The sequence below is a fragment of the Lynx canadensis genome, chromosome D1 (genome assembly GCF_007474595.2).
Source record: "Lynx canadensis isolate LIC74 chromosome D1, mLynCan4.pri.v2, whole genome shotgun sequence".
Taxonomy (NCBI): domain Eukaryota; kingdom Metazoa; phylum Chordata; class Mammalia; order Carnivora; family Felidae; genus Lynx; species Lynx canadensis.
In genome coordinates this window covers 87,321,735-87,393,823 of record NC_044312.2, presented here as the reverse complement: position 1 = coordinate 87,393,823, position 72,089 = coordinate 87,321,735, and the positions used below count along the sequence as shown (strand labels likewise).

General features: G+C 37.1%; 2 protein-coding genes across 2 annotated transcripts in view; both read right to left on the bottom strand.

Moving 5' to 3' along the window:
- Nucleotides 1–1,872, bottom strand: part of DEPDC7 (DEP domain containing 7) — a 16,618-nt gene extending 14,746 nt beyond the window's left edge. The window contains exon 1 of the mRNA XM_030332010.1: nt 1,754–1,872. Within this exon, the coding sequence (XP_030187870.1) occupies nt 1,754–1,826 (73 nt within the window). The 5' untranslated portion in view covers nt 1,827–1,872. The remainder of the gene's footprint in view (nt 1–1,753) is intronic.
- Nucleotides 1,873–21,890: 20,018 nt separating this feature from the next.
- QSER1 (glutamine and serine rich 1) lies at nt 21,891–68,691 on the bottom strand. The gene is made up of 12 exons (XM_032594848.1): nt 68,578–68,691; nt 67,349–67,510; nt 60,947–64,627; nt 48,706–49,028; nt 47,634–47,750; nt 46,400–46,533; nt 44,470–44,687; nt 36,137–36,274; nt 33,665–33,762; nt 28,184–28,336; nt 26,855–26,950; nt 21,891–25,877 (listed from the first exon to the last, which is right to left on the bottom strand). The coding sequence occupies exons 2-12, from the start codon at nt 67,443–67,445 to the stop codon at nt 25,737–25,739; spliced, it is 5,196 nt and encodes a 1,731-aa protein (XP_032450739.1). The 5' UTR covers nt 67,446–67,510; nt 68,578–68,691; the 3' UTR covers nt 21,891–25,736.
- Between the last annotated feature and the right edge of the window lie 3,398 nt (nt 68,692–72,089).

The following is a 72,089-nucleotide window of genomic DNA, read 5'->3' as shown; positions in this document are numbered from 1 at the left end:
AGGTTAGCATATGGCATTTATTTCTTCTACATAAATCAGGTCCCTGGTTGTTACAGCCCCTTTAAGGTGTGGAAGAGTTACTAATAGGTAGAGAACTAAGAGTAGAAAGCTGCTTGCCTGAGCATACAGAAAGGAAATAGCAAGGAACCAAGAAGCACAGGCTCCTATTACTGTGTTCCCTGGGACTGTGACAAGGCAACTATAGGGTGGAAGAGGGATTAACAAATGCTAACAGGTAGGGTTCCAACCCTAGCAAGCAAAACAGACGAGAAAAGGCAGTGGGCTTTTCTCTGCCCACTGTGCTGCTGTGCAGGACACTGGTCTTTTCCATGTGTTCAAATCTGCTAACCAGCCCTTTAGCTCTTCCCTCTGAAAGTCATCTACTTAATTTTGAATACTTGTTCGCTTATGCCATCTAAGAACCTGTTCACAAATGCCCAAAGCTCAGAACTGGTATTTCAGCTGTTAGAGAAGACAGGGTGCCATGTTTTTAATCATGTAAAATTTGGCAATTTCTTTCTCTCAGAAAGTAAGCCTAAAGATTTCCCAAGTCTGTTTCCAATACGATTTGATTTTGAATTCTCAAGTGATGAATATAAAACAACTCTTTTCACAATGTAAAACACAGAGAAATTCTGAATGTAGCCATCATATGCTTATCTGAATCCTTTAAATTGGGGAATAAGGTCAATATTATTCCTAAAGTAGTTCTCATCACAATTTATCATTAGAATTTTGAAGATTAAAAGGGGCATTAGTCATTATAAGTCAAACACAAGACAGGAGCCACTGAGATGCACCCATATGACCTAAGTCAATTCACTGACTACTGTCACCTTGAGGAAGGAGCCAGTTTCACTGGTTGGTATTTTCCAAAGGAAAAGTTTTTGTCAGATAGGGAGCCAATTTGTAGAACACCCTACAGAGCAGATGCAGAAGAGGGTGGGGGTGTAACTTCTCTAGAAAGTAAAAAAAAAAAAAAAAAAAAAAAAAAAAAAAAGAGCCAAAGTGTTCTCTGGATAGTTTGTTGTGGTTTGTTTGTTTACTGAGTTGTAATATGCTAAGATCAGATTTTTAGAACTTCTCATCCATTCCATTCATTTGTTTGGACATTCAAAGAAAGTAAGGCTAAGCAAACTACTCTCAAAGCCAAGCCACGATTAAGCTGGTGGCAGAAATTCATCAACGTCTCTCCTAATGTCATGTAGCCATTAAAAAAAGTTCAAACTTCTATTCACTGAAATACTGCCTATCCAGAAAATTTAACGAACAAATATTTTTTTGCCAAGGTCCTGCCCGTTGAACAGAGCCCAGGAAGTCTGGAGAACAGAGCGGGCAAGAGAGGCGCTCGGTTCCTGGCCATACTGTGGAGCCGAGGTTTGTGGCTGAGACAGAAGGCAAAGAGCCATACAAGTCCAGATAAACTTTCTACGAGTAACGACGTGGAGCCTATCTGGAGACCTAGTGAGAGCGCCTGGCACGCAGCTGGCCACTGAAAAGCGCGCAACAAAGTTTAAGTTGGGGACTAAGTAGAAAGCTGGGCTGTGAGGACGGCAGGGTCGGCCGGTTACAGCCCACCCGCGAGAGAGGGACCCAATTCGCCGACAAGCCTGGGCACTAGCCCGAGGGGGCACAGCTGCGTGGAGCCCGCTGGACCCGGCGGCGTGCCAGCCTCGCGCAAGAACCGCAACCTGAGCCCCCCAGCCCGCCCTGTGACCCCCACATGTCCCGGACAGGGGTCTTCATCACCTACCTGGAGGCTTCTGCGCTGGGCTGTGGATAGCTGAACAGTTCAGAGCCGCCGCCTTCTCCCGCACCGTGGCCATGGCCGTAGCTGCCAGGCCACCAGCTCTTCCGACCGCTGCACGGCGAAGTGCGCGCCCGCGCCCCGGCAGCCAGTTAACTGGCCCGGGACGGGGCGGAGCTCCCGTCAGGCCCCGCCCCCGGCCAGGCCCGGCCCGCCTTGGCCGCCGCGCGCCGCTCGACACTGGTCACGTGCCTGCAGGAGCTGTGCGTAACCTGCAGCCCTGCGGGGGCGGAAAAGGTTCGGCCCCGGGCGCCCCACTGCACCCACCCCCGCCCCGGACTGCACCGTTCTGCTGTGTTGTGGGCGGTAGCCAAGTAGAGAGCATTTGTGTGTGGGAGCCGCGGGTCGGCGCCGGCACTCCCATCCCACCGCCACTCAGCGTTGCCCCAGCAGGAGTTAGCCCACCTGGGTGCAAACCACGACACGCAGTTGATGAGCTCTGAGGCTTAGCAAGTTGCTTAATTGCTCTGTGCCTGAGTGCCCTCACCTGTGGCGTAGAGTTTTGTGAAGATTACACAAACTAATTCATGTTAAGAATTTTAGTACTTGGTCCTGAAACTTTAGTGCTTAAAATTATGTCACGATGGTATGTGCGTCGAATTTTTCACGCATCCTTCTCTGAAAAATAACAACAACAACAAAAACAAATCTTTATCTGGCCCAGGAGAGCAATGTTTAGAGGTCATGGTTAGGAGGGCATCTTGCTGGCCATGGAAAGAAAATCGGTGCCTCCTCCAAAGTGACTCTGGGTCAGGAGGATAGGGACAGAGTTTGCTATGAAAATGGAGTGAAGGCGAAAAAAGAAGGGAAGGGAGGGTTGTCAATGGGAAGTTGTAACTAGGGAATCCAGGGGTGCCCTGCTGAGGTACTTCTGAAAGGGTGAAGGATCTAAGGGACCAATAATTCATTACCAGATACATGCCTGGGTTTGTTTTATTTTGTTTTGTTTTTTTTTTTTGCCCCAAATTTGGGTATTTTGTAATCATTTTAAAACTGTGGTACATATAATAAATATCTCGTTAAGGAGGATACCTGTGTGATCAGGTTATAAATTAGAATGCTTTTAGGTGTGAATTCATTACTTTGCTTATTGGAAGAAGCCCCTGCATGTGGTTTAGAGAATACAATTCTAAGAATATATACATGTGGTTGTTTCAAAGAATACATACTTAAGAAGCTGTGACCCAGAATCCCAATTTAGTGTGTGGGGCAGGGGCAATCTGAAGATTTAGAAAAGGTGCCAACTGGTTACTCCTTTTTTTAATGTGCTCTCTCCCCCTGGTGGTAGTAAAACCTGCCCTCAGGTCTGTTCAAGCAATTTCCTCTGTAATTTCTCAGTTGGTTCCTGCTGGCAGAGATAAGATACAATTTAGGACCTGTTTCAGGCATTCAACAGACCAGTTAGCTTTAGCCTGTCCCAGGCTGCATTAATGAATAAAAATACACGTTCAGTTAAAAAAAAAAAAAAAGTGTGTGTGGGGGGGTGGCCTGGGTAGCTCAGTCAGTTAAGTGTCCAACTTTGGCTCAGGTCATGATGTCTGGGTCCGTGAATTCAAGCCCAGCTCTGTGCTGACAGCTCAGAACCTGAAGACTGCTTCAGATTCTGTGTCTCCCTCTCTCCCTTCCCCTCCCCTGCTTTCTCTCTCTCTCAAAAAAAATAAACATTAAAAAAATACACGTTCAGGGTCACCTGCGTGGCTCAGTGTGCTGAGGGTGCAACTTCAGCTCAAGTTATGATCTCACCTTCACCGTTCATGAGTTCAGGCCCAGCATCGAGCTCTGTCCTTTCAGCATGAGCCTGCTTCGGATCCTCTGTTCCCCCCTCTCCTCCTGCCTGCACCTCCCGGACTCATTCTCTCTCTCCCCAAAATGGATAAACATTAAAAAAAAAAAGTTCGTCCTCATCGCTTGGGAGAGAAAAAGCTCATACTATTTTTGAAAACAAATCTTGACAAACACTAGTATTGGGTCTTTTGAAAAAGTCAGGTGAACTTAATGATGATTTTGATAATTTATATAACATTTCAAATAATTTTTACCAGTTTGTGCTTTATTTGTTTATCTCACCTGAGATGCTGTATTTCTTTTTCCTGACCTAACCACATTCTATGCACCCTGGAGGCCTAACTCAAATCCCACCATCTTCACTGGACAGATTGTACTCTGATGTATTTCTTTTCTGACCACCAATGGCACTTACCAATTACGTTATTATTTAGTGCTCCCTCCCCCAGCTTGAACAGATCTTACCTAATTATTTAAGCACACACACATTGATTGCCTAACAAAATTGGAAAATTGTCAAGGGCAGAGAGCATTTTTTTTCTCTATTTATTTATTTATTTATTTATTTTTAAATTTACATCCAAGTTAGTTTGCATATGGTGCAATAATGATTTCAGGAGTAGATTCCAGTGATCCATCCCCTATGTATAACACCCATTGCTCATCCCAACAAGTGCCCTCCTTAATGCCCCGTACTCATTTAGCCCATCCCCCCATCCACAACCCCACCAGCAACCCTCAGTTTTGTTCTCTGTATTTGAGTCTCTTATGTTTTGTTCTCCTTCCTGTTTTTATATTATTTTTGCTTCCCTTCCCTTATGTTCATCTGTTTTGTATCTTAAATTCCACATATGAGTGAAGTCATATGATATTTGTCTTTCTCTGAGTGACTAATTCCGCTTAGCAGGCAGAGAGCATATTTTAACCTTTCCGATTTCTTTTAGTATCTAGTGTTACGCATATAATAGATCTCTTAATTATCCTTATCAAAATACAGTCTTAAAAAAAATCAGCTTTGCAACGTAAGTGTCCATCAATAGATGAGTGGATAGAGAGGATGTAATATATATTATATATATATATATTATATATATTTATAAATATATATTTTAATGTATTATGTATTTAATATATATGCACACACAATGGGATATTACTCAGCCATAAGAAAGAATGCGATCCTGTCATTCATGGCAACATGGATGGAACTAGAGGGTATTATGCTAAGTTCAATAAGTCAGACAGGGGCGCCTGGGTGGCTCAGTTGGTTGAGCGCCGACTTCGGCTCAGGTCACGATCTCGCTGTCCGTGAGTTCGAGCCCCGCATCGGGCCCCTGTGCTGACAGCTCAGAGCCCGGAGCCTGTTTCTGATTCTGTGTCTCCCTCTCTCTGACCCTCCCCCGTTCATGCTCTGTCTCTCTCTGTCTCAAAAATAAATAAACGTTAAAAAAAAATTTTTTTTAAAAATAAGTCAGACAAAGGCAAATGCCATATGATTTCACATATAGATAGAAAAAACAAAATAAAAAACCAAATTGAAATAAGTTAAAAACAAAATAAATGAACAGACATACAAATAAATAAAATGTTTATTCATTTAGGCTATTACAAAGTCTTAAAAGCTTAAAGAGTAAATATACATGATGCTGAAAATATCCTCTTCTGTTACCTAGGAGGAACATTTTTTTTTCACAGGTAGTTTGCATTATTTGGTTTAGATTAATGTCAGTTCAGATGAGTGCATTCAACAAGTTTGAATCCATCACTCATAATTCAGAAAAAAAATTTAGATTTGCATGTCCTTACAATGGCCTTTTTGACCCTGGGTCTATCAGGACTTTAAAGATACTCTAGGGGTGCCTGGCTGGCTCAGTTGGAAAAACATGCAACTCTTTGATCTCAGGATTGTGAGTTTGAGCCCCACATTGTGTGTAGAGATTGCATAGACAAACAAATTAATTAAATAAAATAAAGATACTCTAAAAATCGCAGTCTAGGGGCATGTCGCTGGCTGAGTCTGCAGACCATGCAACTCTTGATATTGGGATTGTAAGTTCAAGCCCCATGGTGAGCATAGAGCTTACTTAAAAAAAAAAGAAAAAAGAAAGAAAGAGAAGAAAAATAAACATCATAGTCTAAAATAAAAGTTTCAATAAAATATTCTGACAATGGTTTCTACCATTACACACCTTTAAAAAATGCACATAAGTGGGGTGCCTGGGTGGCTCAGTTGGTTAAGCATCCAACTTTGGCTCAGGTCATGATCTCTGGGTCTGTGAGCTCGAGCCCTGCGTCAGGCTCTGTGCTCACAGCTCAGAGTCTAGAGCCTGCCTTGGATTCTGTGTCCCCCTCCCTCTCTGCTCTTCCCCTGCTCTCACTCTGTGTGTGTCTCTCTCTCAGAAACAAACACTAAAAAAAATTTTTAATAAAAAATAAAAAATGCAGATTCATGTCTTCCACCCCACTTTTTGATTTCTTGCTTCTGGGGTGGTGTCCCTGACAGTCTTCATCATTTTTTAACTATGGTAAAAATAGACAAATCATCATATTTAACATGTATCACTGATATGCAGAATGCAGAATGTCAGTGAACCACATTTTGAGAAATACTTCTCTAAAATCTCAAAGTTTCCTTTTCCCTGATAGGACATTTTTCATAGGTTATAAGTTCCAAGACTGCAGGAATTTTTGTCTTTTCACTGCTATATCCTCAGTACTTAGTTCAGAACCTAGTTCATAATTAGCTCTTAACAATTTTTGTAAATGCCTGAAAAAAATAAAATATTTCAGATGCAGTAAGTATCAAGAAAAATATGTATAATTTTCTGTATACATAGTTTACTTGATATAATGGTATATCCTAAGCTTTCTGTTTTAAGAAGCATAAAAGTTTTAATGTAAACTTCTGTACAATTTTACTTGGAAAGTTAAATCATAGAAGATTGAGTACCAAATTGGTATTTTTAAAAAATTTTTAATGTTTATTTAGTTTTGACAGAGAGAGAGACAGAGCGTGAGTGGGGGAGGGGCAGAGAGAGAGGGAGACACAGAATCCCAAGCAGGCTCCAGGCTCTGAGCTGTCAGCACAGAGCCCAACGTGGGGCTCAAACCCATGGACCCCGAGATCATGACCTGAGCTGATGCCGGATGCCTAACCAGCTGAGCCACCCAGGAGCCCCTAAAATTAGTATTAGTAATGACTTGCCATTCATGTGATTTCAAATACAGGACTTTTAAACTTTTCTTATTAGTTGGAAGCTGTGGGTGCTATGGAAGAATTAGAATAAACTATGTTTATCATAAGTATTTTGTAGAAATATTTGTTATCCACAGTCCACCCCCTTTGTTCTTTATGTTGACCATAAATCAACAATGACCTTTCTCATGGAACAGTGAAATACACTAAATGGTTGTTTTATTTTTTGTTCTATACAAATTTCAATAAATTAAAAACTAATATGTATCATGACTAATATTTAGAATGTAATAATGCATGTAGCAAAGTGCTGTGACTATTTTGGGCAGATAAACTAATAAACAGAGATAAACTATGACCTCATAATTTTATTAAGGCCCCCAAATTTGGCTTAGATCAACCATTTTCTCTTTTACAAATGGTGTTTCTTTTTTTCCCCATAAAATGGACATAGCTTTATTTTTCTTCTGAAGCAATACATGCAAAGTCTAACACATTACCATTGGGTGTTTAAAGATACAAAACTTTTTAGATTCATAAGCATTTAATTCCTCTAATTAAAAAAGAATTCAAGGGGCACCTAGGTGGCTCAGTTGGTTAAGTGTCTGACTCTTGATTTTGGCTCAGGTCATGATCTCATGGTTCATGAGTTTGAGCCCCATGTTGGGCTCTGCACTGACAGTGCAGAGCCTGCTTGAGATTCTCTCCCTCTCTCTCTGCCCCTCCCACACACACTGTCTCTCTCTCTCTCAAAATAAATACACTTAAAAAAAAAAAGTCAAGATACTGTTTATTACCCAAGAGTCAACATCAGTTAATAATAGCTTATGTCCCTCAAACTTCTCTTCAAATGATCTTTAAAATCCTAGAACTAAAATGGGTAAACATTTTCCAAAGCTGGAGCACTTGGGTGGCTCAGTAGGTTAAGCACCCAACTCTTGATTTTGGCTCAGGTGTTGATTTCCTGGTTGGCAAGATCCAGCCCTGAGTTGGACTCTGTACTGACATCTTGGAGCTTGCTTAGGGTTCTCTCTCTCACTCTCTCTCTACTCCTCCTCCACTCGTTTTCTCTCTCTCTCTCAAAATAAATAAATAAAATTAAAAAAAAATTTTTTTCCAAAGTTAACTACCTCAAACTTCTTTTCAAATGATCTTTAAAATCCTGAAACTAAAATGGATAAGAACAGCCTTTGCCAATAGCCATGAAACACAAAGCTTAGGGGATGCCTGGGTGGCTCAGTCAGTTGAGCATCCAACTTCAGCTCAGGTCATGATCTCACAGCTCATGGGTTCCAGCCCCACATCAGGCTCTGTGCTGACAGCTCGGAGCCTGGAGCCTGCTTCACATTCTGTGTCTCCCTCTCTCTCTGCCCCTAACCCACTCGCATTCTGTCATTGTCTCTCTCAAAAATACATAAACATAAAAAAAAAAAAAAAAAACCACAAAGCTTAGTACTCCAACTATTCGTCTTGTCTCACTGGTTGCTATTCCTCTGTCTCCTTTCCTTTGATATCTACTTTCCTCTTCTCTCTGCCTACTAATGTTCAAGTGTCCCAGAGCTCAGTCCTTTGTCCCCTTCTCTATTATTCACTTCCCTGTCCAGTCTTGTGTTTTTAAAAACCTCTTGAAGACTTCCAAAATTGTATCTCTAAACACTTCATTAAAACTCCAGCCTCATTTATCTACTGCCAGCTCTCCGTCTCCACTTGGATGTCCAGTACACATCCCAAACTTAACATGCCCCAAAACAAACTCCTGATCATCCCCCCTCTAAATCTGTTCCACACCAACTTTCTCCAGCTCAGTTCATGGCAGTGCCAGCTCTCTAGTAGCTTAGGCCAAAAATCTTGGGGTCATCCTTGACTTCTTTCTTCCACTCCCTATACCCAATTCATGAGAAAATCTGTTGGCTCCATATTTCAAATATATCCAGAATCTGACCACATCCCACTACCTCCCTTCCTACTACCCTGGCCTGAGTCACTACTGTCTTTTATCTGGACTGCTGCAGTAGCTTCCTTGTTGACCTTGCTTTTCTCTTTGTCCCCACCCTTTTCAGTCTTTTAACAAGGCTACTTGAGTAGTCCTTAAAACATAAGTGATGTTATGCCACAGATTTCCTTTCTGCAAAGGCTACCTACACTGTACCTTTCCCTCATTCCATTCCAGCTACACTAGCTTTCAAACCTGTCCCATGAACACACCCGGTACACTCCTACCTCCCGGCCTCTGTACGGCTGTTCAGTGTGCCTACAGGGTTCCTTGCCCGAATACAGACATGGTTACTTCTCTCCAATTCTCCACATTTTGGTTTAAATGTCACCTTCTCAACAAGGGTTTCCTTAACCATCCTATTTAAATACTGCAGTCACCACCTCATCTTCCATAGCATTCCTCAGCACTCTGGGTCTCTCTTAATTAGGTCTTTCTCTCTTTTACCGATTTCTTTTTTTTTTAATTTTTTTTTTTTAACGTTTATTTATTTTTGAGACAGAGAGAGACAGAGCATGAATGGGGAGGGTCAGAGAGAGAGGGAGACACAGAATCCGAAACAGGCTCCAGGCTCTGAGCTGTTAGCCCAGAGTCCGATGCGGGGCTCGAACTCACGGACCGCAAGATCGTGACCTGAGCTGAAGTCGGACGCTTAACCAACTGAGCCACCCAGGTGCCCCTCTTTTACCGATTTCTTATCTCTTTCTAATAGATATATTGACTTTTTAAAAAATTGTTTATTTATTTTTCAGAGAGAGAGAGAGAGATGGAGAGAGAGGGAGACAGAGAATCCCAAGCAGTTCCGTGCTCTCTGCACAGAGTCCGACTCTGGGCTTGAACTCAAACACTTTTACACCATGACTTGAGTTGAAATCAAAAGTTGGAGGCTTAACTGACTGAGCCACTCAGGAGCCACATATACTGACTTTTAAAAAAAAATCTATTGTGGGGCGCCTGGGTGGCTCAGTCGGTTAAGCGCCCGACTTCAGCTCAGGTCATGATCTCGCGGTCCGTGAGTTCGAGCCCCGCATCGGACTCTGGGCTAACAGCTCAGAGCCTGGAGCCTGCTTCGGATTCTGTGTCTCCCTCTCTCTCTGCCCCTCCCCCATTCATGCTCTGTCTCTCTCTGTCTCAAAAATAAATAAACGTTAAAAAAAAAATTAAAAAAAAATCTATTGTGTATTGTCTATTTCCTTCCCCTCCCCCAATGTAATCTCTATGTAGGTAAGATACATTGATGTAGACTGAGTACCTGGAAGAGTGCCAGGCACACAGTAGGTGTTTAATGAATAGCTGATGAATTAAGGATTGAAAACGAGACTGTCCTTTCCATGCTATTAGGTTCTTTTATTTACACTGCAGAATTGTCCCATAAACTCCATTTTGAGTTTTTTCAGGTTTTTTTTTTTTTTCCATTCTTGAAAGAGGAGAGGTCTTTTTAAGTCTAATATCTGCTTTAAAACAGGGGAAAGAGATCCTTTTTGGATCTCCATGTTATACACTGTCGTGTTGTTGAATGCCTTCTCTCCAGTCTTTCGACCAAGAGCTCATTGGTGTACATTTACATGACTAGATCTGTAATCCAACATCCCGAGAGCTTCTTTTCTGTGTTTGATGAAATATTTGTACAAGGGCCAGCTTTCTAACTTTATATTTGATCCAGTTCCCACTCCATGTACATGACGTGACTGTATTCAGTGTCTTTCCTGTTGCAACTTCCTCCTGGTGGGGAATTACTTCACCACCTACTGGCTTACGTTTAGTGTGGAGGTACGTGCCCTGAGGCTTTCCAACACCTGTGGCTTTGGAAGGAAGGCCTTTTGAATGTGGGGAGGGTGTTTTAATTGAACTGCTCCACTAATGTCTTATGACCTATCCTTTCTGCCACCCTTTATTTCTCTGAATTAGGGGTTAATAGCTGGAGTCTGCCAAGATCTCCATTTACTCACCCTAGCAACATCCTGCCCTGTTCAGAAGAGTTGAAGATTATCTCTGGTATTTCTCTTCAACCTTATCTCATTCAACACTCTGTTTAGCAGATTTTTTTTAAGTTTGGAGCATTTGGATTATATCTATTTTTTATTGCAGATTTTTTCCTTATTTTTAAGTTCCTCTGGTCTTTTCAGTGGCAGTTTGGCAGGAACCAATTATAAATTGGTGCTCGGAAGTCCAAGAGTATATAATTTAATAATTGCCAGTAGGGTGTGTACAAAAATTTTCCATCTCTTTTGCACTTGGAAAGAAGCTTTCTAAATGCTTTCAGGATGCAGCCAGATTTGGGGACTGCTGGAATCGATCAGTGAGGCTTGTATTTAGGATTTAGAGGAAAGGCAAAATCTTGTGCTGATTATAAAAGCAGGACCCTCAACTGGTCACCACTTAGCTGCTTTTTTTGCTGCAGTTCATTTTTTTTTTTTTTTTTTCAAAACCAAAACACATTACCCAGAATACCAAGTTACTGAAGGTATCCAGCCAGCATCACTGCTTGAGGGGTGTTTCAAATTAGGGTTTTTTTTCCTTGTTATTTCCCAATATTTTAAGGGAACCATTCTTTATAGGATTCAGTGTTGAGTACCATCATTTTATTAGATCTTAATTATGGGATTTAATCATTTATCCATTTTATTTTTTATTAAAAAAATTTTTTTTTAATGTTTATTTATTTTTGAGACAGAGAGAGACAGAGCATGAACAGGGGAGGGTCAGAGAGAGAGGGAGACACAGAATCCGAAACAGGCTCCAGGCTCCGAGCTGCCAGCACAGAGCCCAACGCGGGGCTCGAACTCACGGGTGAGATCATGACCTGAGCCGAAGTCGGACGCTTAACCGACCAAGCCACCCAGGCGCCCCACATTTATCCATTTTAAAAATATGTATTGATTTCTTTTCATGTGCTAGTCCCACAGGTGGATCCAGGCTCTGTGAGGCCTGAAACTTATCACAAATCTGTGAGTCTTATTTATTTATTTATTTATTTAAATGTCTACCCATTTATTTTGAGAGAGAGTGAGAGAGGTGATCTGGGGAGGGGCAAAGAGAAAGTGAATCCCAAGTGGTGTGGAGCTCGAAGTGGGGCTCAATTGCACGAACCAGGAGACCACGACCTGAGCTGAAATCAAGAGTCAGATGCTCAACCAACTGAGCCACCCAGGTGCCCCATGTGAGCCCTCTTTAAAAAAAAAAAAAAAAAAAAAAGGAGAAGGAAGAGAAAAAAAAGGAGGAAGGGAAAGAGGAGAATAATACAAAATTATAAATTCAAAAATTGGTTACAGACTTCTGTTTCTGGAAGGATGGAATAGAAGTACATTTCCCTGTTCTTCCTAGTAAGTAAAACTAAAAACTCTAGATACTATTATAAAACAAACATAAGAAGACTCTGAATGGTGTAGAAAAAGAAGACATACTGGCTAGGGACCAAGAATGACATGATGATGAGTTGTTTTTTTGTTGTTTTTTACCTTGTATATTCCAGGCTTAGAGCTGAAGAAGCCAGGAACCTGGATACCAATAAGCATGGACAAAAAAGCCCCTGCAAAAGCCTGCTCCCTCTAGCCAGGTACGAAGACTTGAAGGTAGGACGACTTGTTTCTAGTCATGGCTCTGCCATTAACAAATGTGTCTTGGAAAACACTCTCTCCAGCTCTCCATTTACAGCCAATAGCTGAGCCACCCAGACACCCCTAACGGAAACTGTTTTTAAAAATCTTTGTTAGGGAGCACCTGGGTGGCTCAGTCGCTTAAGCCTCTGACTTCAGCTCAGATCATGATCCCACAGTTCATGGGTTCGAGCCCCGAGTCAGGCTGTGCTGACAGCTCAGAGCCTGGAGCCTGCTTCAGATTCTGTGTCTTCCTCTCTCTCTGCCCCTCCCCTGCTCTCTCTCTCTCTCTCTATCTCAGAAATAAATAAACATTAAACATAAAAAAAAATTTTCTATTAGGGCACCTGGGTGGCTGAGTTGGTTAAGTGTCTGACTTTGGCTCAGGTCATGATCTCACGTTCGTGGGTTCAGGCTGCACGTCAGGCTCTGTGGTGACAGCTCAGAGCCTTGGAGCCTGCTTTGGATTCTGTGTTTCCCTCTCTGTCTGTCCCTCCCCCACTTGCGCTCTGTCTCTCTCAAAAATAAATAAGTAAACATTAAAAATTTTTAAATTAACATTTAAAAAAATTTAAAATGATCTTTGTTTATCTTTTATTTATATTTACCCTTTTTGTGGCATTTAGATACATGTACTTCGAGTTTACATTTCTCTGGGACATGGACTGAAATATTTGATTAAGGCTCTTAGAAGTTATGGGCCAAGGGCGCCTGGCTGGCTCAGTTGGAAGATCATGTGACTCTTGATCTCAGGGTCATGAATTCAAGCCCCATGTTGGTGTAGAGCTTACTTAAAAAACAAAAGAGAGAGAGAGAGAGAGACAGAGAGAGAGACAGAGAGAGAAACTGACCCTAAGGACACACAGTGTTTTCAATTTATGAGACAAAAACTTAAAATCAGCTATTATAAATATATTTACAAAACTGAAATAAAACATGTTTAGAGACTTAAAGGAATTATGAGAGCAATATCTCATCAAATACAGAATATGAATAAAGAGACAGAAGTTATAAAATAAAATAAAGTTGAAAAGTATAATAACTGAAGTGAAAAATTCAGTAGAAGAGTTCAACAGCATATTTGAGCTGGCAGAAGAGAGAATCAGCACAGTTCAGGATAGATTAGTTGAAATTATTGGGTCTCACAAAGAGAAAGAAAAGACTGAAAGAAAATGAGCACCTCAGAGACATGTGGTACACCATCAAGTGTGTGAACATACCCATAATGAGACTGCCATGAAAAGAGTAGAGATAGAAAGGGCTAGAAAGAATATTTCAAGAACTAATGACCAAAAAAACTTCCTAAATTTGATAAAATCTGAATCAACACATTGAAAAGTTTAACAACTTCTAAGTAGGATTAAGTCAAAGAAATCCAAACATAAGCTGTCAAAAGACAAGGAGACTTAAAAATAGCAAGAGAAAAATGTCTCATTGCATACATGGGATGCTCAATTTGATTAGCTTCTCATCAAAAATCATGAAGTGAAGAAAGAAGACATATTCTAAAGTGCTGAAAGAAAAAGACTCAACCAAGACTTCTCTATCTAGCAAAACTGTTCTTTAAAAAATAAAGGAGAAATTGAGATATTCCCAGACATTATTAAAGTGTTATGTTTATTAAGCTAATTGTTTAACACATAGTATATGCTTAACAAATCTTTCTTGGGGCACCTGGGTGGCTCAGTCGGTTGGGCGGCCGACTTCGGCTCAGGTCATGATCTCGCGGTCCGTGAGTTCGAGCCCCTCGTCGGGCTCTGTGCTGACAGCTCAGAGCCTGGAGCCTGCTTCCGATTCTGTGTCTCCCTCTCTCTGACCCTCCCCTGTTCATGCTCTGTCTCTCTCTGTCTCAAAAATAAATAAACGTTAAAAAAAAAATTAAAAAAAAAATCTTTCTTCTTCCTGTTGTATTATATATCCCCAATTTTTATTTTTTAATTAATTAATTAAGTAGGCTCCATATCCAGTGTGGAGCCCAATGAGGGGGCTTGAACTCATGAACCTGAGATCAAGACCTAAGGTGAGGGGCACCTGGGTGGTTCAGTTGGTTGAGCATCCCACTCTTGATTTTGGCTCAAGTCACAATCTCAGGGGTTGGGATTGAGCCCTGCATCAGACTCCACACTGAGGTGGAGACTGCTTAAGATTCTCTCTCTTTCTCTCTACCCCCTTCCCTGCTCACTCTCTCTCTCTAAAAATAAAATATATATATATATATATATATATATATATATATATATATATATATTTAAAAAAAGAACCCTGAGCTGAGATCAAGATTTGGATGCTTAACTGACTGAGCTACTCGGGTGCCCCCACTCCTAATTTTTCAAAGTGCCCAAGGGGCTCCTGGGTGGCTCAGTCGGTTAAGCGTCCAACTTTGGCTCAGGTCATGATCTTATGGTTTGTGAGTTTGAGCCTTAAGATGGGCTCTCTGCTGTCAGCGTGGAGCCTGCTTTAGATCCTCTGTCCCCCTCTCTTGCTGCCCCTTCCCTGCTCGTGTGCTCTCTCTCCCTCAAAAATAAATAAACATTAAAAAAATATAAAAATAAATAAAAGCCAGGACTGGGGTGCCTGGCTGGTTCAGCTGGTAGAGCTCACAACTCTTGAAATCAGTGTCAGTGTTGTGAGCTCCAGCCCCATGTTGGGTGTAGAGATTAAAGAAGAAAAATCCTCAAAAATAAAAAATAAAAAATAAAAGGACCCAGGATGACTGGCCCAAGTATCAAGAAGAAATAATTTCTGTTTTCACTACTAGTTAATAAATCTTAGCTTATCTTCATCCTAATTTTTATTGTGGTGTAAATCTCAAAAGCAGAGCACCTTGTACGGAATGGGTACTTTATAAACTAGGTAATGAATTATAAATATTGTTTTCCAGTTAGCCAAAAAATAATATTGTTTACAAAGAATGGGGCTTGGGAGCTAATGTCTTTATAGACAGTGAATTAATAGTAAATTACACCCACTAAGCTAATCATCTACTTTCTTTAACAAAATACATACACACAGAGCACTTAGGGCATGGACCATAATGGCATACTTACCAAGATAAACATTGAGTGGGATGTGAGATTGTGACTTCAAAGTTCACAACAAGCAGTCCTAAATCCAATGACAAAACTTTCTTTTATTTAAAGAACTGGATACAATGTAGTTAGTAAATCACTTTCCTATAATCTCAATATATAATAAAAACCTAATCATGCCAACATGCGTATTTGGAGTAATGTTTAATTCCCAATTGAAGGAAGTTTTGCTGCTCTCTGATTTAGAAAAAAACAGACCTTGCTCCTATTAAGGTTAATATTTATAAATGTTACATATAATAAGAAAAAGAAAAAAATGGAACATGAAAAAAAAGACTAAGGGACAACAAAAGGTAAAAGAGAAATGTATTCCCTAATATTTCATACCTATAATAATACCTTTAAAAAAACTAATCTGGGGTGCCTGTGTGGCTCAGTCAGTTAAGCGTCCACCTTGGGGCTCAGGTCATGATCTCATGGTTCATGAGTTCAAGCCCCGTGTCGGGCTCTGTGCTGACAGCTCAGAGCCTGGAGCCCGCTTGGGATTCTGTCTCCCTCTCTCTCTCTGCCCTTCCCCTGCTCACGCTCTATCTCTGTCTCACAAATAAAGAAAATAAACATTAAAAAAATATTTTTTAAAAATTAAAAGTTTACCAAAAAACCCCTGAATTTTAAAAATTATTTTTATTGCTTAAGCTATATATATATATATATATATATAATATATAAAATTATATGTGTATATATATATTTATAAAATTTTTAAAATATTTTATTTTTAGCAATCTCTGCACCCAACATAGTGCTGAAACCCACAAAACTGAAATCAAGAGTTGCATGCTCAATGGATTGACACAGCTAGGTGCTCCCTATTATTTTAATTACATTTAATTATTATTTTTATCACATGCAAACATGGTATAAAACTCATGGCATAGACCATTGAATTTTTTGCATAAAATCATACACTTAAAGTTTTTAACAGCTGGAGATTGACATCTGGCATGATAGTGTGAGGAGTTCCATTGACCCATTAACCAGTAAACTGGTAAAAGTTATTTTCAAAAAACAACCAATTTGAGGTGCCTGGCTGGCTCAGTCAGTGGAGCATGCAACTCTTGATCTCGGGGTTGTAGATTTAAGCCCCATGTTGAGATTACTTAAAAATAAATTCTTTAAAAAAAAAACATTTGGGGCACCTGGGTGGCTCAGTTTAGCATCAGACTCTTGATTTTGGCTCAGGTAATGATCCCAGGGTTGTGGGACTGAGCCCTGAGTCTGGCTCTGCACTGAGCGTGGAGCCTTCTTGAGATTCTCTCTCTCCCTCTGCGACTCCTCCACTCATGCTCTCTCTCTCTCAAAAAAAAAAAAAATGGGGTAAAAAAAAACATTAAAAGGTCCTAGGTATAAATAAAAGGTGAAGAAACATTTATTCAAGAAAAGGTGTGAAAATTGGGGAAGAGAGAAATTGGGAAAGGAGGGTTTATTTAGGAAGGAACTGATAGCCTGTTTTTGCCTATGTGAAGTTCAAAGTGGCAAGGCTTTGACCTCTATGCTAAGAGAGTTTCACTGTGGTCACTTCTCTATGGTAGAAGAGTTATATATAAACTATGTTCTTGCTTCTGGATAGACCAGAGTTATTTTTTTTAATATAATTTTTTTAAGTTTGTTTATTTTGAGAGAGACAGAGAGTGAGCAGGGGAGGGGCAGAGAGATAGGGAGAGAGAGAATCCCAAGCAGGCTCCGCACTGTCACAGCAGAACCCAATGTGGGGCTTGAACTCACAAACTGTGAGATCATGGTTAAGTCTGATGCTTAACCAACTGAGCCACCCAGGCACCCCAGACCAGAGATAATTTTAAGCCAGTCAGTGCTATTTGCAGGGCAGGCTTCAGCTTTTCTGTCATAACTGACACCTCAGTTATTGTCATGGACTGAACGTTTTTGTTCCTTGCCCCCAATTCATATGTTGAAGCCCTGACCCTCAATGTGGTGGTACTTGGAAGTGAAGCCTTTGAAAGGCAATTAGAGTTATATGAGGTCGTAAATTTGGGGTGCTCATGTTGGGGTTAGTGCCCTTAGAAGACACCAGAGAGTCTCTCTGTCATATGAGGACACAGCAAGAAAGTTGTTATCTACAAGCTAGGAAGAGAGCCCTCACCATCAACTCAACTGCTGGACCTTGATCTGGACTGACAGCATCTGGGATTGTAAGAATATAAGTCTCTGTTGTTTAAACTACCTAAGTCTGTGGTATTTTGTGATAGCAGCCCAAGAAAGCTAATGTAGTGGTGCTCAGCTACCAGTCTGATGACTTCTCGTGTTTCTCATTTGGATTGCACAGTATTTGCTCATGAGTGTGGGCATTCTTTAAAACGACAAATTTTTGCTTTGCAATGCTTTGTGAATGGTGCTTTAATACATAATCTTTTTGATAGTGAATTGTTTGCAAACTCCTGTGATAACATTAATGCATTTGTAAAAAACCTTAACTTCCTGACTTCTACTTAAATCAAATAACGTTATCTTCTAATAAACTCAACGGAGGACTGGCATTGAAAAGACTTTTACTGATTGGCCCATTAACAGTTTTTAAGTCATTGATGAAAAGAGTATGTAAACAAGGTTAATTTAAAAAATACATTAGAAAGCCAAGTTCTTTCGGCTAAGTTGTTGCTAGTGTTTTTAATTCTCTTGCTTCACTGCTTAAAGACAGCTGCTCTCTGATGATAGCTCATTCACTTCCATAGATTAAATGGAAATTAAATAGAAAAATTAAGAGAATGGACTTTGGTCTGTTGAGAAGCACAGTGATGAGAGGTTTTCTTTTAAAGATAGAGAAAGCAGGTAATGAACCACTGACATTAATGGCATTTTTAAAAAGACTTTATTATTTAAAAAATTTTTACTGTTTTATTTTTGAGACAGAGTGAGTGGGGGAGGGGCAGAGAGAGTGAGAGGAAGACAGAGGATCTGAAGCAGGCTCTGTGTTGAGAGCGGAGAGCCCAATGAGAGGCTCGAACTCACGAATCATGACCTGAGCTGAAGTCGGACACTTAACCGACTGAGCCACCCAGGCTCCCCTAAGAGTTTATTTTTAGGAAATCTCTACACCCAATATGAGGCTTGAATTTACAACCCTGAGACTAAGAGTCACATGCTCCCCTGACTGAGCCAGCCAGGCACCATACTAATGGCATTTTGAGCTTACAGGCCAGCTTGAAAACACTGTCCAAATGAACACTCATGTATAAATCACCCATCTATTCAACACATACCTATTAAGAGCCTATTGTGTAAAATACTTCGTGCTGTTGGAGCGAGAAAGGTGAAGATGATGTAGATATGACCTTAAGTACTTCGCAAGTGACTGGTGAGAGCAGATGTTTCTAATCTTATACTACTGTCACAAGGTAAACTAAGCGCTGCCAGGGGGGGTGTGTGTATAAAATACCTGCTTAATGATTTTAATCTAAGTCTTGCAAGTTAGTGAAAGCTTGGAAATAATGTGGTAAAGTCATTCTTCCTGTTCTGCTCTCTTTGGTGCTACTGTTGAACAACTCTGCATTTCTCCCAACGTTCCAGTCTCTATAGAATCAAAGAACATTAATAGTTTTAGAAGACTTTGTTTCTTACCTCACTTTCAGGATGAGAAAATAGACTAGGCTTCACATAACATGTCTGAGGACAGAGCTAGTTTAGTGGCAAATAGAAACCATTTTCCTGAAAACAAAGTATTATGCCTTTTTCTTCAGCCAGGTTTGTGTAAAATTTCTCCCAACCTTTGAGACTTGGCTTAATCATTACTGCTTCCATGAAGCTTTGCAGGATGCTCCCCAAGTAGATAAACACTACCTCTCGAGTATTTTGCTCACGAGTACTTCTAACAGAAACATTCATTCACTTTTACTGGAAATTTGTTCTCTAATTATTCCAGCTGGAGTCTCAAGCCCAAAAGAGAGGAATGTGAAATCAGGGTCCCTGGGCTGTCTCTGCAGATGAGGACAAAATGTAAAAAATAATGGCCACTACATTGCACTTTTTCATAAAATACCAATATTCTATTGTACAAACTCTTGGTATTGTCGCTTTCTTCTAACGCTGCAGTTGCACATTGCTCACTAAAGTCATTAATGCCTTTATTGCAAAATGCAGTGAATACTTTCCTGTTTTTACCTTTTAATGTTCCATGTAACTTTTCTTTCATATATCCAGTTATTCATTAAATATTTAATGAGATCAGATATTGCACCAGATGCTGGGAGTGCAATGATGAGCAAAACACACATAGGTCCTATCATATCACAGTAAAGAGCACCAGTCAAGTAACCATAACAAAGTGTGGTAAATGCTACATTACAGGAATCACAGGGCACATAATCTGGGCCAGAGGGTTAAAACCTAATCTGATCCAAAAGAAGTGATATTAAAGTGAAACCTGAAGAATTAAAAGATGAAGGAAGACTAATTCAGCAGAGGGAACAAGAACTACTAGAGGCAAGAAAAAACACACATTTGAGGAATTTAAAGATGTTCCTTAAGCCTGGGCCACAAATGGGGAAAAAAAGGAGGAAACATTTCATTGCATAAAGTGCTTTTAACTTTATAAGACTCTGGGTTAAAAGCAATGAAAAGACACAGAAACATTGTGAAGAGAGGAAGGACAAGGAAGAAAAAGATCCTTCTTGCTACAATTTAAGAAAAATTTCTACCATGTCCATTATTTTTTATTCTAGGTCTTAAATGATTTTCATTGTTGCCTTACTCTAAATATTGTAAGGAGCTAAATTAAAAGAAAATCTGTATTTGCTACGGGTGAAAACATCTCTCAGTGTGTTACAGGTAAATTATATGTAAAACAGAAGTGATTCTTGCAAAGCAATTTCTGGACTCCTGATTAACATCACAAAATAGGTAAGGTTTAACAACAGACTACTAGGTAATTCTATCTTCCTTTTATTTGAAACCGGTCAGCTCTAAATTATTCATGCTAACTGAACAGATAGATATATATATATATATATATATATATATATACACATATAACCTAAAATGAACAATAATCCAGATAGTTTCTATTTCCCTTTGGAATGTGCCTTTTCATTTTCATTTAAACACAAGTATCTCTGAAATCTAAGGATTTACTTAAAGTCACACCACAGAAAAGGGCTAATCGCTAATACCTAATTTTGTGACCCATCCCAAATTGGGAATTGAAAGCATGTTCTGGGCTGATGTTAAGACTTAATATTGAGAGTGGTTTATACCTTTTTCTTTACATTTTCATATTTTGTGACTTTTTTTCGTAAAATAAGTATGTAACTTTATTATTTTTCTGGTAATAAAAACATTTCCATATGGAAAACAAGTCTCCTCTTACACGTATTTCTTGAGAAAGTCAGGTTAAATAATTGATTTTAGAGAGCTCCTCTGAGATACAAAATTCATTTTAAAATTTTTTTTTTTTTTTCAATGTTTATTTATTTTTGGGACAGAGAGAGACAGAGCATGAACGGGGGAGGGGCAGAGTGAGAGGGAGACACAGAATCGGAAACAGGCTCCAGGCTCCGAGCCATCAGCCCGGAGCCTGACGCGGGGCTCGAACTCACGGACCGCGAGATCGTGACCTGGCTGAAGTCGGACGCTTAACCGACTGCGCCACCCAGGCGCCCCACAAAATTCATTTTAAAAAACACTAATGGGGCACCTGGATGGCTCAGTTGGTTAGTTGGTTAAGTGTCTGACTTTGGCTCAGATCATATCTCAAAGTTCCTGAGTTCGAGTCCCACGTCAGGCTCTGTGCTGACAGCTCAGAGGCTGGAGCTTGCTTTGGATTCTGTGTCTCCCTCTCTCCCTGCCCCTCCCCTGCTCATGCTCTCTCTCTCTAAAATAAACATTAGAAAAGAAAACCTTAGGGGCACCTAGGTGGCTCAGTCTGACTCTTGGTTTCAGCTCAGGTCAGAATCTCACGGTTTTGTGGGTTAAGCCCCACATTGGGCTCTGCACTGGCAGCTGGGAGCCTGCTTGAGATTCTCTCTCCCTCTCTTTCTGCCCTTCCCCCATTCGCACTGTCTTTGTCTCTCTTAAAATAAACTTAAAAAAATTAAAAGAACATTAAAAAAATAAATAAAAAATAAAAAATAAAACACTAATAAAAAGAACCAGAAAGTAACAAGACATTAATAAAGCAGTGTAGAAGTGTTATCATTTAGGTTTGCAATATAATTTTAATGACTGTTTTCTACGATATTTGAATAATGACTATTTCTGAAAATTAACACAATTTTAGCAACCAATGGAGAATAAAACAGGGACGTTACAAAATTTTAAAACAATTTTTGATAGAGATCATTGATTGAAGATTTGGTTTTGAACAATGTAAAATAAGTCAAGGATTGAAATGTGCTTTTACAATCAAAATTAATTGGGGTGTCTGGCTGGCTCAGTCGGTAGAGCATGCAACTCTCGATATCAGGTCATGAGTTTGAGCCCCACGTTGGGTGTAAAGATTCTTGGAAAAAACTATTTTAAAACACAGCAAATATGCTGAGCATGTATTTACTTGGAATACTTAATGTTTTAAAATAGCATATGAAGGTAAAGGCAGGATATTATTACTCTGAAAATTAATGAATCAGGATAAACTCGTTTTTACATATTCAATAGTTAATATAGATTTGTACCTAATAACTTTACAATAGGACTTTACAAAATAGGTGTTGTGTGAAGAATCTATAACATGATGATGCTTTTGGATAATAGAATACCTCAGTTTTCAATTCTTAAAAAAAAACAACAAACCCTCAAAACATTCTGATTTTGTTGTTTAAAAAATTGTTTTCATTTTAATGATCTGAGTTAGTAACAAACAAATATACAAAATTGTCTTTCACATTTCCATACATTGTGTTATGGACCACTTAAAACTCTGGGCTACAAATGCAGGTTTCTTTGTATCCTTAACTTCAATCATTGTCACTTATAAATAAAGGTGATTTTCGAAAACATGCATTTGTGAACATAGATGCCAAAAGTTGTACATGTAAGTTAATGCACAACCAATAGTGTACATTGTTCATTTGTGCAGTTACGTGTCAAATGCAATTGACATGGGTAGAAGCAGTTATCCCGGGACAGTTCACTCTGTTTGAAAATCATTTTGAGAAGCAGATGAAACTGTAGTTCAAAACAAAAACTGTATTCTACAAATACAATAAAATTCACAACTTGCACATCTGAAGCAACTTTTGGGACCCAAAGCTGATTTAATAACCCTGCTGCTACATTGGGTTTTTATTGGTGTATCTTCAAAATCATAGATTGGAAAACAGTTGTTTCAACAAAAATAAATATATATATTAAAAGGAAAGTGAGACTTTAAAAAATGTGAGGAAAGCTTTGAAACCAGTAATAATGTATGTCACCTATCATTTTCAAGTTTTAGAAACTTAAAGAAATTTAGAAACTTAAAGATAATCTGAACGTCTCCTGTTTTAAATTAAGATTTTTGCACCTCACCAATGTTTTCTATTTGATAGTGTAAAAGAAGAGTGGACAGTTTGTATTGTTGACTTACTATGATAAATTCACATCATCATAAGTTTGTGACTTCATTAGAGATCAAATAAGTGGAAACTGGATTATTATGAAAATGGGAACAAGGAAGCTCCTTCTACAACCACCAGTCGGAACTACAAATAAACACCAACACAAACTGATTTTTTATATTATTTCCAGATATATCTGCAGGAAGGAAAATCCAATCTTTCTTAAAAATGTTTTTCATGGGTTGTGGCAATGTGTGCTTTACCTCTTTAATTCTATCTACAACCTAAAATTATTTCTATACTACAAATTTCAAACTCCGTGGCAAGGAATGTGAATGCTAATCAGCTAGGTATTTATTCAACTTCATACAAAGAAAGGACTCATGAATGGTTATCATAATAATAGTCCCACTTTTTGCGAAGGCCCGAGTTTGAGGCCCTTGCCTATATTAATGATCAAATGAGAGAAGACAGTGCCAAACAACTGGGTCTCCTTCAGGCAGTTATCACAGACTTGGCCTCTGACATTATGAAAACACTTGTTTTACTAAAATGAATACAACTGCAAACATTTTGAGGACAACTGCAGTTGAAGAGGAAATGGGTTATTTTCTATAGGAAACATAAGATTAACTTTAAGGAAATGTACCTGTTTTCCATGGGCCTTAACAAGGAAATGTGGCTAGTGATTTCAAACACGTACTTCAAGTGTTACCTAAATGCATGATGGCATTTCAACCATCAATGATTCAGGAAAGTTAAACTGAGGGAGGAAAGACATGTACTTATGTACTTAGAACACTACATTAGGAGATGTAGTTATCTACTCTGCACTTTGGAAACGAAAGAAACCAATTCTGTCCAGAGTCAATATCAGAAAGAAATATGGCTGCTTCCTACTCTTCTCCACCTGGTGAAATTAATTTTATGATGCTCTCACTGGTAAGTCTCTCATTTGAGTTAGGCAAAATGAATCTAATAGGTTACTTTTGTTTTCAAAATCAACTGTTTAAACAGGTCTTTTTAGAAACTTTCAGAAGTGGAACATTTAACCCTTGAGAGAAACTTCTATTATTATCTCATCTAATGGCAGGTACAAGGATTGTTGGATTAAGAATTATTGCTTTTAATAAGATAACCATCAAAAATAAATATGTAAGCTTAACTCACTCATTTTCTACCCAATGCTACAATGTTTTACTCTCAAATCAAGTCACATGTTATCTTTAATTCTTTGCCAATTTAGCAAGGTTTTAAGTATAAGAAGTTGGCCTGTTAACTCAAAATCAAGACAACAGCAATGTCCACATAAGCATGTCTTATTTGGGCATTGAGCAGTAACACTGCTTTCTTGATAGGGCTTAAGGCACTAAACGGTGGTAAAATAAACAAAAAGTATGATGATTAACAACTTCTTTAGAATCCTAAAAAAGGAGATCATTTAGAAGGACACTAGTAAATCTTTTTCTCAAACAAATAAGGCATCCTGTTGGCAAACACAAATAAAACAAAAGGTCATGTTGAACCTAATACATTCACTGTCTCAGCTATACTACTTGAAACACTAGCTATCAAACTAAAGAAAGCTACAACAGCATGTATAAAGGTTGGAAAGGCACCAAAGGAGAGTTCTACCACTTGCAGTTCTAAGAGTTAGGTAAGCTGTGTTTAACACTGCATGTAGCCTAATCATAAATTTCATTCTTCCAAACGTATAACGTGGTGAATTTTGATTTGACAAATCAGTTTATCAAGTACTAGTTTAGTAAGAAATTTACTTTCATGAATTAGAAAATTACTGCAGTGTCTAACACAACTCCATTTATAAAGCTAAACTAATTCTAGTACTGAATGCATATTGTGGATAACACTGAAGCAAATCTGTATAAACAAAAATGGTTACCTCAAGATAGAATTCACAATAGAAATTCCATATATAACTAAATAAGATTTACTGAAAATAATGGAAAGTGTAGTACAGATACATCAAACTTAATTATAACCACAACATTTTCCTTGTGAAAAATACAACTATTAGTGAAATAAAATGTACAATTGAAAATTTTTCCAAAGGAAAAACAGTATAAACGAAAACATTCTTCGAGATAGGGAAAATAGTATGTCATTGTTTTTCTCATTACAATATAATTTGACACAAAAAGCAGTCCTAGAATTGCACCAATTCCACATCCAGTTTCCTGAACATGTTAAGAGTAAAAGGAGTTCGTAAAGCAGAATGCAGTTTCTGAATTTCATATTTTAAATTGAGGATATTCTCATACAAAATGTCACATCACACCAGATCTGTTTACATAATGTACAATACTTTCCATTTTGTGGCCAGACATGAATATAAACATATGCTTTCTGTGCCACCTCTCTTTCATTCTGGTATTTAGTCAGAGTCAGGAAAAAATAATCAAGTTACGTAAGTGTTATTTCTCTAGCCATAAAGAAAAATTATATTTAGTGCATGCTTCATCATTTGTCAAAAAACATTTCTGAAAATAAAACTCAGTTACCCAATGGTTTACAAAATAGAAAAGTCATTCATTAGGATAAAAACGTGGTAGGGTTTTAGGTCCATTTCCAAAGGACTGACTTCCTGGGCAGCACCGCTGTCCTTCAGCAGAGGTCATGATGCAAGTTCTATGGTCAAAGCAGGTGTGCCCGCAGGAGACCACTGCCTGACATTCAATTATCTGAGGCTCTGCACCCCCTTCGACCACCCGCCTCTGCCAGTTCATTAGTGCTATAAAATAGACGGAATTTTTGTGGAAATGTTAGGAACATTTCTGCTGTACATGATTTAGAAGTTCTCCAAATTTTTCAAATAGGTCTTCTACCCATTTTACATTTTTCATACAAAGTTGAACAATTTCTTCCTGTCCTAAGTCTTCATTTCTTTTCTGCACAGAAGAAATCTAAAATAAAGAGAATTGCCACATTAGCTTATACTTATCCCTTTATTAGCTCTTAATAAGAGCTCACTGTTTCTAGATCTCGAATGAAAAGGATTTATGAATCCACCTACAAATACTGCTTTAAAAAACAAATTCCATCCATGGAGAATGATTATGTCACATAAATTCAGGTGAAGTCTAATCCTATCATTTTTAGTTCCAGGAGGGCAAGGAGGAAGCTAGAAAAAAATGGCTCAAACTTTCTCAATTGCTTCCAGTTGTGTTAAATTTAAGTGGCCAATTTTGGGGTCAATTCTACATTTCAGAGCATTGTAAAAATAGTCAACATATATTGCACGACCATCTTTCCAGCACATTATCATCAAACACATCAAGTATAGCCTTGGGCCAACTTAACTCTTTATTAAAAAACTGGTAGTGCTGGTCAAAAAAGATACTACTGTCTAGAACCATTAAACCTTTGAGGAAATCGAACTTTATTATCCCACCTACAAAGCGGTAGTATGGTCATATATAATTTCTGAGCAACCTCAATTCTGATACTTAAAACTTACAATTAAATTTTAACTATCATTTCTTCCTGCCAAGGCACAAAAACCCCTTTCTCTGCAATTAAGTGGGATAAGGCCATTCTAGTGATAAGGAAGACAGCAGGATGTCAAAGCAGTGCCTGAAGTGAATTAAAGCAGGATCATTCTGTATTATGGGAGAAGAAAATGAAATAAAGTACCATTTATTATGGCAAGGTAATTAAGCATAATAGCTTAAAAACATTACCACTTACAGCTTCCCTAAGAGCCTCAGATTAATATGAGCACAACACATAACAGAGATACTCAGAATAACATTATTTACAGGACAACAGAGGGACATATTTTTCAACAGTTTTCTTTAAAACATTAAAAAACCACGATAGGTATGGAATCCTTAAAAGTTCAGAAAAAAATTTTCATTTTTAAATAAGTGAAAAAAATTACCTCATCTTTACATATCAGATAAACATGATATTTGTAATGATGGAGTGAATGATACAAAGAATACAGCTGTATTTTCTCTGGATCAACAGCAAACTCCTATAAAAAGAAAAGAGTTTATAGGTATATTTATTTCATGGAATATTTGAGCTGCGAATACTTTTTCCAAGAACACTAGACCAAAAGTCTCAATGGAAATCTTAAAAATAAATGACTAATATGGCTAGATATATGCTTAAATATGGACAAGAGGCTTATTTGGTTAAGAATTTAAATTGTATTTTAAAACCTTCACTCTTCTTCCTGAATATAAACACACACTATTTCAAAAAGTTTAAACATAGAAAAAATTTAAACAGTAAACATGTCAGATGGCTTATAAAGTATAAGAATCTATAATCTCTTGCTTTAGAGATAAACAAGATTAACAGCATGGTATATATTCTTTCATATTTTCCCTCGATGTATACTACGTATTAATAACTCTCATTCTGTAATGGGAAGGAAATCCTACTATACATATTGTTCTGCAACTCTATTTTTTAGAACTTATTTTTTCCTAACTAAAACTTGAATATCTATTTATTACATATATCCCCCCTGCCACTATAAATGATATGAGGGCAGGGATTTTTGACCATTTTTCACTGTTATATTCCTAGTACTTAGAACTGTATTTGCAAACTGTAGGCACTCAAAATATTTTACTGAAAGAATGAATGAGTCTCTTTTTAAAAAGTACATAGTATTACATTATCTGGATGGCTCTTTGTCCAATCTCCTACTGGCAAAGCATAACTGGATTGCGCTTACCAACAACTGCACAATGAGCAAGGGCATACGTTTTTATGCATTTGTGAATGTGTTTCTACAGAATATATTTTTGATGTGGAATTGATTGGTAAAACTGTTTTCTGAAAAGGCAATAATTTAGACTATGTTTGAAAATGAGTGAATTCCAATTTCAATAATTTTACAGATATGGAATATTGAATCTCATGGAAATGTGTATGCTCACTTATCTATATGCATTTGTATCCAATGGTAAAAAGTATATATAAAATATAAATACAGGCATCAGGTGATTCCTTGCCTATTAATCTAGTTTAAAAATCTGCGAGCACTAACTACATGCAGATACCCTGCTGAATGATGGAGAAACACAAAGAATAAGACCAAATCCCTGGTCCTTGAGCTGGAGCTGCTCATGCGTATCTGAAAAGATTTCATATTTACAACAAAATTTAGTAAAATATTTGCTTGTTTCAATGTTTTAAATAGGAATTATATTAAGTGGAAAAGGTATAATTTTATCAATCAATATCTACTTACTTGTGCAGATTTGGTGGTTGTTTTAGAAGTCCTTAGAGTTTTCTTATTATAAGCTTTGCCATTCATTTTGATTTTAGAAATAGCAGAACCCCCACTTTTTGCTTTAGAGTCACGGGTAATTATTGTTAGTTCAGGAAAACTTTCCAAAGCATTCTTTAAAATAAAGCAAAAATAACTGACATCAGAAGAAAACTAAACTACTTTCAGCTATTCAAAATTTATTTTAAAAAATACAGAAAAAAATACATACATACATTTATGCTTAGTACACACACGAATATGCAGAGGGTACAGATGGCATGTGGTAAATATATACAATACAGATATATACACGGGTATTAAACATAGCTACAAATTCTTTGTAGCTCTTCCATCAAGATGTGGAATCTATTTCCTCATCCCTTAAATTTGAGTGAGCCTTATGACCTGCTTTATGCCAACAGCACATGGCACTGTAGGGACTCCTTAATCAGGCAGGGATTTCTAGTAATGCCTCTCTGTGGCTTCAAAGTAGGGGAAAGAGGGACATATGTTTCTCCAAAGCTCTACCAATTCCACTTGGCCAACCCCTGCTATAAAGAATTCATTGGATCACAGGTGAGGATGAGAACAGTGAAAATGAGCAGCATCATAATACTTCTCTGGCTTCACTACTCCTCTGCCTTTTTTGACTACGGTTGTGTTAAGGGAGTCTAAAACAGGTCTTGATGAATTTTTTGGCCACAATGACACAGTAGTTACTCACTGACAAGTTAGTGGTCATATAGCCAAACCAATTCTAGTCCATACTTTTTTTTTTTTAATTGTTATTTATTTTTAAAGAAGAGAGAGAATCCCAAGCAGGCTCTGCGCATTCAGTGCTGAGCCTGACATGGGGCTCAATCTCAGGAACTGTGAGACCATGACCTGAGCTGAAATCAAAAGTCTGACACTTAACTGACTGAGCCACCCAAGTGTTCCTCTAATCCATTCTTTAAAAGTCACTGGCACATTTATGCCCTTACCTACTTGGTAAATCATGAAAAGCCACAAACAATAACGAATGATCTTTATAGCTAAATTTAACTAGTTTAAGTATTGTTTTAAGGTGGTGGAGTGTGTGACTCTTGATCTCATGGTTGTGAGTTTGAGCCTATGTTGGGCATAGAGTTTACTTAAAAAAAAAAAGAAAAAGTTGTTTTAAAAGATTAAATTGAGTAACCACTATCATTTACTATTTTGAATTCTGACAATATACAGGTTCAAGTGCCTCCATTATTTTGATTATTCAGAATGTAATTACCATTTGACAGGCTATACTGTTTTATAAACAGTTACAACCTTTAGGGCCACCTCTTCCAAACTCTGTATGGGTTCCCAAGTACTTTCTGTGACAAGATGCTAAAGATGATTGGAAGCACATGGATTTCTGAGGAAAACAGAACATGATTTACTTCAAAAAGCTTTAGGATTCCTAAAATTACTAAGATCATCATGAGTAATGGTGTTAATTATTTCTAAAGGACTGACAATCTTTTACAATCTACTGTTTGTATTTTGGTTTTAAAATGCAAAATGCTGTAAATGAAAATAATAAAAATTAATAACTAATTTCAAAATTAGAAATTGTTTTTTTTCTGTGAAAATAATATGAAAACTAATTTTTCAGTTGTTCATTATAAACTATCGCATAAGCTTTAAATATCTACAGAGTCTATTAAATGTCAAGTGGTGGCTTTATTTTAATACAAGTTATTAGAGAACTGGTTTAACATTCCCCCCCTTTTTTTTCCACACAAAAGCCTTCACACAAATGTTTTGAGAGAGAGACAGTGAGTGAGGAGGGGAAGACAGAGAGGAAGACACAGAATCTGAAGCAAGCTCCAGGCTCTGAGCTGCCAGCACAGAGCCCAACATAGGGCTTGAATCCACAAACTGCAAGATCATGACCTAAGGTGAAGTCAGACGCTTAGCTGATTGAGCCACCCAGGCACCCCTCCTTTTTTTTTTAACGTTTATTTATTTTTGAGAGAGAGAGAGAGAGAGAGAGAGAGAGAGAGGAAATGCAGGGGAGGGGCAGAGAAAGAGGGACACATAGAATCCAAAGCAGGGTCCAGGCTCTGAGCTGTCAGTGCAGAGCCTGACACAGGGCTCGAACCCATGATTTTGAGATCATGACCTGAGCTGAAGTTGGTCGCTTAATTGACTGAGCCACCCAGGTGCCCCAGAACGGGTTTAACATTTCTAAATGGCTGAGCCAAGGGGAGCCTAGCTGGTTCAGTTTGTAAAGCGGGAGACTTGATCTCTAGGGAGGAAGTTTGAGCCCCATATTGGGTATAGAGATTACTTGAAAAAAAAAAGGGGGGGTACCTCAAACTGCTCATTTTTAAGATTTGGTAAACTTTTAGAAAACACACATCTAAAAGCATTCCTTTCTCTGCAGAAAGCAAGGTATTTTCTAAATTTCAATTGATAATAGCAGTTAAGCAGAAAATACTGGACTGTAGTCTGCAGACCAAATTCTTAGTACCGGGCTTCTTACTACCTTTTGACTTTTTTGTCTGTAAGTGCACGTCTGTGAATGATACAGGACTATTAGTAGTTTGGTGTCATTTAACTTTTGATTTTTTTTAAGTAACTCTGCAACCAATGTGGGGCTAGATCTCATGACCCCAAGGATCACATGCTCTGTTGACTCAGCCAGCCAGGCAACTCTGGTGTCATTTAACTTTGAACTCAATCTCAGAGCCTTAATTTTTACCTAGTAAAATGAGCCAATTTTCACTTTTATGTGGAGTCTGGATAAAATAGGGATGTGAAAAAGCTATACAAATTACCCAAATGAGCTGAAAACTTCCATCCACACAAAAACCTTCACACATATGTTTATATACTAGCTTTATTGATAACTGCCAAGATTAGGAAGCAATCAAATATGTCCTTCAGTAGATGAACAGATAAACTGTGGTACATTCAGACAATGGAATATTATTTAGTGGTAAAAGAAATGAGCTGCCAAGCCATAAAAAGACATGGCAGAAAAAAAATTCTTTTTTTTAAAACAAGTTATTTTACAGATCTTTATTTTTTTATATTTTTTCATGTTTATTTATTTTGAGAGAGAGTGTGCGTGCATATGTGTGCAAGCAGAGAAGGGGCAGAGAGAGAGAGAGAGAGAGAGAGAGAGAGAGGAAAGAGAGAATCCCAAGCAGGCTCCATGCTGTCAGTGCAGAGCCTGTTATGGGACGGGGGCTCAATCCCACGATCTGTGAGACCATGGCCTGAGCTGAAATCAAGAATTGGATGCTTAACTGACTAAGCCACTCTGGCACCCTTTTATTTTTTAAGTAGGCTCTATACCCAATGTGGGGCTTGATCTCATGACCCCTAGATAAGAGTTGCATGCTCTACTAACTGAGTCAGCCAGGTGCCCCCAAATCTTAAATTCTTATTAGTAAGTGAAAGAAGCCAAACTGAAAAGACCACATACGGTATAGTTTTCAACTATAGGACATTCTGGAAAAGGTACAACTATAGAGAGAGTAAAAAGATCAGTGGTTGCAAGAGGTTAAGTGGGTAGGGAGGGATGAATACAGCAAAGAGGATTTTCAGGGCAGTGAAAGTACTCTGTATAACACTTTAATAGTAGATAACATGTCATTATACCTTCTCCAAACTGATAGAATGTACAACACCAAGAGAGTCCGTGCAAACTGTGGACTTCAGGTTATAAAGATACATCAATGTAGGTTCATCAATTGTGACAAATATACCACTTTGGTGGGAGATGTTGATAATGGGGCAGGTTGTTCATGTGGGGTAGATGGGAACTCTCTGTACTTTGTTCAGTTTTGCTGTGAACCTAAAACTGCTATAAAAATAAAGTCCAGGGGTGCCTGGGTAGCTCAGTCAGTTGAGCATCCAACTTTGGCTCTGGCCATGATCTCACAGTTTGTGGGTTCAAGCCCCGTGTCAGATTCTGTACTGATAGCACTGATATCAGATAGTTGATAGTCCAGAGTCTGCTTCAGATTCTCTGTCTCCCTCTTTCTCTGCCCCTCCTTCCCTCTCTCTCAAAAATAAACATTAAAGAAAAATAAAAAAGAAATTCTATTTATAAAAATTAAAAGATATACAAATATATAAAAAAACTTTTCCCAAGGTAGATATGATCAAAAGATTCTAAACGTTATATGTTATACTTAAAAAAATTTTTTTTAATGTTTATTTATTTTTGACAGAGAGAGACAGAGTATGAGCGGGGGAGGGGCAGAGAGAGAGGGAGACACAGAATCCGAAGCAGGCTCCAGGCTCTGAGCTGTCAGCACAGAGCCCGACGCGGGGGCTCAAATTCACGAGCCGTGAGATCATGACCTGAGCCGAAGTCGGATGCTTAGCCGACTGAGCCACCCAGAAGCCCCTCAGCTTTCTTATTAAAAGTATAACATATAACATTTCGGGGCACCTGGGTGGCTCAGTTGGTTGAGCGTCCGACTTCGGCTCAGGTCATGATCTCACGGCTCGTGAATTTGAGCCCCGCTTCGGGCTCTGTGCTGACAGCTCAGAGCCTGGAGCCTGCTTCGGATTCTGTGTCTCCCTCTCTCTCTCTCTCTGTCCCTCCCCCGCTTGTGTGAGCACGCATGTGCTCTCTCTCAAAAATAAACAATAAAAAAATTAAAGAAAAAAAGGAAAAGCTGGAAAAACTTGACTACTAGGTAGCTTCTGTGATAAATTTTTCTGTGTTTAGATTAGCTTCTTATTGTTCTATATTTCTGATGACACCAAGACCAATTTAAACTATATATATCTACCATTATGTTAAGATAACTTTTCCTCAGATATTGAGTAAATCAGACAAATAAAGGAAATTGTTTATACTATGCTAAGAAAGGCCAATTCTAATTATAGATGAAATGTGAAAATTTTGAAAAGGTTTAAAAGAAAAATAAGACTGGAATTTGGTAGTTTAAAGGAAGTACTTTTGTTTTTTTAAAAAATTTTTTTTAATGTTTATTTATTTCTGAGGCAGAGAGAGACAGAGCGTGAGTGGGGGAGTGTCAGAGAGAGAGGGAGACACAGAATCAGAAGCAGGCTCCAGGCTCCGAGCTGGCAGCACAGAGCCCGACGCGGGGTTTGAACCCACAAAACCGCGGGATCATGACCTGAGCCGAAGTCGGTCGCTCAACCGACTGAGCCACCCAGGCACCCCAAGGAAGTACCTTTGAAAATATTTGGAAATTATTATGTAAAAGGAATTCTAGATAAATATAAAAGCCTAAAAAATGAACTTAAGCAAAAAAAAAAAAAAAAAAGCAAATGATTAACACTAGAATCTGCCTTAATAAAATGAAAGACAAGCTAAACAGACCTCATAATGAATGAAAACTTAAATTTCGTTGGTGAAAATTTATAAAACTGAGAGTGACTTCATAAATTCTTGCTATTATTCTTAAGACTAGGATTGCCAGTGAGTTTGCTAATAAAATCATCTGAAGGAAATACCTTGAATGGCTGATCCAAATGAAGATTCAAAAGAAGTCTCTTTCGGTTATCATTCAGCATACTATCTATTTTTTTCATATGAGGCAAAAGGAGCTCATCTAAAACAAGATAAAAATTTATTGTAACAGGATAAACTATCAACATAAAAACTTGTTAAAAATCCAAGTTTTCCTCAAAGTTAAGATATTAAATTCATTGGTGTATGTAAATATTACTTTAAAAATACTGGACATGTAGCTTTCTGAACAAAAGGTAACTTGAAAAAATAGGTTTGCAATAGCCAACCTGAGAAAGAAACAGCACAGTATGAGGACAAGATCAGAAGTCCTGGGTTTTAGCCCTGTCTCTGCCACCAGAATTGATTGATGACAGCTACCATGACCAGTGAGCAGACTGCCTAGTTTCTCCAGACCTCATTTATCATCTGAACAATAATCATATTACAAAATATAGATTTATCTGACATTATAAAAATCTATAAAATACCAAATATGATAGTCTTAATTTAACTGTAGTTTGGGCCAAAAAAAGTAGGGGAAGAAAAATGATCAAAATCCAGTTTCAAAAACACAAGAGAAGAGTCAAAATAGTTATTTCAGAAAAGGAGAGAGTAAAAGTATGATAAAGATTCTAACCAAAACTTTTTACTTTCTTTTCACCCCTCTAAAACTTTAAGATCTCTTTAAAAAAAAAAAGCACTTTCATTGGAGAATTAATTACTTTTGGTGCTGTATTAAATATTTTAGGTTACTAGATTATTTCTCAAATTACCAGCATAATAATATATTTTATAACACTACCTTTAATGACCATTCTGAAAACGTATATGTAATCCTCAGAATCTGGCCGCTAATTTCATAGATGAATAAAAGTATTCTTTATATTTGGAATACAAACACAAGCAGTGACCAGCAGAAGAACACTTCCTCTAATTGAAGAAAAAGTCCTTAGTGAGGAATGCATTCTGAGGTCACTCACCTTAGATACACACTGTGATAGTTTTCTTTTATCTTTCTAGTAGTGATTAAATCTGTTCAAAAACTGTAAGAATTTACATTTCACAAAACAAGGTTTAAACAGCTGTGGATATTTTAAAAATGTTACCATTAAAAAAAATAAAATATAACCATTAAAGTCTTTCCCCCTTATATCAAATAGAGAAAAATCAGAAAACAATGATAAGCAACAGAAAAAAAAAATCAATTAAAATACAACTACCCAGGAATTGCCATTACTAAGAAATGTATGTTGTATGATGCAAGGAGTTTTGATTGAGAGAAAACATTTAATGGTGAAAACACTGATGTGGGGAATTAACTATGGGTTTTAATTGTGGTTATTCAATGATTAAGTTGTTTTATAACTATGAAATACATTTAATCTTTTTGAACCTTAGTCTACAAAATAAATGTTTTAGACTAGATAATCTCTAATGTCTCTTCCAGGTCTACATGACTCTAAAATTTTAGACTGATGAATGGATTACTGTCTCTGATACGGTCAAAAAACAATGGATCAAAAATTAGAAGACTTGAGATTGTAATCCTTTTGCTGCTACATGCAAATTGTGGGCTCTTAAGCAAGACACTTAACCTCTAGGTGCCTCACTGTCTTCATCCACAAAATGGCTGTCTGAATTGTTTTGGGAGTAAAACAGAATAATGTATATCAAAGTATGTGGAAATAACATATGTATTATTAGGCATTACTGTTGAAGTATATTGTTAGTGATTTTTGTTACTATCTTTTGATCATACATGCATACAATCATTTTGGGGGTGATGGAAACTGACTCATTAACAACCCTTTCATTCCCTCTTTTAGCTTCCTTGGTGAATGCTACAGTAGATGAGTAGTAAATATTAGCAAGCAACATTAAATATATGAGTCACCAGTTATTTCAGATATCAATCTCATCTCTATTTTACTGTAAGGAAAAGTTACTAAAGGAAGAATATAAAGGAATAATATTAATGAATGTAACCTAATGCATACATTGTTTTATTATTAATTGATTAGAATATAATTATTTGGTGATGTATCTTTTATGAGACACAAATAATGTGATTTTAATCTTTATACCATTATTATCCACTTCATCTTTCCAATCATTAGAAAGCAGAATGTGTTGACCTCTGGACCTTGTGTATAACATAGACACTTAGTGAAATGTTATAAGGATGACAAAGATTTAGAATTGAAAGAAACTAGTGGGTAGTTACATAATTTTCCCATGAGTAGGAATCAATAAAAATACATCCAATCTAAAAAAATCCCTCAATATAAATTTGTTCAAATATTGACAATTCATGAAAAGACAGGAATACTTTATAGAATCAGTATCATGAACATGTGAACTGACAATATACAGATATCTATTAGAAAACCTACATACTAAACACATAACTAACAGATAAGAATAAAGAAGATCCATGAAGCACTACCAAGAAAGTACTACTTAGCAGACTGTACCATTGCTCTTCTCTAAGGCTTGCATTGTGTCAGGGTCCAAAGCGATGCTAACAAGCAATTCCATGTAGCTCTTAAAGGTTTCCTTCATCGCTCTTGTATTCAAAAAACGAGTGACAAAGGGAGCTGGAGGATCAAATTCTGAGAGAGTGAAAAGACGAAATATTAAATATTCTTCCTGATAAATTTAAAAAACACTTTTATTTATAAAAAGAGCCTACAAGCAGATAAAAGGTTGTAGATAAAATTTCTTCAAATTCAAGCTTCTCACATTTGGCTTTTAAAAACACCCCAGGTTACAGATTCTCAAAGCTGGTTTGCACATCACCATCACTAGAGAGCTCGTAAAACAAAACAAAACAAAACAAAACAAAACAAAACAAAACAAATCAGCTTGCTAGACTATTAAAACAGAATCTTTTGGTGGGGGTGGGTGGGTAGGTGGTGGTAGCAGTAATGATGAGGTTTAAATATTATACTTCTAAAGGTTCCCAGGTGACTCTGAAGCCCAATACTAGCCCAGCATTGGTAAACATCAGCCCCACAGGAACCTGTTTGTTCTCCCCTGGCTGTGCTACTCCAGAACTGATGGTTTCTCTAGATTGAAGAAACTACATAAGACATCTAATGTATGAGTTAATATACAGCCATCTCTTCTTTTTTTAATTCTACACTTAAATTACTGTAAAATTCTGGTCTAGAGCCAAGGCATATACACATTTTTTAAAAAAATATAAAATAGCCCATACACAAGGAAAACTTCACTCAAGTTCAATGGCAAGAACTTTAAGATTAGAAATGTCTCAATTTTTACTTTTTTGATTAAAATACATAACTTGTAAAAAAAAAGTTTGTTTGTTTGTTTTATACACACACAGGCCCAAAATGGTGTCACTTAGGGTAAGGCCCCAAGTCATTACCAGGACTTAATAACAGGACCAGGACATAAGCCAGGACATAATAATACCTAACCTAACTGCAGTTTCAAACCCCAGAAATGTAACCTTTACCCAGTTAACATGGGAATTTCCTGGTCAGCACTAGGAAATTTACTGATAGGGTGACCTTGCCTAAAACAGTGGATTTTTGCTAATAATTTCCTTTTTACCACTCCCTCTCTACTTTTAAAACCTTTCCTTTTCTATAGCCCTTTGGAGCTCCCCTCTACTTGCCAGATGGGATGCTGCCTGATCCATTAATTGAATAAAAAAGCCAATATGTTTAAAACTTATTTGGTTGAATATTTGTTATTTAACAAACTATTATCACAGCCTTTAAAGCAATTCTTAAAGTATGGTCCAAGGATCTTTTGAGGTTTCCTCCAAGATCCTTTTCATGATGTCAAAATTGTTTTCATAAAAATATTAAATGCTATATACCTTTTTTACTCTGTTGACGTTTGTAAAAATAATGATGGGTAAAAATGCTGGTGCCTTACTTAGTATGAATCAAAGCAGTGGCACCAAATTGCACTAGTAGCCATATACTTTGCCATCTCCCTGACATGCATTTAAAGGGGGAAAAAAGCCAGTTTCAAATAAGAATAGTCCTTAAGGAGGAGCACCTGGGTGGCTCAGTCCATTGAATGTCTGACTTTGGCTCAGGTCATGATCTCGTGGTTTGTGGCTTTGAGCCCCGCATCGGGCTCTGTGCTGACAGCTCAGAGCCTGGAACCTGTTCGGATTCTGTGTCTCCCTCTCTCTCTGCCCCTCCCCTGTTCACACTCTGTCTCCCTCAAAAATAAATAAACATTAAAAAAAATTTTTTTTTGGGGCGCCTGGGTGGCGCAGTCAGTTAAGCGTCCGACTTCAGCCAGGCCACGATCTCACAGTCCGTGAGTTCGAGCCCCGCCTCGGGCTCTGGGCTGATGGCTCGGAGCCTGGAGCCTGTTTCCGATTCTGTGTCTCCCTCTCTCTCTGTCCCTCCCCCGTTCATGCTCTGTCTCTCTCTGTCCCAAAAATAAAAATTAAAAAAAAAACGTTGAAAAAAAAAATTTTTTTTTTTTTTAAAGAATAGTCCTTGGGGAGCCTGGCTGGCTCTCTCGGTGCAGTGTGTGACTCTTGATGTTGGGTCCTGAGTTCAAGCCCCACTGGGTAGACATTACTTAAAAAAATGAAAAAAACAGTTTTTCATGAAGCAGTAAAAATGATTAATTGCATTAAATTTTTTACTCTTGAGTAAATGTCTCAATATTCTGTGTGATAAATTAGAGGTACAAATGAAGCACTTCTGTTTTAAAGTATGATGGTTATCTCCAGGAAGAGCATCCATGCAATTGTTTGAGTTACAAGATGAACTAGACCCTTTTCTCCCCTTGGGACAACCATTTTCATTTGAAAGAGTGATTGCCAGACACACCATGCCTATTCAGACTCAGGTATCTGGCAGACATTCTCTCAAAAATTAATGAAATGAACCTGTCATTCAAAGAGAACAAATGACAGCATTTACTAACAATGACAAAATTTGAGGTTTCATTTTTTTTATTTTTTTAAAAGATTTTATTTTTAAGTAATCTCTACACCCCATGTGGAGCTCAAATTCACGACTCTGAGACTGAGTCGCATACTCCGCGACTGAGCCAGCCAGGCACTCCCAAAATTTCAGGTTTCAAATGAAAATCAGAATTCTGGAAAACATGTATCTACAGCTGTGAGCTTGACAACATCCCCGTACTTAAGGAATTCACTGATGAGATCAGTGGTAATATTAGTGTTACACTGTAAAAATGTATGACCTAAATGTAAGAGCTAAAATCATGAAACTCTTAGAGGCGCCTGGGTGGCTCAGTTGGTTGAATGCCTGACTTCAGCTCAGGTCATGATTTCATGGAGCCCTGCATTGGGTTCTCTGATGTCAGCACAGAGCCCGCTTTGGATCCTCTGTCTCCCTTTCTCTGCCCCTCCCCCCACTTACATGCACTCTTTTTTTCTCTCAAAAATAAACCTTAGGGGCACCTGGGTGGCTCAGTTAGTTAAGCTTCCGACTTTGGCTCAGGTCATGATTTCGTGGCTTGTAAGTTGGCTTGTGAGTTCCAGCACCGTGTTGGGCTTCATGCTGACAGCTCAGAGCCTGGAGCCTGCTTCAGATTCTGTGTCTCCCTCTCTCTGACCCTCCCTTGCTCACGCTTTGTCTCTCTCAGAAGTAAACAAACATTAAAAAAATTTAAAAAAAACAAACCAACATTAAAAAAAATAAAGTCATGAAACTCTTAGGAAATATAGGGGTAAATCTTCATGACCTTGTATTTGGCAATGGATTCTTAACATGACACCAAAAGTCTAAGCAATAAAAGAAAAAATAAAGAAATTTGGCTTCGTTAGAACTTCAAACTTTTTTTTGAGAGAGAGAGCATTCAGTGAAGGGGCAAAGGGAGAAAGAATTTTGAGCAGGCTCCAAGCTCAGCGTGGAGCCTGATGCAGGGCCCAATCCCACAAACCTGGGATCATGACCTGAGCTGAAATCAAGAGTTGGATGCTCAACTGACTGGGCCACCCAGGTGCCCCAGAATTTCAAACTTTTGTGCATCAATGGACATTATCAAAAGAATAAGATAAAATATTTTAAATCCTACATCTGGTAAGGGTTTATTATCTAGAATATATAAAGAACTCCTACAACTTCAGAACAAAAGAAGAAATAGCCTAATTAAAACTAGGCAACATATCAGAATAGACATTTCTTCAAAGAAGATAAGGAAATGGACAGTAAGCACTTGAAAAGATACTCAACATTAGTTGTTAAGGAACTACAAATCAAAACTTCAGTCATATACCACTTTACACCTACTAGGATGGCTACAATAAAAAATAAAACAAAACAACCCACCAGAAACAAAAAATAACAAGTGTTGGTGAGGATGTGAAAAAACCGGAACCTTACGCATTGCTGGCAGTAAAGTAAAATGGTGCAATCATTGGGGTATTTCAAAGGTTTGGTGGTTCCTCAAAAAGCTAAACATACACTTATCATATGGCCCAGCAACTCCGCTCCTAGGTATACACCCAAAACAATAAAAAAAAGACACAAATATATTTGTATGCCAATGTTCATTGCATGCACCATTTATAATAGCCAAAAGGTGGAAATAATCTATGTGTCCATCAAAAGATGAAAAGATAAATGAACATACAATGCATAAACTTACAATGAATAGCTGGCCGTAAAAAGCAATTAAGTTCATATACATGCTGTAACATGGATGAACCTTGAAAACATTATAAGTGAAATAAGACAGATACACTTATATGAGATATTTAGAGTAGGCAAATTCATGGAAACAGAAACTAGATTAGAGATTACCAACAACTGGGGGAAAGAGAGAATCGGTAGTTATTGCTTAATGGTTACAAAGTTTCTGTTTGGTGTGATGAAAATGTCTTGAAAATAGTTGTGATAGTTGCACAACAGTGTGAATATAATCAATGCTACTGAAATGTACACTTAAAAATGGCTAGGGGCGCCTGGGTGGCTTGGTCGGTTAAGCGTCCGACTTCGGCTCAGGTCATGATCTCACGGTCCGTGAGTTCGAGCCCTGCGTCGGGTTCTGTGCTGACAGCTCAGAGCCTGGAGCCTGTTTCAGATTATGTGTCTCCCTCTCTCTGACTCTCCCCCGTTCATGCTCTGTCTCAAAAATAAATAAACGTTAAAAAAAAATGGCTATAATGGCAAATATTATGTATATATATTTTAGCCCAAGTTTATAAAATGTGGAAAAAAAAAGAAATAGAATATGTACCTCAATGAGCTAACAGATATTTTCACACGCAGAATGGATAAAATCATTCATGAATTAAAGATACATTCAAGGGGTAAGAGAAACCAATAAATTTTAATGTAATAAGCATGAGAAGTTGAAGAAGCTACTACTGGTCAAGTTTATAAAATAAAAAACTTTTGAGTATCAAATAATAAAAATATCCATAATTGTCTGAAAAGGTAATTAAAAACCTATATAGGGGCACCTGGGTGGCTTGGTCGGTTAAGCATCCGACTTTGGCTCAGGTCATGATCTCACGGTACATGAGTTCGAGCCCCGCGTCGGGCTCTGTGCTGACAGCTCAGAGCCTGGAGCCTGTTTCAGATTCTGTGTCTCCTCCTCTCTCTCTGCCCCTCCCCTGTTCATGCTCTGTCTCTCTCTGTCTCAAAAATAAAAAACGTTAAAAAAAAATTTAAAAAAAATCTATATAAGTCTGGGTTTTCTTTTTATACATTAGCTTAAATAATATATGTAGAAGCAAACATGAAAATGCTACTCTTCTGTTAATTTAGGAAAATATAGTAGTTAAAAATGTTAATAAGTAATGGGTTTATTTTATTTTATTTTTTTACATTTAAAAAATGTTTTTATTTTTATTTTTTTGAGAGAGAGGGAGAGGGAGAGACAGAGTGCGAGTGGGGGAGGGGCAGAGAGACAGGGAGACACAGAATCTGAAGCAGGCTCCAGGCTCTGAGCTGTCAGCACAGAGTCCAACGCGGGGCTTGAACTCACAACCATGAGATCAAGACCTGAGCTGAGATCAAGAGTGGGGGGCTTAACAGAATGAACCACCGAGGCACCCCTGTAATCTGTTTATTTTATATTTGAGAGAGTGGAAAAAACAGAGCTTGAGCGGGGCAGGGACAGAGAGACAGAAACAGGATCTGAAGCAGGCTCTAGGCTCCAAGCTATGAGCTGTCAGTACAGAGCCCAAGGCGGAGCTCAAACTCAAGACACCGCGAGATCATGACCTCAGCCAAAGTCAGATGCTTAACCAACTGAGCCACCTGAGTGGCCCTTGGTTTACTTTAAATAAATATTTTAAAAATTTGTTTTAGGGGCACCCTGGTGGCTCAGTTGGTTAAGCATCTGACTTTAAGCTCAGGTCATGATCTCGTGGTGTCATGAGTCTGAGCCCTGCCTCAGGCTCTGTGCTGACAGCTCAGAGCCTGCAGCCTGCTTCAGGTTCTCTATGTGTGTGTGGGTCTCTCTGCCCCTCCCCTGCTCATACTCTGTCTCTCAAAAATAAATAAACATTAAAAAAATTTTTTTAAATTATCTTAATAGACATTTGGTAAATGTCAATACATATAGCCCACAAAAGCACAAGTATTTTGGAATCCTCAATAAATCTGAAGATTATAAAAAACTCTTAAATAATTTTAAAAACCACCAATGTATAAATCTATGTTTATTATCAATATTTGCCTTTTAAGAAATAATCAAAAATAATAAAAATGCTTACCTATTAGTGACATCTAGTGGCAACTCAAGTCATCATTAAAGAAAAACATCTTGAATGTCATTTAAGGAAGCGGTATAATTGCGTGCAAATTTAGAACCTAAACCATTCCATTCTAAACCATAGAAAGGAAAGCAAACTACAAAAGTTACAAGTATTGCCTTCCATACACACTCAAAGCACTGAATATCTTTTTTTTAATCTTTAAAAGAATTAAAATTTTTTTTTCCATTTTAATTTTTGGGTGTGGGGAGGTGGGGGGTAGAGAGAGAGGGAGACAGAAAATCCCAAGCAGGCTCTGTGCTGTTAGTGCAGAGCCTGACATGGGGCTCAAACCCACAAACCATGAGATCATGACCTGAGCCAAAATCAAAACTAAACACCCAGGTGGCCCAAAGCACTGCATTTCTTTATAAATTCTGATGTTCAAACTTCATGAGTAGCTTTTATTTTTTTATTTTTATTTAATTTGAGAGAGAGAGAGAGAGAGAGAGAGAGAGAGAGAGTGAGAGAGAATATGACCTGGGGAAAGGGGCAGGGGGAGAGAGAATCTCTAGTAGGCTCCCAAAATGGGGCTCGACCCTGAGATCATGATGTGAGGCAAAATCAAGAGTCAGACGCTCAACTACTAACCAACCGAGCCACCCAGATGCCCTACCATTCTCTTTCTGTTCAAATAAGCTTTAAGATAAGCTCCCAAGCAATGAGCTTGTAATGTCAGAATCCAACCTGGTCATCAACCTCAATAGCACCCCACAATTCACCATTTATATTCAACCTGAATTTCTCATGTGTCCCCCTCTTCCATCCCTACTGACCCAACTTCAGACTTTCAATTTATACCTGAACTATGAGGTCTTATAATACAAATTCCAATTTTAACATGTTGCTCCCTACTCAAATCCTTCCAGGGACTCTCCTTTGCTTACAGGATCCCAGGCTTTTTAGCTTTAGCTTGGCATATCCGGCCTTCTATCATCCTTTCAACTTTTTCTGCCTACCTCCAACTTTATGCTCTAGAAGGGTCACCAACCTTTTTCTGTAAAGGGCCAAATGGTAAATATTTGAGGCTTTAATGGTCACATGCTCTTTGTAGCAATGACTCAAATCTGCCACTGTGGTAGAAAACCAACTATATGAAAATATGTAAATGAATCCGCATTCCAATTAAAACTTTATTTACAAGAATAGGCTGCAGGTCAGATTTGACCCATTGGCCAGTTTGCCAACTTTTGCTCTAGAATGAACTGCTTGGTATTTCTTACTTATATTCACAACAATTTGATGGCTAATGGAATGTGCACTAGTATATTCTTGTGTTTTACAACTATCTCAGGTTTAGTTTCTAATAAATCAATATACCTGTATCTGTATCTAGCCAATGAAAATGCTCTTTGGTGTCTTTTAACAGTTTTAAGAGTATAAAAGGGTTTGAAGGTCAAAAAGTCTGATCTATTTCAACCTTTTCATTTTATAAAAGAGAAAAAATTAAGGCACAGAGAGGTCACCTAGATTAGTCAAGGGTACTGGTTGGCTAGTGGCAGATATACGGCAGTATACATTATATTATATAATTAACAAATATATTCCATATATTCCAAATATATTCCATACACTTATATTCCATATAAGTATACATTATTATATGCATTATTATACCCTATTAACTATAGTTTCAGAGTTGCTGCCTCCTAGGCTCATTTTACTCTTTTCTTCCAGCATAAACATAGACTCTGAAGATTAGAACTACAGAGATTACAGGACTCAGCATAAATGATCTGATCCAATCCCCATCCTACCCAAAGAGGCGAGATAACTGGCATGACTATGGCAGCAGTCTTCTTTCAGTTCACTGTTCTTTTCCACTTTACAAGGCTGCACGTATGGGCAAAGTGTACTTCAATTAGTGTTCAAGGAATGAGAATTTATGTATGTATATATGTATTTATTTATTTTTGTATTTATTTTTTAATGTATTTTTATAAAAGCCTAGGCAGAACTTAGGTAGGTAAATCCCCTGAGAATAAAACAATTTGAATTGTGAATATCATTGCTTCTCTCTGTTCAGGTAGATAATCTAAAGTTACCAAGGTATTCACTTCATAGAGAACTTACCCTCCTCATCACTACTAGTAGAATGGATCTCAGGACTGGAGTCAGATTGGGATGATGAAAACTCTTCTTTCCATTTCTTCCGCTTCTTTGGTGGTGGCTCAGCCTTTACTTTCAGCTGTTTAACTTTGGGTTTCACTGAAGGGGCTTTTGTAGTTGTAGTTTTTGGTGTTGGAGGATCAGAAGTTTTACTGCTACTACTTGGTTTAGCCTGAACAGTTCTGCAATGTTACAAACAAACTTCATTAACACACTGCAATCTTGTCAGATTAAAATAAATTAGACCGAAAATGAATAACACTGTGAAAAAAAGTATAATTACCTCACCAACATCTCCAAAATAAAGCCCAAGTCCCATACATCTCCAATGATGATTCCCACCCTCCTCCCGACAAATTCTCTTGAAATACCCTCTAACCACTGACATCAGTATTCAGTTATTAAGGGACTATTAATTTAATCCCTATTTCTCTCTCTTCACTCCTTCTCTCCCTTTATGAACTCATTTTCCTGAGGATGAAGCTGTACAACAGGTGATCAAAGGGCTTTGGGAAGTAATGCATGATAAACCATCAATAGCCATATGTAGTAACTCTGACCATCTGAAACTCTCAGATTCTTGTGGTAGTAAGTTTTGGTGTGGAGACCAACTACATCTGTCCTAGAGCCCTTCAAGATTTGCCGTGTTAGTTCTGGAGATTTGAGTGGATTAAATTCCATCATAAAAATAAGGTGCACTGCTTCTAATAAGTTGGAATCTTAATCAAACTAGACCTTACCAGCACTAGATTGAGAATATCTAGGGTCATACCCCCTTTTCCCATACAGATCACAGGAATGTGGCTAGGTCAGTTGTCTTCCAGATCCATGTTCCAGACAACCCAGATCACATTAATATATGATAATTCTATTGTACACTTGCCTGGTAATGTATAGGTTTTAGAGTTTTTTCTCAAAATTTATTTCAGTTTAAATTTGACACTCCATTTTAATTTTCATTTTATGGATAAAAAAGGGGGCTTCAAAAAGGTTGTGTTACTCTAGGTCATAAAAAGCTGGATTCAAACCTCCTGACTCTAAACCTATTTTCCCTCCATTACATTAGGGTGACACCAAAAGGCTTCTGGGAAAGAAAAGAGTACCTATCCCACCACAGATGGTCATGAGCTTTACGGCTCCGGTCTCATTACTTCAAAAAGAATCACCTATTGGGGCGCCTGGGTTGCTCAGTTGGTTAAGCGTCCGACTTCAGCTCAGGTCATGATCTCACAGTCTTGAGTTCGAGCCCCACGTCGGGCTCTGTGCTGACAGCTCAGAGCCTGGAGCCTGCCTTGGATTCTGTGTCTCCCTCTCTCTCTGCCCCTCCCCTGCTTATGCTCTATCTTTTTCTGTCTTGACAATAAATTAAAAAAAAAAAAAAAAAAAAAAAAAGAATCACTTATTATAGCAGACACTGAATTTTTAGACTTGTATATAATGAAAAAATGTTAGGCTCTTTAACTGATGTGATTCTTTGTTTAAGACATTGTGGGTGTGGGCAGATGACTGGATAGGTCAGTTGGTTGAATGTCTGACTTTTGATTTTGGCTTGGGTTGTGATCCCAGGGTCATGGGATCCACACTGAGTTCGGAGCCTACCAAAGATTCTCTCTCTCTCTGTCTCTCTCTCTCCCTCTGCTTCTCTCCCCCACTTGTGCTCTCTCTCTCAAAAATTAAAAACAAATTAAAAATTAAAAATAAAAATAAAAAAAAAACATTGCTGGAGTACCTGACTGGTTTGGTCAAAAGAGCATGTGACTTGGGGTCACATACTTGGGGTTCTGGGTTCAAGCCCACGCTGGGTGTAGGGACTACTAAAATAAAATTAACTTAAAATAAAAGACATTGCCAAAAATAAGCCTTTCATATATATATTACATATGAAAATAAATACCTGATAGTTTGTGAAGGCTTACTTCTTGGCTTTTTGGAACACACTCTGACATATTCCTTTTTGTTTGTGTTTTCAATGAACTTCACGTAGATCTTTTTGTATTTACTCTTTGCATCTCCAAAATATCCAAGGTACTAAGGAAAGAAACACTATGAATTACATACTTATACATTCTGTACATAAAATATTTGTTGGCTTGACTATTACATTAGCATCCTTTAAGTTTTTCAAAATGCATATCTGGCCAAGCTACTTTTCACCCTCAATAAAAATGATCTCAGTCTCATTCTTGACTGTAAGCCCTTACATAGAAGCTTACATTTGGCTAATCATTTGGCTAATCATCACATGCTTACTTACTCAATGCTGTTAAATAACTACATAAGTATAAAAGAATCACTTTTCTAAGTCTTCTGATAAATTGGGATGTTTGATTGGCAGAATAATCAATATAGTAGCAGCCCCTGATTCCGTATGAACTTTTTATAGACTAATAACTAATTCATTTTTTTAAAAAAGGTTATATATATATATATATATATATATATATATTAGTAAAAAGTGATTTAATTTTTAAAAACTGGTATTTACATACTGATTTTGTTTTATAATCAGACTATCAGAGTATTATATTATCAAATTTTATATCAGAAATGCTTAATATAAAATACATTTAATTTAGGGGCGCCTAGGGACGCCTGGGTGGCTCAACTGGTTAAGTGTTTGACTTCAGCTCAGGTCATCATCTCATGGTTCGTGGGTTTGAGCCCCGTGTCGCACTCTGTGCTGATGGTGCAGAGCCTGGAGCCTACTTCAGATTCTGTGCCTCTCGCTATCTCTGTCCCTACCCCACTTGTACTCTGTCTCCCTCTCTCTCTTTCTCTCTCAAAAATAAATAAACATTAAAAAAAAATTAGGGGCATCTTGATGGCTCAGTTGGTTAAGCATCTGACTTTGGCTCAGGTCATGATCTCACAGCTCCTGAGTTGGAGCCCCGTGTCGGGCTTTGCGCTGACAGCTCAGAGGCTGGAGCCTGCTTGGATCCTGTGTCTCTGACTCTCCCTGCCCCTCCCCTGCTCTTGATCTCTCTTTATCTCTCTCTCTCTCTCTCTCAAAAATAAATATTTAAAAAATAATAAAAATACACTTAAATTTAAATCATCCTTTATTTTTCCCAGGATAACTGTTTTGTCAAAAAAATAGGAAGGCTAATGTAACCAAGCATTTTACTTACACTATTTGTAGCAGCAAATTCTCTTTGTCCATCTCGAATTTCAGGAACAAACTTCTGTAATAAAGCTTTTTGTACTTTCCAAATAGCTGGGGGTTCTTTTCCTGTTTTTAAAGCCTCCTGTAATATGTGGAATCAGTTACATTTTTAAAAACTGGCAACATATTCTAGATTTATAGAATCTTAGAACTAAAAGAAAAATGAATGACCTATATAGCTATTATTTTTAACCTAGCTGAATTTTTGCAATAATTTTTATAAGGTGGCTATTCAATCTCTGCTAAAATTCTTCCAGAAATAGGGAGGACACCAACATGTACAGTAGCTCATTACCCTTTTGTGTAACTACTGGAAAGTTTTCCCCTAATGATATTTTGATACATTATTTGTGCAGTTTTACAAGAGTATGTACATATTCAAAAAGACCAGAAACAAATATGCTAAAATATTAACAGTAGTTAATTGTGAATGGAAGGCATATAAACAATTTGAATGTTATATTATAGTCCTCATTATACTTTTTAATGCCATTCTTCTCCACCCCAATTCAAAAATAAAATCAAAAGCAAGGAAACAAAAACCCAAAAAATATATTATTTTAAGCACAGCTAAAATCGTCTGGTATGAAATTTACCATTCTACCTATGGTTCTATAATTTGAAATTATGAAAATAAGTGAATTCTGTGTTTATTTTATATTCTTATTACTTTCTTTAAACTTTTAAATAAAAAAAAATAACCATTTTCTCCAACCCCTTAACAATACAATTGAGTTGTGAACCTTCAAAAACATTAACATTTCAAAACTGCTCTCATTACTAGCACCTAAATGCAGCATACTGACTAGTCAGAAATATGCAAAACTCAAAAAAAGTCAAAATAATTTTAAACTGTTTTTTCAAAATATCTGACATCTGCTAGTTTGATTTTATTATCTAGCAATTACAACAGAATAACTATAAAAATATAACTTTTTGCAGTTCAAGCCAGAGGCATACTGTTAGTCATTATGAAGGCTTAGTATAGGACATGCCCACTAAACTATGACCTTTACACCTGTGAACATTTAAATCACCTTAAAAGTCTCTATGTCTTCTATCTTTACCACAAATTCATCACGCTCTCTGTATTGGCCTTCTCCTCCACTTTCTGTGTTCTCCTCATCTGTAAAACCTTCTATGGCAACAGTGTCCTGTCCTTTTGCAAACTGGTCTGAAGGAAGCCCATCAAGTTCGCAGGGCTTTGGGGGTTCTGTAGAGTTTATATTTTCCAGGATATTTATTGCAGATGAAGTAGAGCAGGGAGGTTCTTGTTTAACTGCACCCACAGTGGTAGAGGTAGCAGTACCAGTAGTATTGGCAGTTGGGCTAGTAGTTGCCACCCGTAGGGCTTCTGAAACTAGATCAAGCAAATGCAAATCAGTAATACAAATAAACTTGTTTGGAGTAAAATCTGAACAGTGTAAAAAGAAAGACTTGATTATTTTTACCATCAATTGTTTGAAACAATGAACACTATAGTAAGAAATTAAAATATGGCTGTAAATTTCCAAGAAACAAAGTGATAGAATTACATCTGGATGACAATCAGACTGAGGGCCTCCATCAACCTACTCTTACCCCTGAGTCCATTAAGTAGCACAAAGCTATTTTAAGAACAGAGGGGTGCCTGGGTGGCTCAGTCAGTTAAGGGTCCGACTTTGGCTCAGGCCATGATCTTGTAGTTTGTGGGTTCAAGCCCTGCACTGGGCTCTGTGCTGACAGCTCAGAGCCTGGAGCGTGCTTTGGATTCTGTGTTGCCCGCTATCTGCCCCTCCCCTGTTCATTCTCTTTCTCTCTCTAAAATAAATAAAAATTAAAAAAATTTTTAGAAGAACTGAGACACAAAAGGGATGCAAGATAAGAAGGGTCAGCTGACCAAAGCTGTGAAGAATTCCTAGAAGAAAAAAAGCAAATTGGATGTGGGAAGGGAAAACAACACCCCAAAATACTTTGAAAAAGCTCTAAGAACTACAGAAATAAAAAGGATTATAAAATAATAACATGAAAATTGTATGCTAACAAATAAGACGAAATTCCTAGAAAAATGAAACTAAAAGGACTCGAGAAGAAATACAATATATGAACAGACCAACAAGTAGGGAGAATAAAAATGTTAAAAAGCATCCCACAAGATAAGCACAGGCCCAAATGGGTTCACAAATAGATTCTACCAATTTTAATGTTAAGTAAGAATTAATATCAATCCATCATAAGCCAAAAAATAGAAGGAAACACGTCCCGCTTCATTCTATAGGCCAGTATTATTCCAATACCTAAACCAGACAAAACATCATACACAAAAAACCATAGGATCAGCATCCCTCATGAATATATACACAAAAATCTTCAACATATGAGGGAAATCAACCACATATAAAAGAATTATACATCATGACCAATGGGTTTTAACATCTAAAGATCAATCAGTCATCATATTAACATAACAAAGGACAAAACCAAAGGATCATCTCATTAGATGCAGAAAAGCATTTGACAAAATTCAGCACCATGAATTTAAACACTTTGGGTGATAAAAATACTCAACAAGCTGAACATAGGAGGGAACTTCAACCTGATAAAGGGCATCTACAAAAACCCAAAAGCTGACATCAGACTTAATGGTAAAAAACTAGATAGATGCTTTCCCCCAAGAAAGATGTCTGAAGAAATAAATAATCTCTATTTGCAGATGACATGATCTTGTATATAGAAAATCCAAAGGAATCTCCTAAAAAAACTATTTGAGTTAATAAGTTCAGCAAGTTTTCAGAGTATAAAATCAATATATAAAAATCAATAGTATTTTTTTAAAGTAAGCTCTACACCCAACGTGGGCCATGAACTCACAACCTCAAGATCAAGAGTCACATACTGTACCAACTGAGCCAGCCAGGCGGCCCCAAATGTATTTCTATATACTCGCAACGAACAATCCAAAAATGAATTCAGGGGGTGCCAGGGTGGCACAGTTGGTTAAGTGTCCCACTCTTGATTTTGGCTCAAGTCATGACCTCACGGTTTGTGAGATGGAGCTCTGTATGGGGCTCTGAGCTGACAGCATGGAGCCTGCTTGGGATTCTCTCTCGCTCTCTTTCTCTCTGCCTTTCCACTGTTCACATGAGCACACTCTTTCTCTCAAAATAAATAAATAAATAAAACAAACAAACAAACAAACGTTAAAAAAAAAAGAATTCAGGAATACAATTCACTTATAATTGCATCAAAAAGAAAAAAAATATTTGGAATAAAATTTCAGAAAAATATAAAGCTTCCCTTCTGAAAACTATACACATTGTTCAAAGAGTTCTAGTGTTCAAAAGTCTACTATTATCCAGGAGGAAAGAAAGATATTAACAGATTTTGAGAAGCAGAAAATACATACTGCAATTCCTACTATAACCAGGAAAAGAACAGAAATATTTCATCAAAATAATGAGGGGTTGGGAATACAGGAATGAGACGAGACTGACCACGTATCAATGATTATTAAAGCTAAGTGATAGGGGTACCTATCACTGGGTGGCTCAGTTGTTAAGTGTCCGACTTTGGCTCAGGTCATGATCTCACTGTTTGTGAGTTCAAGCCCCCCACTGGACCCGCTGCTGTCAGCACAAAGCCCACTTCTGATCATCTATACCCCCCTCTCTGCCCCTCCCTTGCACATGTGCATACACACTCCCTCAAAAAAATAAACACTGAAAAAAATTAAAAAAAAAAAAACTGAGTGATACATACATTGGTTTAATTATATCAATCTTTGTTTATATTTGAAATGCCATGGGCACCTGATTGGCTCAGTGGGTTGAGCATCTGACTCTTGATTTGGCTCAGGTCATGATCTCATGGTTGATGGGATTGAGCCCCACTTCGGGATCTGCACTGACAGCATGGAGCCTCCTTGGGATCCTCTCTTTCCCTTTCTCTTTCTCTGCCCCTCTCCTACTCGTGCATACACATGTGCTCTCTCTCAAAATAAATAAATTTTAGGGGTGTCTGGGTGGCTCAGTTAGTTAAGTGTCCGACTCTTGATTTCGGTTCAGGTCATGATCTCACAGTTCACGAGATTAAGCCCTACGTTGGGGCTCTGCAATGACAGTGCAGAGCTTGCTTGGGATCCTCTCTCTCTCCCTCTCTGCCCCCCCCCCCCCCCCACCCTGCCCATGTGCTCTCTCTCCCTCTTTCTCAAAATAAACATATAAAAAAATAAACAAAAAAAGAAAATGTCCATAGTAAAAACTAAGCAATATTTCTTTTAAAAGAATGTATAACTGGGGCACCTGGGTGGCTCAGTCAGTTAAATGGCCGAATTCAGCTCAGGTCATGACCTCGAGTTCATGAGTTCAAGCCCCAAGTTGGGCTCTGTGCTGACAGGTCTGAGCCTGGAGCCTGCTTCAGAGTCTGTGTCTCCCTTTGCTCCACCCCTGCTCACACTTTGTGTGTCTCTCTCTCTCAAAAAATAAATATTAAAAAATTGTTTTATTTCTCATTTTATTTTTATTTCCCAATGTATAATTATTTTTATTTTATCAATGGAGCTTTTGCATCCGACTTTTTTAAATTCTCATGTCATCAAATACATTTTCCTTTTCACTGTGAGTTTTTTTTCCTTTTAATTTTTATTTAATTTTTAAAAAAATTTACATCTAAGTTAGTTAGCATATAGTGCAACAGTGACTTCAGGAGTAGATTTCTTAATGCCCCTTACCCATTTAGCCCATCCCCCCTCCCACAACACCTCCAGTAACCCTCTGTTTGTTCTCCGTATTTAAGAGTCTCTTATGTTTTTGTCCCCCTCCCTGTTTTTGTATTATTTTTGCTTCCCTTCCCTTATGTTCATCTGTTTTGTACCTTACAGTACTCATACAAATGAAGTCCTATGATATTTGTCTTTCTCTGACTAATTTCGCTTAACATAGTACCCTCTAGTTCCATCCACATAGTTGCGAATGACAAGATTTCATTCTTTTGATTGCTGAGTAATTAAAAAAATTTTTTAATAAAAATAAAGAATGTATAACTTTAAATTAGTAAGGGAACCTCTATATATAAATACTCTATGATGCTCTTTTTATGAAGCTTTAAAACAAACCAAAGCTAAGAAGAGTGTTCAGGTATAGTATAGTATAATATACATAAAAGGATTAAGAGGTACATACTTCCAGTTATAAAAAGTAATGGAGAATGAAATAACAGAAGGAATACAGTCAATAATACTGTATTAATGTTGCATGGTGACAGATTGAGAAATGTATGAAATTGTTGAATCAATAAGCTATGCATTGGAAACTAATATAACATTGTATGTCAAATATACTTAAAAAAACAAAGGTATAGTATTTAGGGATGCATACACATGTGATAAAATTACAAAAGAAAAGCAAGGAAGTGATTACCACCCCCAACTAAGATAGTGGTTAGTTCTAGAGGTTATGAGTTGAGTTTAATGTATAATATTCAATTTGGGGGCACCTGGTTGAGCGTCTGACTTTGGCTCCGGTCATGATCTCACAGTTTGTGGGTTCGAGCCCTGCATCAGGTCCTGTGCTGACAGATTGGAGCCTGAAGCCTGCTTCAGATTCTGTGTCTCCCTCTCTCTCTGCCCCTCCCCAACTTGCACTCTGTCTCTGTCTCTCTCTCTCAAAATACTAATCATTAAAAAAATTAATATAATATTCAAATTTTGTACTTTCTTGTTCTCTAATGAGTAGCATTTAACACCATTAAATTTTATTCTTTGCTCCACACTTTTGGCACATCTCATTGGTTTTGAAATGTAATGCTCCACTGTCCTTTCTAAGTGGTTAATCATTTCAGTTTTGGTTTCTTTTTAAGCCATGAGTTATTTAGGAGAAGTTATTTAGAAGTTTTAACAATAAACTTTTTATTCTTTGTCCTTTTTCTTTTTTTCCTTTCAACTATTATTTATAAAATTATTGCATTATAGTCAGGGAATATGGCTTAGTAATGTCTGCATTTTCAAATTTATAGAAATTGTATGTGTGTTATCTTACATGTCTTACATTTATTTCCATATGTGAGTTATAGTTCACAAGAGAAAATATTTTGAAAGAAAACAGATATGGAAAAATATACCAAAACAGTAACAATAAAATTAGTATGGCAATATTAAAAACAGAAATGAGAAATTAAAAGGGAAAAAGATTTTATGAAAGGAAATTTAACTTAGTACAATTTTATGGTATCCGATCACATGGGTTTGAAACATATCAAGTAAACAGTATTAGAGAAACAATCAAACATAGTTGGAAACTTTTAACACAACCTTTTTCAGGAATCAACAGATCAAGCAATCTAAAAACAAATAAGGATAGGGAGGATTTAAAAACTGTTTATTATTCAGAATTTCAAACATACATAAAAGTAGAAAATACAAACCCTCAAATACCATAACCCAGTTATAGTAACTACTACGAACATTTTGGTATACTTCTTTCATATTTCCATCACCCCTTTTATATTTGCTGGGATAGTTCAAGGCAAATTCTAGACCTGTCATTTAGGTCCAACAAACATAAATTTTCTTATATAACCTAATGTCATGTATTACATTAAGCAAAAAAGGAGATATAAAGGATTTGAACGGCATTACCAAATATAATCTATAGCACATAGTATTCATGAATTATTTATAAAAATATGATCATTTACCAAGCCACTAGCAAACTTTTCATAAATATCCAAAAGCAAGCATTATGAAGCACTCCTTTGACCAAAATACAGTAGGGCATAAATTAGTAATAAATGAGTACAACAACAACAAAAATAGAAACCTATTAGGAAATAGGCAAAAACACACAATTCTTAATAACTCTTAGGTTAAAAAGGAAATTAAAACTGAAATGACAAAGCATTTAGAAAGGAGTGAGAGCATTACAAATTGAAACCAAAGGCATAGATAGAGCCGGAGTGTGTTGCAATGAAGAAACCTTACACTTTAATGCCATTCATTAAAAAGCAAGGATATACATATAAAAATAAACTATTAAACTCAAGAAGCCAGAGAGAGAATATTAAATTGAACCCAGGGAAGATAGAGAAATAGAACTGAGTAAAGAAAAGTGAGTAAGAAATGAAAGCAGGAATAAATAAAAAGTACACTGGTTCATTGAAAAGAACTATTAAATAGGTAAACTTCACAGAATGGTAAGGAAAAAGATTCAAACACATTTGGAGCAAGAAAGAGAACATATGTATAGAAACAGAGGGAATTAAATGCTATGTGCAACTTCATAACAGATTAAAAAATCTAAATGAAAGGGATGATTTTAGTAGAAAATACCATACCTTTAAAAAAATGGATCTGATAGATTAAACTACCTCAGGAAAAAACTGGAAAGTCCCAGATATATTCTTAGAAAGTTCTACCAAACCCTTATTATATGTGGTAGGTAAATTTTTTCAAAGCTTAGACAAATACAAAAACTCTTCCAATTCGGGGCGCCTGGGTGGCTCAGTCGGTTGAGTGTCCGACTTCGGCTCAGGTCATGATCTCACAGTCTGTGGGTTCGGCCCTGCGTTGGGCTCTGTGCTGACAGCTCAGGGCCTGGAGCCTGTTTCAGATTCTGTGTCTCCCTCTTTCTCTGACCCTCCCCTGTTCATGCTCTCTCTCTGTCTCAAAAATAAATAAACGTTAAAAAATTAAAAAAAAAAACTCTGACTATAAAGTGAATATTAAGACAAAAAACGGAAAACACAAAACCAAAAATACAGCAATAAAAAGATTAAGGCAAAAAACACTATAAGCTAGGGGCCCCTGGGTGGGCTTAGTCAATTAAGCATCCAACTTCAGCTCAGGTTATGATCTCACAGTTTGTGAGTTTCATGTCACAGTTTGAGGCCCTCGTTGGGCTCTATGCTGACATCGCAGAGCCTGGAACCTGCTTGGAGTTCTGTGTCTCCCTCTTTCTGCCCCTCCCCTGCTCATCCTCTGTCTCTTTCTCTCTCTCAAAAATAAAATAAATATTTTTAAAAAACTTAAAAAAAACACTATAAGCGTAATCTCACTTATGAATCTAAGTGTAAAATCCTAAATAAAAACACTAGCAACTTAAATCTTGCAATGGATTAAAATAATTCAGCATGACCAAGCAGAGTTTATGGTAGAATTTTCTTAAAAAGGTTCAACATTAAGAAATCAAATAAAAGGGCACCTCAGTCGGTTGGGTGTCTGACTTCAGCTCCGGTCATGATCTCACCACTCGTGAGTTCGAGCCCTGCTTGAACTCTGTGCTGGACAGCTCAGAGCCTGGAGCCTGCTTCTAATTCTGTGTCTCCCTCTCTCTCTCTCTCTCTGCCCCTCTCCCACTCACACTCTGTCTCTTTCTCTCAAAAATAAATAGATGCTAAAAAAAAAAGAAATGAAATAATAGATTAATGTGGGAAAAAAAGCATATGACAAAATTCAACACACATTGTTAATTTAAAAATATTTTTTTAAGGGGTGCCTGAGTGGCTTGCTCAGTTGGTTGAGTGTCCAACTTTTAACTTCAGCTCAGATCATGATTGATCCCAAGGTCATGAGATTGAGCCCCATTTGGGCTCCACACTGAGCATGCATGGTGCCTGCTTGGGATTCTCTCTCTCCCTCTCTTTCTGCTCCTCCCTCACTCACTCTTTCTCTCTCTCCCAAAATAAAAAAAACTAAAAAAAAAAAAAAAGAATTACATTAAAATGAATGGAAATATGTAAATTCTCAGCAGAGAAATAGAAACTAGAAAAAAGAACCAAAAACAAATTTTATAATTTAAAAAATATCTGAAATAAAAAATTCACTGGATGGGATCGATAACAGAATTGAGAAGGCTGAAAAATCAATGAACTATAAGGCCAATAGAAATTATACAATGTTTACAACAGAGAGGAAAGAAGATTGAAAAAAATGAACAGAATGTCAGGAACAATATCAAAAGGTTTTACATTTGTGTCACTGAAGTGTCACTGGAGTCCTGTAAGGAGAGAAAGAGATTGGTACAGAAAAAATAATGTCCCCAAACTCTCAAATTTGGTAAAAGACATACGTTTTACAGATTTAAGAAGCTCAGTGAACTACAAACAGGATAAACCCTACCCAGATAAACAATTACATTGTTGAAAACCAAAGAAAAAGAAAAAGTAATCTTTGGGCTAATGGGAAGCAAATGATACCAGAGGGTAACTTGGAACATCAGGAATAAAGGAACTGCAACAGAAATTATAAATATCTGAGTAAATATAATAGGCTCTTTTCCTCCTCTTAAGTTATTTAAAATGTATTTGACTATTGAAAGCAAACCCCTATTAGAGTTTTCAATATATGTAGATAGATGTAATATATATGCAAGGGTAAAGGGACCTGTATGGTCGTTAGACTTTGACATTTTACTTGAAATCATAAAAATATTGTTTTAAAATGTTTATTTATTTATTTTGAGAGAGAGAGAGAGTGCAAGTTGGGGAGGGACAGAGAGGAGAGAGAATCCCAAGCAGGCTCTGCGCTGTTAGGGCAAGGCCCAATGTGGGGCTTGAACCCACCAACTATGAGACCATGACCTGAGCTGAAATCAAGAGTCTGATACTCGACCAACTGAGCCATCCAGGTGTGCCAGAATCATAAAAATATTAATTCTATGTGGATGGTAATCACTAGGTCAAACACTAGAAGCATAGTACAAAAAGATAGAGACAGAAAAAGCAGAGATAAATTTAAAAATGAAATACTAAAAGTTGAAATATTGTTTTTATAAATTTTTTAATGTTTATTTTTTGAGAGAGAAAGAACTGAAAAAATAATATATAAATAAAAAATAATTAAAATTTGTGGGACATAGCTAAAGCAGGGCTTAGAGAGAGGTCTGTAACATTAAATGCATATAGCAGAAAAGGAGTCTTAAATTAACAATTTAGGCTTCTACCAAAAGAAACTAGAAAAATAGGGTATAATAAACCTAAATTAAGCAGGAAAAAGGAAATGACGAGAAGAGCAAAAATCAGTGAAACTGCCAACAAAGGAGAAAAAGAATCAATAAAATTAATAAACTTCTATTCAGACCATGACAAAAAGAGAGAAGACACAAATTACTAACATGAGGAAATACTACCAACGACTCTATGCTGATAAATTTGACATCTCAATTAAAACGGAATGATTCCTTCAAAGATACAAACTACCAAAGCACAGTCAAGAAGAAACAGGCAAGGTGAACAGCTCTGTATCAAAGAAACTGAACTCATAGCAAAAAAGTTTCTGACAAAGAAAACTCCAGGTTCAAACGGTTTCACTAACAAATTCAATCAAACATTTGTGAAAGAGATAGTACTACCCAACCTCTTGCAGAAAACAGAGAAGGGAAGAATCACCAAGTCATTTATGAGGTCAGCAACAACCAGATACCAAAACCAAACAAAGGAATTACAAAAGGAAAACTACAGACCAATATCCACTGCAAACATGGATGTAAAAAAATTAGAAAATTGAACCCACTGATGTATAAAAAAGATAATATATCACAATTGCTGAGGTTTATCTTGGGAATGCAAGCCATGAATATATTTGAAAATCAGTCAATGTTATTCACCATATTGAAAGACTTAATAAGAAAACTACATGATCATTTCAACAGATGAAGAAAAATCATTTGACAAAATCAACTTCCATTCATTATAAAAACTGTTACCAAACTAGGCAATGTAAAGAATTTCTTTAATGTGATAAGACATCTACAAAAAACCTATAGTGAACATCGTACTTAATGGCAAAAGGTTGATTTTTTTTCCTCCAAAGATCAAGAACATATTCAGAATGTCCACACTCAACTCTTTCATTAAACACTGTATAGGAATGTTTATTCCTATACATTAGGACAGGAATGAAGAAGGCATTAAGACTGGAAAAGAAAAATGAAACTATCCTTATTTGCAGATGACACAATTTTCTACATAAAAAATCCTACAGAATAAAAAAAAAAAAAAAACAACAAACCCCTAGAATTAATAAGTTGTGCAGATTTGTAGGATTTAAGATCAACATATATATATGTATATTATATACACATATATAACATATTATATATTATATATACGTATATATTATGTATATAATATACATATATATGACAATTTTTATAATCTACCAATAAATAACTAAACAAGCATCATTTACAATAAATAGCACCAAAAATATTTAGGCTCTACATTCCTAAATATAGATCATGTGCAGGATCTATATGCCCAAAACTGTAAAAGACTAGTGAAAAATCAAATGTGTTCATGAATTGCTAACACTCAGTACACTGTTAATAGTTCAGTTTTCCTCAAAGTGCTATAGATTCAAAGAAATCAAAATCAAAATTCCAGTGAGAATTTTTTTTTGGTAGATACAGCTGATTTGCAATTTTATATGGAAAAGGAAAGGAACTAGAAAAGGCGAAACAATTTTGAAAAAGAACAAATTTGAATTCGCAACTGCCCTTTTTCAAGGTTTACTATAAAGCTACAGCAATTAAGACTGTGTTATTTTCAAAAGCATAAACACACAGATCAATGTAACAGAATTGACAGTCCAGAAATAGATTCATACAAATATGATCAGCTGATTTTTTATAAAAAATGCAAAGGCAACAGAAGAAGAAAGGACTCTTCAACAAATGGTGCTGGAAAAGCTGGACTTCCATATGTAAAAAAATTAACTTCAACCCATACCTCACTCACCTCCTGTAAAAATAAATCAGAAGGGTCAGACTTTGGGTACCTGAATGGCTCAGTCCGTAGAGCATGCTACTCTGGATCTCAGGGTTGTGAGTTCATGCTGGGTGCAGGGCTCACATTTTCAGATTTGATTTATATTCATTTTTCATATTTGATTCATATTTTATTTTTACTTATCTTTTTTAAATGAAAGGGCCCTCTCAGTGCTGGACCTTTCATTTTTTTTTAAGTTTATTTATTTTGAGAGAGAGAGACAGAGAGAGGGGGAGAGAGAGAGAGAGTGTAAGCGAGCAGGGATGGGGCTGAGAGAGAGGGAGAAAGAAAATCCCAAGCAGGCTCTGCACCGACTCAGGGTTCTATCCCACAACCTTGGGATCATGAGCTGAGCTGAAATGAAGAGTCGGAAGCCTAAGCAACTGAGCTACCCAGGTGTCCCTAGATTCCTATTTTAGAATAAAAATTATAAAAGCATTGTTCTACAAATGGAAGAGGGAATATAATAACAATTGCAAAGTACCCTGAATTGGGGGAAAAGGAGTGTAGAATCTTACTAGGATTATCCACGTATGTAATGTCTTTGGCTCTAACATTGACATTCCATTATACTGATTTCCCTGTATAACAAAATGTGAATTCTTTAGAAATGAATTAGCAGATGTTTATGCCAACAGATTATTTGGAATACAGGTTGTTTCAGATCACTTCAGCAGTTAAAGGTAGTCTCAAGTCCAGAGAGAAACTAATAAGGTACATCACAAAACAGGGTTTAACTTTCAAAGCACCACTTTATGCAAAAGAGCTACGCAGGAATAGAGGCTCTACAATCAGACAAACCTGAGTACAGACTCCAGCTCTGTCGCTTACTAGTTGTATGGACCTGCACAATTCATTCACTCTTGGTTATACCATCTGATATTGGAGAGAACAATGCAGATCTCACAACACTGCTACTAGTTCCTAGCACAGAGGTGGTGGCTACTATATTGTTATAAATATTTTTCCTTAGCATCTTCCTTAAAATAGTTGACATGAGGCAGAGCTTCTTAAATCAGTTCCTCCAAATGTTCATTTAACTACAGAGTAAAGTGAAAGCACACCCAAAGATTTGGGTATAGTCTGAAGCCAACACAAAAAATTTTTAATTTTACCTTAATGTGCATGCTACACATAGTATAATAATATTTAACAGCAAAATGTTAGTCTTCATGTAAAATTGACATACCAAGAAAATATGCCAGTTACTACTACAACAGGGTCCCCAGTACAAATGCCTCATGTCCATAACCCACCTCAAGATGTCTCAGATTAGAGAACCTGGATACACACTATGTAAATTATGTATCATGTGGTAAAAAGTCAAGAAAACACAGAAGTTCTCAACCTAAACCCCAAAACTTTCCTACAGGGAAGAAACATTAAAAAAAAAAAGTACCTAAAATACCTACCTATGCATTTTGTCCTGAAAATTTATTTGCAGACCTGCTTCAAGTTAAGAAAGCTTAATACCCAATCTGTCACCATAAAAATAAGAGTGGAAAGCCATTATTATGAATCCAAAATTTAAAACTTTACCTGCTTTCTTCTTTTTATCAGAAGTAGCATCCAAAGTAGTTAAGGTAGTAGAGGCGCTTTTATAAATATCATGACCACATACTCCAGGATCTTCTTCATCAGAAGAAAATGAAGATAAATGTTCCAAGTTTTTAAGTTCATTATCAACTTTTTCTGATGGACTGTTACCCCCAATTTCAGACACGGAAGGTGTGGGTGTTGTCGAAGAAATCTTTGGAAGTGGTGGGGGACAAAATGTACGAACAGTCTGGGTCCCTGGTCGTCTAGTCCTGTTAGGCATTCGTACAGCAAGAGTGGAAAACTGCTGCTTGGGCCCAGATTTCAGAAAATCTAAGAAAGAGGCAATAAATCCTGTTTTGACTTCTGGCTGTTTTTCCTCTACTTCTTTGATCTTCTGTCTCATTTTTTCTTGATGCTGATAACCATCATGGCAGCTCTCTGAGGAAGGAGGAGTATATGGCAGATACACATCTGTTCCCCTTGGATTCTGGCGTTTGCCCTGGGCAGGTCTTTTCAGCTGTTTCTGATTACTGTTGTCTTCCTCTTTTGTTTGCCCCTTTCCAGTTTTTTTCTTCTGAAGGTTAAAATGCATTAAATCTTGATTTTCTTCTTCAATCTTGACACCAATGGCCTCCCCAGGTTGGGCCATGGCCAACAGTGCAAGTGTACTTCTAGTTGGGTTCACTGACACACTGCTGTCATCAGTGGTGAGCTCACTCTCTGATGTAGCACTTTCTCCACTTATACTTCTACTAGAAACAAACTCTTGGCTTCTGTTATTATTTAATGTACTATCCATAGGAACTTCGCTATCTTCTTCAGATTCGTGATTGGTAGCAGACTGTTTCTTGAATGAGCCAGAACTTTGCTCCTGGACATCATGACTTGGTCCAACCACAGGTGAAATTACTTTAGATGCTTTATTTTGACCAGTTTCAATATGCTGTTGATCAAGAGTCATTTTTGACTGGAGGGTTGGTACTGGTGACAGGTTTACAGCAACTTGATTTCCATTTAAGGAAATATCATTTATATTCTGTGGCTTTCCTACTGCGGCTGTCACAGAGTTAAAATCTGAAGTCACATGCCCAACATCTAATGACTGCTGAAAATGAGATTTAGAATCACCATCTTCAACTGCCGGAATGGTTTCATTTGAAGTTGACTTGGAAAAATCAGAAGGAGTAACCCCACAAGCTGCTGCTGTAGCTGCTAAGATATCATCTACATTTGATAAAATATTTCTCTCATCACTGAGAAGCATTGCCTCTGGGAAACACATTGATCCAAGAGAAACAAAATGATTCTTTGAATCATGTTGACTTGTTTCACTAAAATGGCCTTTAGCTGTTAGATGTTGTTGTAATGGTTTTGAAGACTCAGAGAGGTCCATTTTCATAATTTCAGAAGTTTGAGGATGGAGCTGCTGCTGAGAATGATCACCATTGCTCTGAATAATATGACCATCCATTTGAAGGAAAGGATGTACTATTTGTTGAGGACTTTGAACACGCTGTACTTGTAAAGATGCCTTTACTTGTCCTAAACCTGCCTGCAGTATTGACTGCTGAAGAATTTGTAAATCACAGGCAGAATCTAAAAGGACCTGTGTGTTAGGAAGAGATGCCTGATGGCCATGCCCTAAAGCATGATTTGGAATTTGAATCTGAGATGAGGCATTAATTATTTGATCATGTTGCTCCTGGACCTTGGCTTCATGTACCTTATGTATAAGAGAATGCTGCGGGTTGAGGTCTTTAGTATTCAACCTTATTTGTGGAGTTTGCATTAAATTAGTTGCCTTCTTAATATCAAGGGTTGCTGCACTGACTTGGCCAATTTGTTGGGTAAGCTGTGTCACTGAACCAACCATGCTTTCTTCTTTTTTTGACCCTTGTAGAGCAATCCCAACAACCTGATCTTCAAGACGAGAGTTACTTCTAATTACACTCTGAGAATACCTGTCATCTGCCTTTGACACCTTATAAGCCGATTCTTGAACATTAATTTCTCCATCTGACAGCCTTTGGGTTGATGACTCAAGAGACACTTGTGGCTGCAATACCTGTAACTCTTGCATTGGAAAATCCTCTTCTTGCTTTGAAGATGTATACACAGTTGAGTCAAGTTTTCTTTCAGCATAAGACTTTGGATCAGGGGAAGGTATGTTATTCTGTAATGTCTGACAGTGAGTAGAGGATGCAAAAGATGATGACTGGGCAGCAGGCAAAAACTTTTGGGACTGGGGAGATGATGACCCTTGAGTCTGAGCATTCTGGGAAGAATGCATGGAAATATAATTCTGGGTTGGGCTAGAATCTGGCAAATTCTGAGCCCGAGTGGCAGAAGAGTAAGAAAGAGAAGGGGCTGTTAATGTTAGAGACTGCCCTGAAGCATAGCTTTCTGAAGGACTAACAACTGATAACACCTGTGACTGAGATGAATAACTAACCTGTGTCTGGCTAACTGGTGGTAAACCCTGAGAATGACTAGATGAATAACTTTGAGACTGACTAACTGAAGACAGATCTCTTGTTTGGGCAGGGTAATTCTCATTTGTAACTGAAGATAATACTTCTTGTTGATTAGAAGAATAATTAAGTGTCTGATTTTCAGAAGTTATAGTCTGAGATGATCCAGAAAAAGTCAATGTTTTATATAAGGATGGCAACTTCTCAACTTTGTTGGACCTATAAACCTGTGAATGAACAATAGATGGCACATTATGTGGCTGTACTAAACCATAATTTTGGGACTGACTAACTGATAAAAGGCTTGGTAGCTGCGCTGTAGAATAAATTTGTGCTTGGCCCGATATTACAGAACTCTGGTTATGTAAAGGTTTGGAATAGCTTAATGTTTGCACAGGAGGAATTACACTTTGAGGTTTGGGGGTCTTAGTTGATGCTAGTGGTTGTTTTGTAGAACAGCTTTTTACTTTTGTAGCAGATGGAGGAAACCCTGATGATGGAATTGTAGATGAGTAAGACTGAGCAAGTTCCACTGACACCTGGGAGGTCTTCTGTTGTAATCCTCCATTGCTCACCTGAGTAGAATCTCCAACTGGGCTACAGGATAAAGATGACTGCCTACTTGTTTCCTGAAAATTAACCACACTTGCATTTGACAGATAGCTATGTAAGGAATGCTGTGAACCAGTCAGTTGTGCCTGAATAGACGGGGTACCTGAAGGCCGCTGATGGTGTTTAATAACACTACATTCTCGAAGAAGAGCTCTTTCAATGGAAGCAGTAGAACTAGTAAAGAGAGTTGAACTGTAGGCTTGAGGAGTTTGCTGGGCTCCCCCAAGTGCTGAAGGCAACAAACTAAATTGAGGTTGTAAAAGATGGGGTGCAGACTCTTGCGCTGAGCGATACGTTGAAGACTGAGGTGGTATGCTGTTACTTAATGCAGAACTGCCCAGGCGCTCAAATGCCAAAGCAGTTGGAACAGTTCCCTGGGAAGTCTTGATTTGTAGCAGAGGGTCATGAGGATTTAAAATTCCATTTGATGTAGTGTTAAAAGACGAATCCTGAAGCACCAAAGGTGAGGTGGTAGCAAAGTTTCTATTGCTGAAGGTGGTGGGATGCTGATAAGCAGAGAGGGCAGAGGGTGGAAGTGTTCCAGTGGTTGGCAAAGGTCCAGTAACAAACAGCTCAGTTGCTGCTGAGGAATGCATACCTGTGAAGAGAAAACATAAAGAACTTTATGCAATCACAGCACATACACACACACACACACACGCACACGTTTTTACAGTAGAGACTTACGTACCCATAACCCATTATAATCTCTGTAAGGGTGAAGGGGCAGGGGAAAAAATCTCTCTAAGACTGAAAAGCCTGATAAGCTAGTTCTACATGTAAATTTAAAAAATTACATTTCAAGACAGCTAGCTTTCTTAAAAGCAAAAATAAAGTTACAAAGGTATTACCAATTTGTATCTATAATTGTTATAGAAATGAGTTTATAGATAATGCCATCTGAAAATTAAGAAACCAGTAAAAATGTACACAATCTCTAGTGATTAATTTATCCTGAAATCTCAATGCAATAGCAACAAACTAAAATGTTCATAACATTAAAATGAAAACTAAACTGTCTACATTTAACATGATAAATAAATCTAAAAATATACAGTGAGGTTAACACTGCAATTTCCTTTATCAAAATATATAAATTTTAAAAATCTCTTGGATTCCAAATTTTGGCTTTCTATGAACAACTTCCAATGACAATAGATGTGTGCTTATTATACAAGGCTGATCAGAAATTAATAAAGTATTATCAATAAGATTATTAACATTTCAAGAAACCATCCTAGCCACATCTAGTAAAGTGAAAACGTATACTCTTGTGATCTAAAAATTCTACTTCTAGAAATTTATCACATAGCAATACATGGACACAATGATATCTATACAAGATACTTTCTTATAGTTATTGTGTGTAAGAAGTAGAAACAACCCGTATGTATACCAACATGGGAATGATCAAATAATTATGGCATATCCTATTAATACTATTGCTACAAACCCTGAGTACGTGAATATAGATGTTTTGATATACAAAAATATCAAAGAACTGTTAACTCTTCTCTACAAAAGTGGGAAGGTAGTTAGGAAGTATCACTTTCCATTTCATATAACTTTTTTATTGTTTCCATGTTTTTTGTGAGCTTCCATTAAAATTTTGTTGTTTATTTTAGAAAAATAGGGGGAAAAAAAAGATTCTCTGGCCCTTTCAAAAACCTTTTTCTCTCACTTCTTCCCATTAAATGTCAAAAAATATTGCTACTACAAAGACAGAAAGTAATCTAGTTATACTTAAAAGAATAAACATTTAGTATTTGTGTTTAAAATAATATAATCATAGAAATTGGAATAGAAAGCCTAACTGATTATGTGTAATGTACAATTATTCCAGGGACCAAAAAAGGAAGAAGCTACTTTGTTTCTTAATATTCTCCTTTATTTCACATTAAAACATTAATTATCTCCTTGGAAGCAGAAAAAAAAAAACTGCTAAATTGAGGAGCTCTATTAATGGAATTATATCAGAATAGTAAAGTATTATTTCCTATAGCTATTATTTAAAAATATCTCTTTGGGGCACCTGGGTGGCTCAGTTGGTTGAGTATCTGACTTTGGCTCGGGTCATGACAGGTTCCTCAGTTCTAGCCCTGCATCAGGTTCACTGCTATCAGCCCAGAGCCTGCTTGGGATCCTCTGTCCCCCTCTCTCCCCTGCTCACACTCTCCCTCAAAAAAATATAAACATTTAAAAAATAAAACATCTCCTCAAATAATAAGATGACATTTCTTATTATTTAAAACAAAGCCTTTAAAAAAAAAAACACGTAACTTTCCTGTCACCTGAGAAAAGTAAAAACATACACATAATTTTGGGGGAGAAATAAGTGAAAAATGGAATGTATACATAAACAGGGAAAATGTAATATCAGCTTGTAATGTCCACTACAGTTTAATTAATGTCAGACTAAATTCCTCATCTGTATGAATAAAGGACTAGACAAGATAATCTAAGGCCCCTCTAATTCTATGGAATATCAGACAATTCAAATAAACTGATTTAAACAATTTACCTAGAAAATTTCAAGCTTGTACATTTTGAGAGTAATTCAGAATTTTAAATAAATAGTGATTTAATCTGTTCAATTCTGGGTAACTTTACATTAAACTCTAATGATGAAATCAGTCTCAAGATTGTTTTTTACTGTATCATCTACTCAACCTGAAGTCACTAAGATAAATGAATTTAATCGTTCACCAAAAACCAAAAAAGATAAATATGTGAGGTGATAGATGTGTTAATTAATCAACTGTGGGGTAATTCTTTCACAATGTATGGTGAATCACCACAACGTACACTTTAAACATATTATAATTTTATGTATCAATTATACTTCAATAAAGCTGAAATGGAAAAATAAAAGAAAATTTAATTTTTGCTTTTATTAAGTAGACAAGTAGCTACATAAACTGCCAGATAGGAACTTTATACCTAGGGTTTATCTTCAATAATTATCTATCTTCTTCAATCTGTTAAGTTTTCACCGAAGTGATAAATCTGAGTTTCGTCCAACTTAAAATTGTGAAAAATTCCAGGTTTTAAACTTCACCGCAAAACCAGTAATTACTCTTAGCTACACTATATAATGACAAGGCCATAAAAATTTTTATCACTATTTTTTCTGGACTTATAAGTTCTGAAAACAGGAGTGCCCGGATGCCTCAGCTGGTTAAGCATCTGACTCTTGATCCTGACTTGGGCCATGATCTCATGGTTCCTTGGGAGTCTCTCTCTGCCCCTCCCCCACTCATGCTTTCTCTGAAAATACATAAATAAACTTAAAAAAAAAATTGTGAAAACAAAGAATCACCTGTCTGCCAGGATGGAGCCCTGAATTGTGGTAAAAGAGTAGTTCCTGAAGAAGCAGCCTGAGCAGTTCGGGATTCAACAGCAGAAAGAAAATTCATCACTGAAGATTCTTTAGTGTTAGTGCTGGCACTGTTCACACTAGTATCAAAAATTCCAGAAAGACCTACGTTTGAAGATAAAATATGTCACAAAGTAAAATATTTAATAATACAAAAGTATATTTCTGTTCATATTTAATTAATTTATTTACCTATTTTTTTTGAGAGACAGAGAGAGTGTACCTGGGAGCAGGGGTAGGAGGAAAGAGAGAATCCCAGGCAGGCTCCATGCTCAGTATGGAGCCCTTGGAACCTGACGCAGGGCTTGATCCCATGATTCTGGGACCATGACCTGAGCTGAAATCAAGAGTTGAATGCTCAACTGAGCCACCCAGGTGCCCCCAGAGAGTCCTTTTTAAAATAAAAACAGGGGGGTGCTTTGGTGGCTCAGTCGGTTAAGCGTCTGACTCTGATTTTGGCTCAGGTCTTGACCTTGCTCGTGAGACTGAGCCTGGCATAGGGCTCCATGCTGACAGCGCAAAGCCTGTTTGGGATTCTCTCTCTCCTCTCTCTCTGCCCCTCCCCCCACTCGTGCACTCTTGCACTGTCTCAAATGTTTTAAAATAAATATATAAAAAAGAATCCCTGAAATTTAAGGCCAAAACCTCTACAACCCTAAACTGTTTTATTTTGAAATAGCAAACACACGTGAATTTGACGAAGCATGGTTACAATATAAAATCTACAAATATCAGGGTGCCTGGATGGCTCAGTTGGTTAAGCATCTAACTTCAGAAGTTCAGGTTATGATCTCACAGCTCATGAGTTATAGCCCTGCATTGGGCTCTGTGCTGACATCTTGGAACCTGGGGCCTGTTTCAGATTCTGTGTCTTCCCCTCTTTCTGCCCCTCCCCTGCTTGTGCTCTATCAAAAAAAAAAAAAAAAAAAAAAAAAAAAAAAAAAAAAAGGTAGAAAAAAGTTAAAAAAAAATCTACAAGGATTCGGAAGATCTCCCAATAAATTAATTATACAGATATTCCCTATCAGTAAAAGACAAAGCTTTTAATTTCATTTTCACTTTTCCCACAGCTCCATTATTTTCTGCCCACATTCATAACCCAAAATATGAAAACTGATTTTTCTTCTTATTCACTAAACGTAGCCAGATTAATTTTACAAGAGCATTTTTACCAGTTGGCTGAGGTGTGGCAGCATATCCAGGAAGCTGATGGGAGGCTGCAAAAGTCTGTCTCTGAAGGAGATCTGTTTCAGAGTGTGAGGGATGTCCTTCTTCATAGCTTAAACTAGAGGATAATAAAAATAAGTGACCAAAAACACAGCTCAAACCATATGATCAAAAAATTTCTAGGAGAGCAATTATCAAAAGTAGCAAAAGTCTCTGACTAAATTCAATAGATTTGATTAATAGATCAAATACGGTCTGACAATACTGTCAAAATGGGGAAATATGTTGAAGATATACTAGGAAGAAAAATGATACACAGTATATTCCTTAATTTAACTTTACTTCCTTTTACTGGGAGAGAAATAACATGGTACAGTGGGAAGAGCAATAGCCTGGAAAACAGGACAGCTGAATTCATTATACAACCTCTAGCACCTGCTTACAGTATCATTTGAATAAAAGACAATGTCAGACTGAATTCTTCATCTGTATGAATACAGAATTAGAGAAGATGATCTAAGGTCCCTCTAATTCTACCATTCTATGGAGTATCAGATAATTCAAATAAACTGATAATTAAATAACTCACCTAGACAATTTCAAGCTTGTACATTTTGAGAGTAATTCAGAACAAGATATTTTTTATCCCCTTGACATTTATTTTGAATATTTTAAACCCAGAGAAGAATGGAAAGTCCAATAAAAATATTATACACCTGTTGCTTAAGACTCAATAATCATGAACATTTTGTTACCTTTGTTTTATTTTTCTCTACACACACATATATACACACACTTTTCTTTACATATATACACTTTTCTTTACTAAACCTTTCTTTTTTTACGAAACCACTTGAAAATAACTTGCATAAGGACACTACATCTTTAAATACTTCAGCTGTATCTCCTAGGAATCGGTCATTCTCCTATACAGCTAATTATCATTATAATTATCATTATTAGACTTGAAGAAACTTAACAATTTGAGTCAATAACAGTATGTAATACAGAGGTCATATTCTAATTTCCCAATTGTTGCCTAAATGTTTGGGATTTTAAAGCTCTTCTATGTAGGATCCAATGAAAAATTCAAGAATTACACTTGCTGGGGTGTCTGGGCAGCTTAGTGGGTTAAGCCTCTGACTCTTGGTTTCAGCTCAGGTCATGATCTCATGGTTCATAAGGTTAAGCCCCATGTCAGGCTCTGTGCTAACAGCACGGGGCCTGCTTGGGATTCTTCCTCTCCCTCTCCCTCTTCCCCTCACCTGCTCACACTAACATGTATGTGCACACTCTCTCTCAAAATAAACTTTTTTTTAAAAAAAGGAGAATTACACTTGGCTATTTCTCTTTAAATTTAGAACAATGCCTCTACCCTGCCTCTAATCCCAGATCCCTTTTGTCTTGGTTTCATGACATAGACTTGTTGAGGAAAACAAGTCAGCTGAATGTAGACTATCCCAAATTCTGACTCTAAAGGATACCTCATGAGAAGTGCATAAATGATATTTTGTACTTCATATTGCCTCATATGAGGACACACATAATGTCAGTTTGTCTCATTGTTGGTGATACTAATCTTAAAGTGGGTAAGGTACATGTCAGATCTCTCCATGTAGTTATTTTTTCTCCTTTGAAATGCAATTGGGAGATGTTATTTAAGACTTTGTAAATACCTTATTCCCAAAAGCAAAGATTTCAGACATCATCCATCTTTAATTAAATTACCACCTTGGAGATTGGAAATAGTAGTTTTCTAATTACATCATTCCTTTAATATTTAAAAGTATTCTTCTGTAAAATAAAAATCAGCTTCCCCCCTTTTTCTCTCATGTACATACATGATATTTACTTATATTTTAATAATATTTTTCAAAAATGTAAACACCTTACACTTTAAATATATTGCTGTAGACTTAAAAATTGAGGTACAGTTGACATATAATATTATATTAGTGTCAGGTGTACAGCATAGTGATTCAACAATTATATACATTATGGAATGCTAACCATGATACATGTAGTTGCCACCTATCTCCTATAACATGATTATAATATTATTGACTATATCCCCTGCTATCAACATTTGTATATGTCTTTCATGGATGTATGTTTTCATTTCTCTTAAGTTAAATAGCTAGGAGTGGAATTACAGGGTCATAATGTAGGGGTATGTACTACTTTACATTACCATGTAAGGTAATATATCAAATTTCCATTTTTACTTTTTTAAAAAAATTTTTAATGTTTATTTTTGAGAGAGAGAGAGACAGAGCACGAGCAGGGGAGGAGCAGAGAGAGAGAGAGAGAGACACACAGAATCTGAAGCAGGCTCCAGGCTCTGAGCTGTCAGCACAGAGCCTGACGTGGGGTTCGAACTCACAAACCGTGAGATCATGACCTGAGCGGAAGCCGGACACTCAACCGACTGAGCCACCCAGGCGCACATTTTTACTTTACAACCTTTTCACCACATGATATTTTCAGTCTTAATTTTAGTCATTCTAGTAGGTATAGTGGTATCTCACCACAGCATAATTTGCATTTCCTAATAACAAATGATGACGAGCATCTTTTTATATGCTAACAGGCTATTCTTTCAGCTCCTCTTGTAAAGTTCATTCTGAATTTTTGCCTTTAAAAAAATTCAGGTTGGTAGCACTTTTCTTATATTCTGGATCTACCTTTTTTGTCAGATATATGTATTGTGAATGTTTCCTTCCAGTCTGATGGTCTCCTTTATACTTTCTAGTGTCTTTCTTTTTTTAATGTTTGTTTTTGAGAGAGAGAGAGAGAGAGAGAGAGAGAGAGAGCATGTGCATGAGCGAGGGAGGGGCAGAGAGAGCAGGGATAGAGGATCCGAAGAGGGCTCCACACTGACAGCAGTAAGCCTGATGCTGGGCTGGATCTCATGAACCGCTGAGATCACAACCCGGGTTGAAGTCGGATGCTCAACCAACGGAGCCACCCAGGTGCCCTCTAGTGTCTTTCAGTGAAACGTTTTCATCAGTTTTGTGGTAAAAGCACTTAACAACACATTTACCCACTTAGCAAAGTGTGAAGTACAGTAGTATTAACTATGTTGTACAGCAGAGCTCTAGAGCTTATTCATCTTGAATAACTGAAACTCTATATTCTTTGAACAACTCCCCAATTCTCCCTTCCCCTAGTCTCTGGCAACCACATTCCTTTTCTCTGCTTCTGAGTTTGACTAACAAGGTTTTAATTTTTGATCAACCTGAATTTTATTTTTTTCTATAAAGTCAGTGCTTTTAGTATCCTGTCACTAATATATTCACCTATATTTTCTTTAAGTTTTAAAGTGTTAGCTTTTTTTTTTTTTAAATATTAGCTTTTATATTTAGGTGTATGAAATCATTTTGAGATAAATTTTGTAAGGTAAGGGTAAAGGTTCATTTTCTAAATTTCTTCAAAAATTAAGGCATAATTTGCATACAATAAAATTCACCCTTTCTAGTGTACAGGTCAGTGAGTTTGAAAAAATATGTAAATACTG

What these genes read in the sequence shown, in the direction of transcription:
- QSER1 (XM_032594848.1), bottom strand. Translation starts at nt 67,445, where the DNA reads ATGAATTTTCTTTCTGCTGTTGAATCCCGAACTGCTCAGGCTGCTTCT. An exon ending in AAGCCTTCACAAACTATCAG is followed by an intron (nt 44,688 to 46,399) that starts GTATTTATTTTC and finishes GTAACATTGCAG; the next exon opens with AACTGTTCAGGCTAAACCAA. An exon ending in CAACCACCAAATCTGCACAA is followed by an intron (nt 26,951 to 28,183) that starts GTAAGTAGATAT and finishes TTCTTTTTATAG; the next exon opens with GAGTTTGCTGTTGATCCAGA.